The 72,089-nt window shown below is 48.0% G+C and overlaps 2 protein-coding genes and 1 long non-coding RNA gene across 3 annotated transcripts in view; 1 reads left to right on the forward strand and 2 right to left on the reverse strand.

Moving 5' to 3' along the window:
• The first annotated feature begins 5,633 nt into the window (after positions 1–5,633).
• Positions 5,634–11,893, forward strand: LOC139232960 (uncharacterized). The gene is made up of 3 exons (XR_011588123.1): positions 5,634–5,683; positions 10,009–10,149; positions 11,036–11,893. It is a non-coding gene; the product is annotated as an uncharacterized lncRNA (long non-coding RNA).
• Positions 11,894–23,820: 11,927 nt separating this feature from the next.
• Positions 23,821–57,378, reverse strand: edf1 (endothelial differentiation-related factor 1). The gene is made up of 5 exons (XM_070863456.1): positions 57,270–57,378; positions 42,431–42,482; positions 33,869–34,029; positions 30,965–31,058; positions 23,821–24,257 (listed from the first exon to the last, which is right to left on the reverse strand). Exons 1-5 carry the CDS (start codon positions 57,345–57,347, stop codon positions 24,196–24,198), a joined length of 447 nt encoding a protein of 148 aa, XP_070719557.1. The 5' UTR covers positions 57,348–57,378; the 3' UTR covers positions 23,821–24,195.
• An 8,982-nt stretch (positions 57,379–66,360) lies between these two features.
• Positions 66,361–72,089, reverse strand: part of uap1l1 (UDP-N-acetylglucosamine pyrophosphorylase 1, like 1) — a 46,551-nt gene continuing 40,822 nt past the window's right edge. Inside the window, exons 8-9 of the mRNA XM_070862979.1 lie at positions 71,725–71,791; positions 66,361–69,922 (exon numbers count right to left, since the gene is read on the reverse strand). Coding sequence (XP_070719080.1) covers positions 69,827–69,922; positions 71,725–71,791 — 163 coding nt within the window. The 3' untranslated portion in view covers positions 66,361–69,826. The remainder of the gene's footprint in view (positions 69,923–71,724; positions 71,792–72,089) is intronic.

The following is a 72,089-nucleotide window of genomic DNA, read 5'->3' on the forward strand; positions in this document are numbered from 1 at the left end:
CCCAGACCCCGTAACACGAAGGAGCTGCGTTCGTTCCTGGGGCTCCTGAACTATTTTGGTAACTTTCTTCCCAAATTGAGCACGTTGTTAGAGCAGCTACACGTGCTCCTACGCAAAGGTCGCGATTGGGTCTGGGGGGACAGCCAGGAAAGGGCTTTTGATAGAGCACGCAATTTGTTATGCTCCAACAAACTGTTAACGTTATATAACTCGTGTAAGAAACTTGTTTAAACGTGCGATGTGTCGTCCTATGGGGTTGGGTGTGTGTTGCAGCATGTGAATGCCAATGGTCAGTTACAGCCGGTAGCTTATGCCTCCAGAAGTCTGTCCCAGGCAGAAAGGGGCTACGGGATGGTAGAAAAGGAAGCGCTAGCATGTATATATACAGTAAAGAAAAAATGCACCAGTACCTGTTTGACAGGAAATTTGAGCTGGAGACAGATCACAAACCCCTAACGTCCCTTTTGACCGACAACAAGGCCATAAATGCGAATGCATCGGCCCGCATACAGAGGTGGGCACTCACATTAGCCGCCTATGACTATACAATTTGGCACAGACTGGGCACTAAAAACTGCGCCGATGCACTCAGCAGGCTCCCACTAGCCACCACTGAGGGGGCAACTGAGCATGATGCTGAGATGGTCATGGCTGTTGAAGCTTTCGAAAGCGAAGGCTCACCTGTGACAGCCCGTCAGATTAAAGTCTGGACAAATAAAGACCCGCTACTGTCTTTAGTTAAGAAATGTGTCCTGAATGGGGACTGGGCAGCCACATACGGGGCATGCCCTGAGGAATTTAAACCATTTCATAGGCGCAAGGATGAACTCTTGATTCAGGCCAATTGTTTCCCTACAGTAGGCAGAGTAGTCATGCCCCAGATAGGCAGAGAGGTGTTTATCAGAGAACTTCACAATGAGCACCCGGGCATTGTCATGATGAAGGCAATTGCCAGGTCACACGTTTGGTGGCCAGGGATAGATGCAGACCTGGAACTTTTGTTCGCAGGTGCAACACGTGTGCTCAGCTGGGCAATGCACCCAGGGAAGCCCCCCTTAGCCCCTGATCCTGGCCCGCCAAGCCATGGTCACGCATCTGTGTGGATTACGCAGGTCCTTTCATGGGAAAAATGTTTTTGGTTGTAGTAGACACCTACTCCAAATGTATTGTGTGCCATTTTAAATTCAAGCACATCCTCTGCCACGGTAGAAAGTTTACAGGCAATGTTCACCGCCCATGGTCTACCGGATGTCTTGGTCAGCGACAATGGCCCGTGCTTCACAAGCACTGAATTCCAGGACTTCATGGCAGGCAATGGAATCAACCATGTCAGAACGGCACCGTTCAAGCCGGCCTCAAACGGCCAGGCAGAACGAGCAGTGCAGATAATCAAACAGGATGCTCAGAATCCAAGGGGGTTCCCTACAAAGCCACTTATCACGCCTCCTGTTGGCCAATAGACCCGACCACACTCGCTCACAGGGGTTCCACCCGCAGAGTTGCTAATGAAAAGGACGCTCAAAACCAGGTTATCCCTTATACATCCGACTATGAAAGAAATTGTTGAGAGCAGGCGTCAGTCACAATGTGACTACCATGACAGGAATGCGAGGGCGCGATGTATTGATGTCAATGACCCTGTCTTTGTCCTTAATTATGCTGCAGGGCCCAAATGGCTTGGAGGCAGTGTGATTGTCAAAGAGGGGAATAGGGTTTTGGTAGTTCAACTTACCAATGAACACGTGGATTAAACTAAAAGGAGGTTCAGCAACCCCATAGAAGAAGCAGAGGAAGAACATGACGTAGAGTTCACTCCACCACAGATGACCAAACACCGGAACCAAGTGGAGGAGAGCCCAGTCACTGTGGGCAGTCCGGACAGGCCTGAGGCACCGCAAACAGCAGACACTCAGGCCAGCGCCCAACAACCGGAGACCCAACTCAGGCGCTCGACAAGGGAGCATAAACCACCAGAGAGACTTAACCTGTGATTCCAATAAGACTTTGGGGGGGGGAGGTGATGTCATGTATTCAACTATCATTGTAACCCATGTATAAGCTGACCTAAGTTGTACACTGTGAGAACAATGACCACAAGGGGCGAACTTGTAACAGACACTCCTAACCTGGACTTTCAGGTATAAAAGGGGAAGCTCCACCCACCTTCACTTGAGGTCGTGGTAATAAAGGTAACTGGTCACAGAGTGACGACCTCTCAAGTATGGGTCTCGAGTGCATTTATACTCTATAGTAAGGACATATCACCCGCCCTCTCCCACCCCTGCGCTCTCCCGCACATCTCTCGCCCTCCGAATCTCTCTCTCGCCCTCCGAATCTCTCTCTCTCTCCCTCCGAATCTCTCTCGCTCGCCCTCCGAATCTCTCTCGCCCTCCGAATCTCTCTCGCTCGCCCTCCGAATCTCTCTCTCTCGCCCTCCGAATCTCTCTCTCTCGCCCTCCGAATCTCTCTCTCTCTCTCGCCCTCTGAATCTCTCTCGCTCGCCCTCTGAATCTCTCTCGCTCGCCCTCTGAATCTCTCTCGCTCGCCCTCTGAATCTCTCTCGCTCGCCCTCTGAATCTCTCTCGCTCGCCCTCTGAATCTCTCTCGCTCGCCCTCTGAATCTCTCTCGCTCGCCCTCTGAATCTCTCTCGCTCGCCCTCTGAATCTCTCTCGCTCGCCCTCTGAATCTCTCTCGCTCGCCCTCTGAATCTCTCTCGCTCGCCCTCTGAATCTCTCTCTCTCGCCCTCTGAATCTCTCTCGCTCGCCCTCTGAATCTCTCTCGCTCGCCCTCTGAATCTCTCTCGCTCGCCCTCTGAATCTCTCTCTCGCCCTCTGAATCTCTCTCTCTCGCCCTCTGAATCTCTCTCTCTCGCCCTCTGAATCTCTCTCGCTCGCCCTCTGAATCTCTCTCGCTCGCCCTCTGAATCTCTCTCGCTCGCCCTCTGAATCTCTCTCTCGCCCTCTGAATCTCTCTCTCGCCCTCTGAATCTCTCTCTCGCCCTCCGAATCTCTCTCTCTCTCCCTCCGAATCTCGCTCGCTCGCCCTCCGAATCTGGCGCTCTCGCCCTCCGAGTTGCGCTCTCGCCCTCCCTCCGAATCGCTCGCGCTCTCTCCCTCCGAATCGTGCTCTCCCCTTCTTCTTCCTCCTATCTCTGTCTCCCTCCCTCCCTTTCTACCTCCATTCCCCCCTCTCTCTTCCTCCCCTCCCCATTGCTCTCACTCCCACTTAAAAGCATCCCAATTGTGCATAATCATGTGCATAAGTAGGGAGGAACTTAATACAATCACTATCACTAATGAAGTAGTACTCGGTAAAAATAATGGGACTAAAGTCTGACAAGTCCTCTGGACCTGATGCCTTACATCCTAGGGTAAGTGGCTGCAGAGATAGGGGATGCATTGGTTGTAATCTACCAAAATTTCCTGGATTCTGGAGAGCTCCCAGCGACTGGAAAACTGCAAATGTAACGCCATGTTCATATTGAATGGTGGTGCAGGCTCGAAGAGCCGAATGGCTTACTCCTGCGCCTATTTTCTATGTTTCTATGCCCCTATTTAAAAAAAGGAGGCAGACAAAAAGCAGGAAACTATAGACCAGTTAGCCTAACATCTGTCGTTGGGAAAATGCTGGAGTCCATTATTAAGGAAGCAGTAGCAGGACATTTGGAAAAGCATGATTCAATCAAGCAGAGTCAGCATGGTTTTATGAAAGGGAAATCATGTTTGACAAATTTGCTGGAGCTCTTTTGAGGATGTAATGAGTAGGGGGGAACCAGTGGATGTGGCGTATTTGGATTTCCAAAAGTCACTCGATAATGTGCTGCATAAAAGGTTACTGCACAAGATAAAAGTTCACAGAGTTGGGGATAATATATTAGCATGGATAGAGGATTGGCTAACTAACAGAAAACAGAGAGTAGGGATAAATGAGTCATTTTCCGGTTGGCAAACAGTGACTAGTGGGGTGCCACAGGGATCGGTGCTGGGTCCTCAACTATTTACAATCTATATTAATGACTTGGATGAAGGGACCGAGTGTAATGTAGCCAAGTTTGCTGACGATACAAAGATGGGTGGGAAAGCAAGTTGTGAGGAGGACACAAAAAATCTGCAAAGGGGATATAGACAGGCTCAGTGAGTGGGCAAAAAGTTGGCACTTGGAGTATAATGTAGGAAAATGTGAGATTATCCACTTTGGCAGAAATAATAGAAAAGCAAATTATAATTTAAATGGAGAAAAATTGCAAAGTGCTGCAGTACAGAGAGACCTGGGGGTCCTTGTGCATGAAACACAAAAAGTTAGTACACAGGTACAGCAAGTTGATCAGGAAGGCAAATGGAATGTTGACCTTTATTGCAAGGGGAATAGAGTATAAAAGCAGAGAATTCCTGCTACAACTGTACAGGGTATTGATGAGGCCACACCTGGAATACTGCATAGAGTTTTGGTCTCCGTATTTAAGGAAGGATATACTTGTATTGGAGGCTGTTCAGAGAAAGTTCACTGGGTTAAGTCTGGATATGAGGGGGTTGGCTTATGAGGATAGAGTGAGTAGGTTGGGCCTATACACATGGGAGCTCAGAAGAATGAGAGGTGATCTTGTTGAAACATATAAGATAATGAGGGGGCTCAACAAGGTGGATGCAGAGAGGACATTTCCACACATGGGGGAAACTAAAACTAGGGGACATAGTCTCAGAATAAGGAGATGCACATTTAAAACTGAGATGATGAGGAATTTCTTCTCCGAGGATTGTAAATCTGTGGAATTCTCTGCCCCAGAGAGCTTTGGAGGCTGGGTCATTGAATATATTTAAGCCAGAGATAGACAGATCTTTGAACAATAAATGAGTTTAGGGTTATGGGGACCGAGCAGGGAAGTGGAGCTGAGTCCATGATCAGATCAGTCACGATCCTATTGAATGGCAGAGCAGGCTCGAGGGGCCAAATGACCCACTCCTGCTCCTATTTCTTATGTACCCCCACTCCCTTTTATCTCTCGGCTTCCTCCTCTCTCTCCTTTCCTCCTCTCTCTCCTTCCCTCCCCCTCTGTCCCTCCCCCTCTCTCTCTCACCACTCTCTCTCATCCCTCTCTCTCCCTCCCCCTCCCCCCTCTGTCGCTCCCTCCTCTCTCTCTCTATCCCTCCCCCTCCCTCTCTGTCCCTCCCCCTCCCTCTCTGTCCCTCCCCCCTCCCTCTCTGTCCCTCCCTCCTCTCTCTCTGTCCCTCCCCCTCTGTCCCTCCCCCCTCCCTCTCTGTCCCTCCCTCCTCTCTCTCTGTCCCTCCCCCTTTCTCTCTCACCACTCTCTCTCACCCCTCTCTCTCCCTCCCCCTTTGTCCCTCCCTCTCTGTCCCTCCCCCCTCCCTCTCTGTCCCTCCCTCCTCTCTCTCTGTCCCTCCCCCCTCTGTCCCTCCCTCCTCTCTCTCTGTCCCTCCCCACTCTGTCCCTCCCTCCTCTCTCTCTGTCCCTCCCCCCTCTGTCCCGCCCTCCTCTCTCTCCGTCCCTCCCCCCTCCCTCTCTCTCTGTCCCTCCCCCCTCCCTCCCTCTCTCTCCCTCCCTCTCACGTTTCTCTCTTGTCTTACAGGTTGTTTGGGAATGGTGGATCCTGTCGAGCTTGTGCTCGGCCCATCCCGTCGAGTGAACTGGTGATGAGGGCTCGAGACAGTGTTTATCATCTCGAGGTTAGCCTGGATCTTTCTCCATTCGCCTGTCCCCATTATCGCACACCAAACTGCACAGCCTGGAGCAAACCCATTCCTCAACTGGAGCCTGTTAGTGAGCTGTGTGACTTCGCACACTGACACACCTTCCCTGGCGCACCTTCCCTGACACTGACGCACCTTTTATGGCCCCGACCTGCTGCTGATTGTCTGTCGCAGGTCAGGGCCACCACACTGTCCAGGGGCTGCCACTCACCGCTCCTTTTAATACACCTACACTGACACACCTGAACGACCCTCCCGCACCGACCTGACCCTCCACACTCCACCCCCCCCCCCACACCGACCCCACTCACCCCCCCCCCCCCAATGCACCAATCGCCCCGCAACGTGACAGACTGAGGGAGTTCTGAGCTTCGATCTGGCCCCTGCTTGCCCAGGTATACGACTAATGGTAATGAGGACCAGTGGTGTTTGGTAATGTTTACATCCATATGTATAAGATTTGCCACCAGGGGGCGCACCTGTAGGCAAGCAGGTATAAAAGGCAGTCTATCATGCTGCCTCCTCACTCTGGAGTTACCAAGGAGTTATAAAGAGACCAAGGTCACAACAGTTTGAGCTTAAGATATACAGTCTTGTGGCGTTATTCTAAATGTAACAATTGGCGACGAGTAACAGATCACGAACTTTCATGCAGTTATGGCTGCTGTTGGTATTTTGTTGAGGGTGATTATTGGGAAGCTTTAGTTGATCGTCTTGACCAGTACTTTGTAGCCAACGAGCTGGAAAATGAAAAACCGCGGTCCAGCGCGAGGCGATCCTCCTCACCATTTGCGGGTCCACGATATATGGCCTCATCAAAAATCTGCTAGCACCGGCGAAACCAATGGACAAGACATATGCAGAGTTGTGCACGCTGGTTCGGGAACACCTCAAGCCGAAGGAGAGCAGCTTGATGGCCAGGTATTGCTTTTATACGCTCCACCACTCCGAGGGCCAGGATGTGGCAAGCTATGTCGCCGACCTAAGACACCTTGCAGGACCATGCTTATTTGCTGGATTTTTGGGGGAAGAGTTGCGGGATTTTTTCGTGCTTGGAATCAGCCACGAGATCATTCTTCGCAAACTGCTGTCTGCCGAATGCCTAGATCTGAGCAAGGCCATCACGATAGCCCAGGCTTTTATGTCCACGAACGATAACACTAAACAGATATCTTTGCAGCATCAAAGCTCACCGACAAGTACTGTGCATAAAATAACGCCTTCAGCAGGCAGAACTGTACATGGCAGGGCCTACACGCCCGCAGAGGCCAGACCTAGGATGACTCAGAGTCTGCCATGGGGCATGAATGTGAATTCATTAGCAGTTGGCACTGCAGGGGTAATCATCGAGCCCATCAATGTTGATTCAAGCACTACATGTGCAAGGGCTATGGAACAATGGGGCACCTCCAGCGAATGTGCAAACGTGCTGCGACTCACCGTGTGGCAGAGTCGGCAGAAGATGACCGATCCGGTGCAGATCACGCTGAACGAATAAGAGAGGCAACTCAACCCGAGGCTGAAGAGGAAGTGTATGGAGTACACACCTTCACCACCAAAAGCCCTTCGGTAATGTTAAAAGTCAAATTAAACGGTATTCCAGTTTCCATGGAATTGGACACAGGGAAGAGTCAGTCAATTTTGAGCCAGAAGGCTTTTGAGAAACTGTGGGGCAACAAGGCACAAAGTCCAAAACTAAGCCCGATCCACACCAAGCTGCGCACTTACACCAAAGAGCTCATACCAGTCATTGGTAGTGTGGCAGTGAAGGTATCGTACAATGGAGCTGTGCATGATTTATCACTATGGATTGTACCAGGCGATGGCCCAAGTTGTTTGACAGAAGCTGGCTAGGAAAGATCCGATGGAACTGGGACGACATCAAAGCACTGTCTTCGGTGGATGACGGCTCGTGCACCCAAGTGCTGAACAAATTCCCGTCGTTATTCGAGCCAGGCCTCGGCAACTTCACAGGCGCCAAAGTGCAGATCCATCTAGTCCCTGATGCACAACCCGTTCATCACAAGGCCTGAGCGGTTCCATACATGATGCGAGAGAAAATCAAGATCGAGCTGGATAGACTTCAACGAGAGGGGATCATATCGCCAGTCAAGTTCAACGAGTGGGCCAGTCCAATTGTTCCAGTGTTGAAGAGCGATGGGACAGTCAGAATCTGCGGGGACTACAAGGAAACGATCAACCAAGTCTCATTACAGGACCAGTACCCACTACCCTAAGTAGATGACCTGTTTGCAATGCTAGCAGGGGGGGAAGTCGTTCACCAAACTGGATCTAACCTCTGCTTACATGACACAGGAGCTGGCTAAACCTTTGAAAAAATTGACGTGCATCAACACGCACAGAGGACTGTTCATATACCACAGATGCCCCTTTGGGATTAATTCGGCGGCAGCCATCTTCCAGAGGAACAAGGAGAGTCTGCTGCAATCTGTTCTGCGCACTGTGGTGTTCCAAGACGACATCTTGATCACTGGCCGCAACACCACTGAACACTTGCACAACCTGGAAGAGGTTCTCAAGCGACTGGACAGAGTGGGACTCAGGCTGAAATGCTCCAAGTGTGCTTTCTTGGCGCCAGAGGTCAAATTTCTGGGGAGAAAGATTGCGGTGGACGGCATCAGACCCATGGACTCCAAGACGGAGGCCATCAAGAATGCACCCAGACCACAGAATGTGACGGAGCTGCGGTCGTTCCTGGGACTCCTCACTGATGCTATTTGATAGTGTCTGTTGACTTTTAAAACCTTCCGTGTTTCTTGCCCTGAATTTAGCTTAAAAATCATTTTCGAAGGAATATTGATACACAAATTTCAGTTAATTAATTCTGACCGAAAGCCCTCAGCATTTTACTGGTGCAAATTCTGATAACAAAAGAAAGAACTTGCATTTCTATAGCGCCTTTCACAACCTCAAGATATCCCAAAGTGATTTACAGCCAATTAAGTACTTTTGAAGTGTCGTCACTGTTGTAATGTAAGAAAGACGACAGCCAATTTGCACACAAATAGTTGCCATATAAACAGTAATATGGTAATGACTAGATCACCTGTTTTATTGATGTTGGTTGAGGGGTTAATATTGGCCAAGACACCCCTGCTCTTCATCAATCTTTTACATCTACCTGAGGGGGCAGATGGGCCCTCAATTTAACATCTCATCAGAAAGACTTCATCTCCAACAGTGCAGCACTCCCTCAGTACTGCACTGGAGTGTCAGCCTCAATTTTGTGCTCCAGTGGGACTTGAACCCACAACCTTGAACCTTGTAACTTGGAGGCGAGAGTGCTGCCCACTGAGCCATGGCTGGTACTAACAGCGTGGTGATAACCACAGCAGCTCAGAACCACAAGGAGCAATGGAGGATGCGAGCACTATCATAAGTCTCTGAAAGGAAGTTTTGTGTATGGCAGGAGATGGCGCTGTCTCTAATTGGTGTTTACAACACCTCAAAATAACCTGAAGTTGTGCAACCCACAAATAGTCACTACCAGACCAGTTAAAGCTAATTGCACTCCATCACAAAGCACATTTCCATCTCCGTAACATCGCCTGTCTCTGCCCCTGCCTCAGCCCATGTGCTGCTGAAATCCTCATCCCTGCCTTTGTTACCTCTACACTTGACTATTCCAATGCTCTTCTTGCTGGCCTCCCATCTTCCACCTTCTGTAAATCTCAGCTTTGCTGCCTGTATCCTAACTTGCACCAAATCCCAGTCACTCATCACTCCTGTGCTCTCTGCCCTTCATTGGTTCCCAGTCCACCAACACCTCACATTTGAAGTCCTTCATGGCCTCTCCCCTCTCTGTGACCTCACTGCTCCTTATCTCTGTGACCTCTCCCCTCCCTATCTCTGTGACCTCTCCCCTCCCTATCTCTGTGACCTCTCCCCTCCCTATCTCTGTGACCTCCAGCCCTAAAATCCTCAAGTTTTTTCCGTTCCTTGTGGTCCCCTTTTCCCTATGCGCCACCATTTTTCGCTAGACTCTATGCTCTAGAATTCCCTCTCTAAATCTCTCCACCTCGCTCTCCTCCTTTATGACCCTTCTTAAAACCCACCCCTTTGACCAAACTTGTAGTTACCCCTCCCAGTATCTCCTCCTTTGACTCAGTGTCAAATGTATGAATTGCCTACATTAAAGGCATATAAAGGTGAGTTGTTTTCATTCATTTGGTTGCTGTGTTTGTGGCAGGAGCCATGTGTGCTGTACTGGTGTCTGAGCTCTGCTACTGGGCCGATCAGGAGGTCGAGAGGCCCCTAACCTGCGCACTCTGTCTCCACAGTGCTTCACCTGTGTTACCTGCAGAAACAGGCTGGTGCCCGGGGACAGCTTCCACTTCATCAACGGAACAATCTTCTGTGACCGTCACCAGCCTCCTGGCCTGCCTGGTGGGCCCATCAACCCTCAGTTACCGGACCACTAGGTAAGGTTCAGCACATTAAGTGCAGGAGAAGGGATAGCACAATCTGACATGATCAAGATGACCTCGTGGAGGCTCCTCCCCTTCCAATAGCATTGCCACACTATCAGCACTGCCACAACAGATTCTCAGATTTAGTGAAAATCTTGTGCCCAGCTCACATTTCAATTGTCACACTCATTTAAATGCAAATTTGTTTGTCACACTGGCAACTGATTGTTGCTTCAGGCTATAACATTTCAGCCGATGAATCACAAATTGAAAAGCAGGTAGAAAAACTACCGAGGAGCGAGGGACATATCGAGACAACAAATCAAACATGAGCACTGACTGGAATGGTTCCCCTTCTTTGCTATTGGCAGTCACCCCATGGGGTGGAATTGGTCTCTTGGGCATAGCATAAAATGGGCGATAGCGAATTGGCAGCTCATTTTACACTACGACCAATTCTTTTTTCCCCTTATAGACCCTTTAGAGAAACCAATCTCCTGGTAGAAGTGTTCTCCCCGGTGTCCTGGCCCAATATTTATCCCTCAATCCACAACACTAAAACAGATTATCAGGTCATTTATCGCATTGCTGTTTGTGGGATCTTGCCGTGCTAAAATTGGCTGCCGCATTTCCTACATTACACACTGTCTTCATTGGCCGTAAAGGGATTTGGAACATCCTGACGTTGTGAAAGGCGCTATATAAATGCAAGTCCTTCCCTTTATTTATTTTCCAAGAACCAATCACAAACTCCTTTCCAGATGTTGTCAGTGGTGATTAACCCCCTGCTGCCCCCCCCCACCACTCCAACCAACCCACCCCACAGCAGCCCAATGATTGTGAGCAATGCCAAGGGAGATCTACTAGTTTATTCTAATTTTCCTTCTCTCTCTTTCAGCTAATTTAGTGGCAAACAATTCAATCCTGAGGAATCTCTATGGCAACTGATCAACTGCGCAAGTCCTTTCCAAGTGCTCCTGAAACATGATGGAGACGGTTCTGTTCCTACTCGTGTTCTGTGCTGCCTCACTTCCCTCCGATGGACATTTCCAAGGAAAGTCGATGTTTGGTCAAAGCCTCGTCCAGCTTTCAGGCTACTGACAAAGGAGCTGAGGAATTTCACCTGGGAAATAAGCTGCTTCTGTGGTTATAGCAACAATGAACAGGATGAGCAGATTAAGAATCATAGCCCTAGCTCCTGATGTGGGCATGGTCCAGGGGGAGCTGAGCTGGACGAGCTATGTTGAGTTAATCAATCTCAGTAACCAGGAAGGCCTACAATTGGTCTCAGTACACCGAGGTTTGGAACGGGAAAGCAGGGCTCCTATTAATACTTCTAGGAATTCAGACCTTTGGTGAAGCTGAGCCTGGTTTTGGATGCTATGCTCCCCTTGGTTGAATTTGCTGAGGGCCAGTTATTATAACTCAACTGCTGCCCTGGCTGAGATCGGTCAAGCTCAGCGAAAAGCAAGGATTGGCCCTGGGAATGTCAGACTCTTGTGTGGCTAGGTACCACAGTGGGCCACAGGGCACCCACTCCAAACAAAGGCTTTCTCCTCTCTCCCGAGACTCTCACCGCGGAGGATGCCCTCATGTTATTGGCTACCCAGTGCACTCCCGAACCTGCACCAGCACATAGGGCGCAAACAAGGATCCAAGAAAGCACAAGACTTATGAAACTCCTCTAAACTTTATGACATTCTGCATTTTCAATTATTTATACAACTTACATCAACTAACATTAAGATGTGTGTACAGAGGACATAACTAAGTTAAGTGTAATCACTCAATAAATAATTATTCATTCTGGCTCCTTGGTACATTTATAAAATATGTTTGTATAGCTATGGGTTTCTGGGGACAGGTTTTATGGTTTGTTACCTGCCCAGTCATCCATCATCATAGGCAGTCCCGCGAGTCGAGGATGACTTGCTACCACCCCAAGAAGTTCACAGGTGTTTCAATGATGGACCTAATATTCCAGGTCCCGAACTAAATGTTGAAGTGTGGAAGATGCTTGTGCGTGGATTTTTTTAACGTGTGGTGGCCGTTGCACACCAGTCACCACACAGGCTTGCCAGAGCTATGTAGTCATCTACACAGCCAGTTGCTGGGCCCCTCCGACTGCAGCTATTGACTGGATTTCCAGGAGAGGTCAGAGGTGAGCTGAATTTGCATCACGGGTGAATCAGACAACCAACTCTGCGGTTCCAACATGAACCATGGCTTAAGACTGCTCATCCTCCCCTCCAGCTCAGTTATATTCCTATCCTGGCACATTGGAGACAACGGCCATTCAGGACCCCTGGTTACAGCTGCAGAAAAGGCCATCAATCCCTCCGAGAACAACCACGTGCCTCTCCTCGACACCTTCTTCCCCCAGCTCAGTTACTGTGTTGCTTGTGATCTTCCTCCTCAGTCACTGTCCTTGCCTGAAAATGTATGTGTCCAGTATTGTATACGCTCGTGTCACACCCTCCACCCCCCAAGTATTTCCTGCACTGCAGATATCCAGTGTCACCTCCCCCACCATTTAACTGTACTGCAGATATCCAGCACTGTATACCATCCAGTGTCACCCCCCCACCCCCACAACATTTGACTGTACCATAAATATCCAGCACTGTATACCATCCAGTCACCCTCCCCAGCATTTAACTGCACTATAGCTATCCAGCGCTGTCTATCCTCCAGTGTCAGACCCCAAGCAGTTCCTCCATTGCTTTCTTTGCCCATCACCAGATATTCACCCACTGTTGAAGGTGCTCACTTTCAGGTGAGACGTTAAATCGAGACCGTCAAATCGAGCCGCCTTCCCGCTCAGGTAGATGCAAAAAGATCCTGCAGCAGAATTTGAAGAGCAGAGGAGTTCATCTCAGTGGCCCAGCCAATATTTATCCCCTCAGCCAACATCACAGATCAGCTGCTCATTATCTCATCGCTGCTTGTGAGAGCTTGCACAAAGTGGCTGCCAAGTGTCCTCCATTATAAAACAGTGACTACAGTTCAAAAGTACTTAATTTGATCAACCTGAAGCTATGTAAGGCACTGTAGAAATGCAAGTCTTCCTTTTAAAAGGAGAAAAAGTGAGAAAAGCTCTGATTATAATCCAAGGCAAAGATCAGACGGGGAGGGTTAGGGACCGAACCCCTACAGCGTGAGGCACAACCTAGCTTAATTCCCCCGACTGACCCCTCGTCCGATCGAGCGGGAGAGGGAAATCGAGTGGCTCCTGCAGGTCCACAAGGAAGTTTAAGCAGTGGATCTTACCTGGGCCTCTTGGGGCCTGATCCTGCTCCCCGCAAGCAGCTCCGGGGTCGCGCACCATTCCAGCATTTCAACACTAAAATGGCGCGGCGGTCTGAATGATGTCATCAGACCCCGGCATTGAAATATAAAAGGCCTCCCTCTGCCTGCCTGCGGTGACTGGGCTCAGACGCGCCTAAAAACCTGCCAGTTAAATTGGTGGCGCTAACACAGCAAGTAATGCTCGCCCACCAGTTTAACCTGCCTGCTCCATTTCTACCATGTGAGCATAGGGGGTTGGGGACAACACCAAACTTCAATCTAAAGCAGAAAATCACTTCTGCACCTAACTAGAATTCTTCATTAAGATGAAGAGTGACACAGTTAATTCAGAGACTATGGTCCTGAACTTAAAGAAAGGAAACTTCAACGGTATGAGACGTGAATTGGCTAGAATAGACTGGCGAATGATACTTAAGGGGTTGACTGTGAATAGGCAATGGCAGATATTTAAATATCACATGGATGAACTACAACAATTGTACATCCCTGTGTGGCATAAGAATAAAAAAGGGAACGTGGCTCAACCGTGGCTAACAAGGGAAAGTGTTAAATCCAAGGAAGAGGCAGATAAATTGCCCAGAAAAAGCAGCAAACCTGAGGACTGGCAGAAATTTAGAATTCAGCAGAGGAGGACTAAGGGTTTAATTAGGAGGGGGAAAATAGAGTATGAGAGTAAGCTTGCAGGGAACATAAAAACTGACTGCAAAAGTTTCTATAGATATGTGAAGAGAAAAAGATTAGTGAAGACTTGCAGTCAGAATCAGGGGAATTCATAATGGGGAACAAGGAAATGTCAGACCAATTGAACAAATACTTTGGTTCTGTCTTCACTAAGGAAGACACAAATAACCTCCCGAAAATACTAAGGGACCGAGGGTCTAGCGAGAAGGGGGAACAGAGGGAAATCCTTATTAGTCAGGAAATGGTGTTAGGGAAATTTAACGGACTGAAGGCCGATAAATCCCCAGGGCCTGATAGTCTGCATCCCAGAGTACTTAAGGAAGTGGCCCTAGAAATAGTGGATGCAGTGGTGGTCATTTTCAAATATTCCATGGACTCTGGTTCAGTTCCTATGAATTGGAGGGTAGCTAATGTAACCCCACTTTTTAAAAAAGGGAGAGGAAACAGGGAATTATAGACTGGTTAGCCTGACATCGGTGGTGGGAAAAATGCTGGAATCAATTATTAAAGATGTAATAGCAGCGCATTTGGAAAGCAGTGACAGGATCAGTCCAAGTCAGCATGGATTTATGAAAGGGAAATCATGCTTGACAAATTTTCTAGAATTTTTTGAGGATGTAACTAGTAGCGTGGATAAGGGAGAACCAGTGGATGTGGTGTATTTGGACTTTCAAAAGGCTTTTGACAAGATCTCACACAAGAGACTAATATGCAAAATTAAGGCAGATAATATTGGGGGTAATGTATTGACGTGGATAGAGAACTGGCTGGCAGATAGGAAGCAGAGTGGGAATAAACAGGTCCTTTTCAGAATGGCAGTGTGAAAATATATTTTTTTCTAAGCTGATACCACACGGTATTTTTGTGCTCTTTGCAATATATAACAAAATGGGGACCTGGTCCTTCCAGAAATTTCTGCATAAAGCAGTTGGCTTGCATAAACAGCTAAACCTGGCTTGAAATGGCTGATAGCCACCAGACAGCTAGGAGACAAGTCCTGCTGAAGACAAGTACCACCCATGGTGCTCTCCTATTGTCTTTACGACACCAGTTCCACTCCACCCCACCCTTTTCAAAGTACTCAAACCACCAGCTATTATCTCTTGTAGAGACCTCATCCATTTGATGCAAAAAGATAACTGACCAGAAAACTGGACCATCCTGACACAATGCAAGGCAGGTAATAGCTCATTACCACACTCTCATTGAGTAATGGCCGGCTGGCCAACTAATAACCCTGACAAAAGGAAATATCTGGAAACCATGTCAGGACAAGGATGTAGTAATTAACTCTTTATCTGTATTCACTGACTGCGAGACAGAGACAATACACAGGGAAAGGCCATAACTTGGGTTTTACTGTATAAATATCTCGTGAAATTGTACCATTGCGAAGGTGTTCACTTAGCCATTGACTGAGTGTGACCTTTCCCTTGCTAGCAAGTAAAATAAAGAAACTTCTGCCGGAGCTGAAAGTGTCTGAGTCGTTTATCGGAGGTCGAGATTTCGACAGTTACTTCTTGGAGGTTCCACCGAGATGCATACTCTCTGCCCTGTGAGTAAAACGGATACAGGCATAGTGCCTCTCCAGTGAAAGGCTTCAGTGGCCAAAACAAGATGAGCCTTTGGCTCACAAGAGGTTTCTTCACTGTTGAATCGCATATGTAATCTGTTGTCCACAGGGGAGGTACTGCAATCTACGAGACTCGACATTTAAAAGCTAAAGTTATTTTTTATGATCATTTCTTTCTCAGCTCACAGGCAGAAGAGATCTGGTTCTGGAAATATCTTGAAACAGCCCGGGGAAGGTTTCAGTAGGTAAGGTAAAAACAGCGCTAGTCGATCGAAGGTTCTTATGTGATAAGATTTTTTTTAAAGTTCTTATGTGATAAGATTAGGGGGGAAAAAAGCACGAATCGATCGAAGGTTCTTATGTGATAAGAGTTAATTAGGAAAATGGTACTTATGTGATGAGATTAGAAAAAAAAAGCGCTAATCGATCAAAGGTTCTTATGTGATAAGAGTTAAGGTAATGGGACCATAAGTTTTATAAGTTTTATTAGGATAAGTTAAGGACTCGGTCTGTAGTGGCGTACAATGCAGACTGATAATTGATTATTTGTTTAGATAGAGTTTACGGTTATGATTTGTGTACTCGCGTGAATGTCGTTTGTCCTAGTTGTCCTTGTTATACTGTTGTGTGCAATACATTTGTGCGACATTGCAATTAGAGAAACGGGAAGAGTCACTAGGGAAAATTGTGATTCGGAAAAAACAAGGATTGATTGAGAAAAGAAACAGTAACCGATTGATCAACTACGGTTGGTTCGTGCCAACATCTCTCACACACCCAGACTGAGCCCGAATTAAGAGCCTTTTCAGGCCACGTAATGGCCAGGAGAAGTGGGCGTAGAGAACTCGGTTGGCCAAAAGGATTGTGAGATCAGAAACTGTGGAAAATCTTAAGCATCCAGAATGGGTGCCGGAACAAGTTAAAACACCACAAAAGGGCACACCAGCCTATGTTATGCTCCAGAGTTGTGATCAGTCTTCAATTGACCACCAAAAAAAATGGGTAAGGTGGACTAAGGGTGAAAACAGGCCATTTCCACCCGATGGTTCATTTAATTTAGAGAGAACAACATGTCTAGAGGAGTGTCTTCTAAACAGAGACCCAGGTAGAAGAGGTAAAGAAAAAAAGGGAAAGTAATAGAAAAGGCCTGGGTTCCAATTCTTCAAGCCCTTGTAAAATTAACAGAGGAAGTAAATCAATATGTAAAAAAAAAAGAGAACTTGATAGTGACTTATGGATTCAAAAAAAAATAAAGCTGGCCAACAAAAAAAAGCTTGAATGAAGAGAGACATTTGTGAATGTCTGTCTTTGAATGAGAGTGCTTCTGTGTTTTTTTTCTCATGTGTCTGGAAGCCTGTTCGGAAAGGTGGTGCAACTGCCTGTTTGTTTTAGCTCCACCCACTTTTTCAAACAGAGTGAATTTTTTTTTAACCCTTCAGTAGTGTTGTCCTGTATGTGGGAAGTTTAAGACATTTTAAGTTAGAAACGCAGGTGTGGATTTATTCGGATGAGAAGTTACGGAGCTAGGAAATGCACAAAGGATAGGTTTGTTGAGACATGGTCCCGGTTAAAAAAGAGAATTTATTTGACACGCTCACTTACTTGTCGAAAGAAGACACATAATCATTGATTACATTGGGTTGAAAGACATAAATTTAGTCTAGGAGTGAGATAAAGAACAGGGAAGGAAAGTGGTAATGCCTTTTTTTTTAAAAAAAGCCTTTGTGGGTCTCTCGAGGCTGCAGGCTGGGGGAGTACGCTTCCATTGTCCTTGGTGTAAAATATTGACGTGAAAGCTTCTAGCCCAGTAAGAGGATTTGTTTTTTTAGATAAAGAGTGGCAGTACAATAATTGAATTGGGATTTTGAGATATTTCAGGTGATCTCCTTGATCAACATTTTGGGTGTATTGGAAAAATCTTGGGTTTGGAAGCCTTTTAATAAAATTATAAAACAAATACTTTACATTCTGTGAATCACTATAAGCATAAATGAGAAGTCCGTGTAACACACCGATTCTTCCGGTTCAGAATCCCAATAGTGACAAATGGAGGTTTGTCCAAGACCTACGAGCTGCGAATGAATCTACTATATTCTCACAATGCTTAAAGGAGGATTTGGAATGAAATATCCTGGAATGTTTTCCAGAGTCTCAAGCAGTCCCTCACTTCAGCACCAGCCTTGGGATTACCAGATTACACTAAGGCATTCAACTTATTTGTTCATCATAAGTCAGGTTTTGCACAATCTGTTTTGACTCAGTTACATGGGGACAGGCAGCGACCGGTAGCATATTTCAGTGCCCAACTAGACCCAGTAGCACGCGGACTACCAGGATGTCTTCCTTCGTTGGCAGCAGCTTATTATGCTGTACAACAGGTTCAGACAATAACTCTAAACCATCAAACCGTTTTATATATCCCACACTGTCGAGATTTTACTTACTAAAATGTGCCACCCCACACCTAACTTCTACAAGAACCACTAAGTATGAAGTCAAACTGTTATCAAATCCGAACCTTATGATTAAAAGATGTACTACCTTAAATCCAGCCACTCTACTTCCCACGGAAGAAGCCGGCGAACCCCATTCATATGAAATGGTAACCGAATTAGTGACTAAACCACGTATCAATTTAACAGATATACCAATGTGTAACCCTGATCTGGTGTACTATGTTGATGGATCAGCCTTACGAAATGATAGGGGCCAACCTAGAGCGGCTTATGCAATTGTAACCCAGTTTAATGTTGTCAAAATAGCGCCTCTTCCAGACTCCTTTTCAGCCCAACAAGCTGAATTGTTTGCGTTAACTCAAGCCTGTATTCTGGCTAAAGGACAAACAGTTAATATCTACACCATCTCCAGGTATGCTTTTGGGGCATCACATGACTATGGACAAATTTGGAAGATTCGCAGGTACCTGACTTCTTCAGGAACCACTATCAAAAATGCAGAACAAGTGGAAAATCTCCTGCGAGCCATTAATGCCCCTTGAAACTTGCCATTATCAAATGCCAAGCACATACAGGCCAGTCGAATGAGGTGGCACTTGGGAATGCCAGAGCTGATAATCCAGCTAAGTCAGCAGCTCTGTCAAAAGGGGGGATGCAGGTGTCATTGTTCCCACTAAGGAACAATAATTGCTCAGACCCACCACCCATTATTAATGACGTGCTGGCCTTTCAGACACAGGCCAGTACGGAGGAGGTGTTGACCTGGACGAAGGATCAATGTTATAAAAATCCAGAAGGAATATGGGTTCACCACGACGGCCGCGTGGTGGCCCCCAGATCCTGACTTCCATGGATTGCCCGATGTGTTCATACATTCACACATGCAGGCAAAGGGGGGATGGCAGATTATATCTTGGCAACTTGGTATGCACCAGGTATTTCGGCAATTGCAAAACAAATCTGTGAAAATTGTGTTACCTGTCAGACAATGAATCCGGGTAAGACGGAAAAAGTAGAATCTGCCTCCCACCCAAATCCAGTCGGGCCTTTTGTACATTTACAAATGGATTTTATTGAATTACCTATGTGTATGGGATTCAAGTATGTATTAGTTATTGTAGATGTGTTCTCTAGATGGATTGAAGCCTTTCCATGTAAAAAGGCCGATGCCACTACTGTTGCTAAATGTTTGTTAAAAGAAATCATACCACGCTTCGGAATCCCTGCTAAGCTCTCTAGTGATAACGGGTCACATTCAACGGGAACTGTTACAAGAGAAATGTGCAAAGCTTTACAGATTAATCAACGTTTTCATTGCAGTTATCATCCACAATCAGCTGGACTTGTTGAAAGATATAATGGAATGCTTAAAAATAAGCTGGCAAAATTATGCAATGACACTGGACTGAAATGGACAGAACTGCTGCCCGTAGCTTTGATGGTAATGCGATCTGCAACCATCAGAACAGGCCTGTCACCACATGAGATAGTTATGGGACATCCCCAACAACTATCATTTACTGCAAAACAAATGGACATCCACAAAATGGAGGAAAATATGTTGAATTATTGTATTGCACTAATCAAATTTATTTCCAGCTTTCATTCACAGGTAAAGGAAGCTCAAGTCAAACCAGCAGAAGGGAAGTGTCATAACCTGGAGCCCGGGGAATTCGTTTACATCAAAATCTTTAAAAGAAAAAGCAGTCTACAGCCAAGATTTGAAGGACCATACCAGGTCTTGTTGGCGACCAATACTGCAATCAAGGTAAAGGAAAGACCAACATGGATCCATGCGTCCCATTGCAAAAGGGCACCCGACCAGGAGGAAGGGAAGAAGGAACCAGAGGAACAGAAAAAGGAAGACTGAATAAGGAACTGTATGGACTATGGGGACTGATGGTGCTGGGCTTGACAGGGTTTTACTTTGCATTATTGATTATACCAGGGGTACAGACACGCCACCGAAGGGAACTGCAAGTAAACTTATTTATGGCACTGAGTCATAAGTATGCTCAAGAAAGAAACTTGTTGAGTTGTTGGATATGTTTCAATTTACCTGTCCACTCCGAAGGGGGTATTCCCGAGATCTGTCCCCTTTAACAAATCAGAAATGGTAGAATGGTTGATAGTGCAAAATAGGACAAACCTAACCAAGGTGTCAGAAACGAAGGAGCAAACAGAATGGAGGTCAGCAGGGTATAAACTTACAGCCTTCCAGGGATGGTACCAGCCCAATTATAATAATAACCATCAGCCTCCCTTCCTAAGCTTAACTCCCAGAATAGGAAATCCTGAAGGTATAATATGCCTAGTGAGTAATGAGACTAAAGGACCAGAAATGGGACGCAGCAAGTGTTCCCAAATGACAAGCCACAACTAATCCCACTGATGGGAGAAAGATAGCAACCGTTGGCTGGACAATGGTCCATAACAAAGCCTCAGGGGAAGAGTGGGAAGGTGAGACCACTCGAGTATGGATGGCGCGACAGGACCAGGAGCTGACGTCCTATAATTGCACCTACTTTATTTGTGGCCATAAAGCCTACCCATGGTTACCAGCCAACTGGACAGGGTCCTGTTATTTAGAATATGTGGTACCCTTTATCAGGTCAATAAAGACTCAAAGGGATGCCTATGGAAGTCATTGACTTAAACAGGATTTGACATGGCTAAACGGAATATTCAAGGTAATGGTGCCACCCTATGGAATAGCATCAACCAAATGGCAGTTACGGGAACTGGCTAACTTAGTCGAATCAGTAGCCAACGCAACTTCCCAAGCCTTCGAAGGGGTGAATGATAAAATGGTAGCCATTCAAACAGTAGCTCTCCAAAATCGTATGGCCTTAGATTATCTCCTCGCCAAGGAAGGAGGAGAGTGTTGTACGTATATCCCAGATAAATCAGAAGAAATCGGCAGTCTAGCTGAATGCATTAGGAAAAAGGTAATAGAGTATAAACAGACAGTTGGCCAGGATGGCATCACCTTGTGGGGTTGGGATCCCTAGGGAGATCTGTGTTACAGGGTTTGATCATATTCCCGCTGATAAGTCTTCGCCCTATATCTATTATTTGTCTTGGTTAAGTGTTGCTGTGCCAGGGTGGAAAAAACCATGTTACCCACCGAGACCACAGCTAGAGTTATGGTAGCAACAACTACTGAAGGCTCTTGTGTGGAAATGGAAATAGAGAGACTGTACAAGATCAGAATGGATTAAGTTGTCCTTGTGATGGACAAAATGGGGGAATGTGGAACTGTATTTTTATCTAAGCTGATACCACACGGTATTTTTGTGCCCTTTGCAATATATAACAAAATGGAGACCTGGTCCTTCCAGAAATTTCTGCATAAAGCAGTCAGCTTGCATAAACAGCTAAACCTGGCTTGAAATGGCTGATAGCCACCAGACAGCTAGGAGACAAGTCCTGCTGAAGACAAGTACCACCCATGGTGTCTCCTATTGTCTATACACCAGTTCCACTCCACCCCACCCTTTTCAAAGTACTCAAACCACCAGCCATTATCTCTTGCAGAGACCTCATCTATTTGATGCAAAAATATAACTGACCAGGAAACTGGACCATCCTGACACAATGCAAGGCAGGCAATAGCTCATTACCACACTCTCATTGAGTAATGGCTGGCTGGCCAACTAATAACCCTGACAAAAGGAAATATCTGGAAACCATGTCAGTACAAGGATGTAGTAATTAACTCTATCTGTATTCACTGACTGCGAGACAGAGCCAATACACAGGGAGAGGCCATAACTTGGGTTTTACTGTATAAATATCTCATGAAATTGTACCATTGCGAAGGTGTTCACTTAGCCATTGACTGAGTGTGACCTTTCCCTTGCTAGCAAGTAAAATAAAGAAACTTCTGCTGGAGCTGAAGGTGTCTGAGTCGTTTATCGGAGGTCGAGATTTCGACAGCAGGCGGTGACTAGTGGGGTGCCGCAGGGTTCAGTGCTGGGACTCCAGCTATTTAAAATATACATTAATGATTTAGACGAAGGAATTGAATGCAATATCTCCAAGTTTGTAGATGACACTAAGCTGGATTGCAGTGCGAGCTGCGAGGAGGATGCTAGGAGGCTGCAGAGGGACTTCGACAGGTTAGGTGAATGGGCAAATGCATGGCAGATGCAGTATAATGTGGATAAGTGTGAGGTTATCCACTTTGGTGGCAAAAACAGGAAGGCAGATTATCTGAATGGTGACAGGTTAGTAAAAGGGGAGGTGCAACGAGACCTGGGTGGCATGGTACATCAGTCATTGAAGGGAGACATGCAGGTACAGCAGTCAGTAAAGAAAGTAAATGGCATGCTGGCCTTCATAGTGAGGGGATTTGAGTATAGGAGCAGGGAGGTCTTACTGCAGTTGTACAGGGCCTTGGTGAGATCACACCTTGAGTATTGTGTGCAGTACTAATCTGAGGAAGGACATTCTTGCTATTGAGGGAGTATAACAAAGGTTCACCAGACTGATTCCTGGGATGACAGGACTGACATATGAAGAAAGACTGGATCGACTAGGCTTATATTCACTGGAATTTAGAAGAATGAGAGGGGATCTCATAGAAACATAAATTTATGACGGGATTGTACAGGTTAGATGCAGGAAAGATTTTGCCGATGTTAGGGAAGTCCAGAACCAGGGGTTACAGTCTAAGGATAAGGAGTAAACCATTTAGGACAGAGATGAGGAGAAACTTCTTCACTCAGAGAATTGTGAACCTGTGGAATTCTCTACCACAGAAAGTTGTTGAGGCCAGTTCGTTAGATATATTCAAAAGGGAGTTAGATGTGGCCCTTATGGCTAAAGGGATCAAAGGGTATGGAGCGAAAGCAGGAATGGGGTACTGAAGTTGCATGATCAGCCATGATCATATTGAATGGTGGTGCAGGCTCAAAGGGCCGAATGGCCTACTCCTGCATCTACTTTCTGCTTCTATGAGGAAAGTCATCCTCACAATGAAATAACCCAACAAATAGGCACATATACTAGGTGGGAAACGCTGTTTAAAATGATCAATACAAAGTTACAGGCAGACAAGGTTTCCTTTCAATCGTCTGAAGACACACACAAACACCTACCCGATTCACTCCACCCACACAACTCTTCTCCCTCTACCCTCCTCTTCCCACTCCACACTCTATCCTTCTCTTCATCCCTCCCCCCCCCCCACACCCTCTACGCACACAACCCTCCTCCTCTTCTCGCTTCCCCCACGCCACATTCTATCCTCCTCTCTCCCCCACCCTCTACCCATCCAACCCTCCTCCTTCCCCCACCCCCCGCAGACACCACCCTCCTCCTCTTCCTCTTCTCCCTCCACAATCCCCCCCCTCCCGCTATCCTCCTCTCCTCTTCCCTCTCATACCCATGCACCCCCCCCTCCCCCTCCCCTCACGATACAGCCGAATATAATGTTCTGGAGACTGCTCCCAAGGCAAGGTGAGAAATCTTTAAACTTCTCCACGTGTGCAAGTACTCAATTTTATCCAAGAGGCTTACGTGTGGATGTTGGGGAGCCCACTTAGTCCTGGACTGACCTGGTCTAGAAACTCAAGACAAGGATTAAAATTTAAAACACGGAGGTCAATGCACAGTATGTATCCTCCTTGCAAACGTACACAAAACCATCAGACAGCCACGTCCAAAGGCTTAAACTTTATTTCTACAAGAACTTACAGGGAGGAGGGAAAGGAGAGAGAAAGCGAGAGGAAATAATATATGCACCAGGTAAGGTGGTGCAATTGTGGAACAGGGATTTAACACAAATAAAGTTTTCACACTTCTGTCCCTGGTTAGAGATTAATTGCATTCAAAACCATGCCCGGGATTCAGATAGAATATCAGAAACTAAGCTTTTCTTTGGGTGAAGTAGAATGCTGACAGCAGATCGATCAGTTACTCAGCAGTCAAAGGTGATAATTCCTCCCCTATTCAGCTTGGCAATACGTCATTCTGACTTGTGAAAAAGCCAGGGGAGACCAGTTCAAAGGGAGAACTGATTTCGAGGCTTTGTCCTCATTTTTTCTTTGGTCCCTTCTCCAGAGGCTGTCCAATGTCCCTCCCACGCAGCTTGAGGCCTAAAGAAAATAAAGGAAATTTGGTTAATACCAAATAATTCCATCAGAGACACTCAAACTTAATGAATTTGGTTTAATTTGGATTTACTTGGTTTAATGGAGGATGGTTGGGTGGGCATTTTTTTTTATTTATTCATTCATGGGATTTGGGCATCACTGGCAAGGCCAGCATTTATTGTCCATCCCAAATTGCCCTCAGAAAGGTGGTGGTGAGCCACTGTCTTGAACCGCTGCAGTCCTTGTGGTGAAGGTACTCCCAGTGGTGTTAGGGAGGGAGTTCCAGGATTTTGGCCCAGCGATGAAGGAACGGCAATATATTTCCAAGTCAGGATGGCGTGTGACTTGGAGGTAATGGTGTTCCCATGCAACTGCTGCCCTGGTTGAATTTGTAATACAGATTGAGGGTGAGGAAGTAGTGTCTCAAACGAGCGTACTATGCTTAAACAAAGGGGACTACAGTGGGATGAGGGCAGAGAGTTGGCTAAAGTAGACTGGAAACACAGACTAAACGGTTGCAGAATTGAGGAACAGTGGAGGACTTTTAAGGAGCTCTTTCATAGTGCTCAACAAAAACATATTCCAGTGAAAAAGAAGGGCGGTAAGAGAGAAGGGATATCCAGCCGTGGATAACCAAGGAAATAAAGGAGAGTATCAAATTAAAAACCAATGCGTATTAGGTGGCCACGGTTAGTGGGAAACTAGCAGATTGGGAAAATTTTAAAACGACAGCAAAGAATAACTAAGAAAGCAATAAAGAAAGGAAAGATAGATTACGAAAGTAAACTTGCGCAAAACATAAAAAACAGATAGTAAAAGCTTTTACCGATGTATAAAACGGAAAAGAGTGACTAAAGTAAATGTTGGTCCCTTAGATGATGAGAAGGGGGATTTAATAATGGGAAATGTGGAAATGGCCGAGACCTTAAACAATTATTTTGCTTCGGTCTTCACAGTGGAAGACACAGAAACCATGTCAAAAATTGCTGGTCACGGGAATGTGGAAAGGGAGGACCTTGAGATAATCACTATCACTAGGGGGGTAGTGCTGGACAGGCTAATGGGACTCAAGGTAGACAAGTCCCCTGGTCCTGATGAAATGCATCCCAGGGTATTAAAAGAGATGGCGGAAGTTATAGCAGATGCATTCGTTATAATCTATCAACATTCTCTGGACTCTGGGGAGGTACCAGCGGATTGGAAAGCAGCTAATGTAATGCCTCTGTTTAAAAAAAGGGGGCAGACAAAAAGCAGGTAACTATAGGCCGGTAAGTTTAACATCTGTAGTGGAGAAAATGCTTGAAGCTATCATGAAGGAAGAAATAGCAGGACATCTAGATAGGAATAGTGGAATCAAGCAGACGCAACATGGATTCATGAAGGGGAAATCATGTTTAACAAATTTACTGGAACTCTGAGGATATAACGAGCATGGTGGATAGAGGTGTACCAATGGATGTGGTGTATTTAGATTTCCAAAAGGCATTCGATAAGATGCCACACAAAAGATTACTGCAGAAGATAAAGGTACGCGGAGTCAGAGGAAATATATTAGCATGGATCGAGAATTGGCTGGCTAACAGAAAGCAGAGAGTCGGGATAAATGGGTCCTTTTCGGGTTGGAAATCGGTGGTTAGTGGTGTGCCACAGGGATCGGTGCTGGGACAACAACTGTTTACAATATACATAGATGACCTGGAAGAGGGGACAGAGTGTAGATTAACAAAATTTGCAGATGACACAAAGGTGAGTGGGAAAGCGGGTTGTGTAGAGGACAGAGAGGCTACAAAGAGATGTAGACAGGTTAAGCGAATGGGCTAAGGTTTGGCAGTTGGAATACAATGTCAGAAAATGTGAGGTCATCCACCTTGGAAAAAACAGTAAAAGGGAATATTATTTGAATGGGGAGAAATTACAACATGCTGCAGTGCAGAGGGACCTGGGGGTCCTTGTGCATGAATCCCAAAAAGTTAGTTTGCAGGTAATCAGGAAGGCGAATGGAATGTTGGTCTTCATTGTGACAGGGATGGAGTACAAAAACAGGGAGGTCCTGCTGCAACTGTATAGGGTATTGGTGAGGCCGCACCTGGAGTACTGCGTGCAGTTTTGGTCACCTTTCTTAAGGAAGGATATACTAGCTTTGGAGGGGGTACAGTGACTATTCACTAGGCTGATTCCGGAGATGAGGGGGTTACCTTATGATGATAGATTGAATAGACTGGGTCTTTACTCGTTGGAGTTCAGAAGGATGAGGGGTGATCTTATAGAAACATTTAAAATCATGAAAGGGATAGACAAGATAGAGGCAGAGAGGTTGTTTCCACTGGTCGGGGAGACTAGAACTAGGGGGCACAGCCTCAAAATACGGGGGAGCCAATTTAAAACCGAGTTGAGAAGGAATTTCTTCTCCCAGAGGGCTGTGAATCTGTGGAATTCTCTGCCCAAGGAAGCAGTTGAGGCTAGCTCATTGAATGTATTCAAATCACAGATGGATAGATTTTTAACCAATAAGGGAATTAAGGGTTACGGAAAGCGGGTGGGTAAGTGGAGCTGAGTCCACGGCCAGATCAGCCATGATCTTGTTGAATGGCGGAGCAGGCTCGAGGGGCTAGATGGCCTACTCCTGTTCCTAATTCTTATGTTCTTATGTTCTTGTCCTTCTTGGTGGCAGAGGTCGCAAGTTTGGGAAGTGTTTTCGAAGAAGCATCTTGTATATGGTACGCACTGCAGCCACGGTGCGCTGGTGGTGGAGGGAGTGAATGTTTAAGATGGTGATCTTATTGAATGGCGGACCAGGTGCGAGGGGCCGAATGGCCTATTCCTAATTCTTATGTTCTTATATGATGGGGTACCGATCAAGCGGGTTGCTTTGTCCTGGATAGTGTCGAGCTTCTTGAGTGTTGTGGGAGCTGCAATTCCTCTAGGCAAGTGACTTGTGCCTTCTCGGTGGTAGAAAGGCTTTGTGGAGTCAGGAGGTGAATCACTCTCTGCAAAATACCCAGCCTCTGACCTGCTCTTGTGGCCAGTATTTTTTTGGTTGGTCCAGTTATGTTTCTGGTCAATGGTAACCCCCAGGATGTTGTTGGTGGAGGATTAGATAATGATAATGATAATGCCAAAGGGAGATAGTTAGTCACTCAACTGTTGGAGGTAGTTATTGCCTGGCACTTGTGTGGTGCGAATGTTACTTCCCCTTATCAGCCCAAGCTTGTATATGGATTTTAGCAAAGCTTTGATAAGGTCCCACATGGCAGACTGGTCACGGAAGTACAAGCTCCTGGGATCCAGGGCAAAGTGGCAAGTTGGATCCAAAATTGGCTCAGAGGCAGGAAGCAAACGGCAACAGTTGATGGGTGTTTTTGTGACTGGAAGGTTGTATCCAGTGGGGTTCCGCAGGGCTCAGTGCTGGGTCCCTTGCTTTTTGTGGTATATATCAATGACTTGGACTTGAATGTTAGGGGTATGATTAAGAAGTTTGCAGATGACACAAAATAGGCTGTGTGGTTAATAATGAAGAAAGCTGCAGACTGCAGGAAGATATCAATGTACTGGTCAGGTGGGCAGAACAGTGGCAAATGGAATTCAATCCAAATAAATGTGACATAATGCATTTTGGGAGGTCAAACAAGATAACTGAATACACATTAAATGGTACGACACTGAAAAGTTTAGAGGAACAAAGGGACCTTGGAGTGCAGATCCACAGATCCCTGAAGCTAGCAGGCCAGATAGATAAGGTGGTTAAGAAGGCAAATAGAATAATTGCCTTTATTAATTAGTCGTGACCATTTTTAAAAAGGGGGACAAGTCTGACTGCGGCAACTACAGGGGAATCTCCCTACTTTCAGCCACTGGGAAAGTTGTCGCTCGAGTTCTCCTCAATCGTCTTCTCCCTGTGGCTGAGGAGCTCCTCCTGGAATCACAGTGCAGATTTCGTCCCCTACGGGGCACAACAGACATGATCTTTGTAGCACGCCAATTGCAGGAAAAATGCAGGGAGCAGCGCCAGCCCTTATCCATGGCCTTTTTCGATCTTACACAGGCCTTTGACAATGTCAACCATGAGGGTATATGGAGCATCCTCCTCTGTTTTGGATGCCCACAAAAGTTTGTCAACATCCTTCGCCTCCTTCACGATGACATGCAGGCCGTGATCCTTACCAACGGATCCATTATAGACCCAATCCATGTCCAGACCGGGGTCAAACAGGGCTATGTTATCGCTCCAACCCTCTTCTCAATCTTCCTCGTCGCCATGCTCCACCTCAGTCAACAAGCTCCCCGCTGGAGTGGAATTAAACTACAGAACCAGTGGGAAGCTGTTTAACATACGCCGTCTCCAGGCCAGGTCCAAGATCACCCCAACCTCTGTCATTGAGCTGCAGTGTGCAGACGATGCCTGCGTCTGTGCACATTCAGAAGCTGAACTCCAGGATATAGTCAATGTATTCACTGAGGCATATGAAAGCATGAGCCTTACGCTTAACATCCCTAAGACAAAGGTCCTTCACCAGCCTGTCATCAAGATCCACGGCACGGCCCTGGGCAACGTGGACCATTTCCCATATCTCGGGAGCCTCTTAACAAAGGCAGACATTGATGCGGAGATTCAGCATCGCCTCCAGTGCGCCAGAGCAGCCTTCAGCCGCCTGCGGAAGTGTGTGTTTGAAGACCAGGCCCTCAAATTTACCACCAAATTCATGGTCTATAGGGCTGTAGTAATACCCGCCCTCATGTATGGGTCTGAGGCATGGACGATGTACAGAAGGCACCTCAAGTCGCTGGAGATATCTCACCAACGATGTCTCCACAAGATCCTGCAACTCTCCTGGGAGGACAGGCGCACCAACATTAGTGTCCTCGACCAGGCTAACATCTCCAGTATTGAAGCACTGACAACACTCGATCAGCTTTGCTGGGCAGGCCACATAGTACGCATGCCAGAAACGAGACTCCCTAAGCAAATGCTTTATGTGGAGCTCCTTCATGGAAAACGAGCCAAAGGAGGACAGCGGAAACGTTATAAGGACACCCTCAAAGCCTCCCTGGTAAAGTGCAACATCACTGACACCTGGGAGACCCTGGCCGAAGACCGCCCGAGGTGGAGAAAGTGCATTCGGGAGGGCGTTGAGCTCTTCGAGTCTCAACGCAGAGCATGAAGAGGCCAAGCGCAGACAGCGGAAGGAGCACACGACAAACCAGCCCTACCGACCCCCCTCCCCCGACGAATGTCTGTCCCACCTGTAACAGGGTCTGTGGCTCTCGTATTGGACTATTCAGCCATCAAAGAACTCACCTTGGGAGTGGAAGCAAGTCCGAGGGACTGCCTATGATGATTATTAGTCGAAGCATTGACGTTATATTTAAACTGTATAAAACACTGGTTAGGCTGCAGCTGGGGTACTGTGGTCACCAAATTACAGGAAAGGTTTGATTGCACTGGAAAGGTTGCAGGGGAGATTTACAAGAATGTTGCCTGGACTGGAGAATTTTGGTTATGAGGAAAGATTGGAGATGCTGGGTCTGTTTTCTTTAGAACAGAGGCTGAGGGGAGACCTGATTGAAGTGAATAAAATGATGAGGGGCCTGGATAGAGTGGATAGGAAGGACCTGTTTCCCTTGGCATAGGGGTCAACAACCAGGGGGCACAGATTCAAAGTAATTGGGGAGAGGTTTAGAGGCGATATGAGGGGAAATTTCTTCACCCAGAGTGTGGTGGGGGTCTGAGACTCACTGAAAGGGTGGTAGAAGCAGAAACCCTCACCACATTTAAAAAAATACTTGGATGTGCACTTGAAGTGCCGTAACCTATAGGGCTACGGACCAAGAGCTGGAAAGTGGGATTGGGCTGGATAGCTCTTGGTCGGCTCACGAGGGCACGATGAGTCGAAATGGCCTCCTATGCTGTAAATTTCCATGATTCTATGAGGACTTGGCCAGCTCAATCAGTAGTGATGCTAGTGGGACAAGCTTGGTGATGGACATTGAAGTCCTCTACCCAGAGGTACATTCTGTGCCCTTGCTACCGTCAGTGCTTCATTCAAGTGGTGTTGAGCAAGGAGCAGTACTGATTCATTAGTTGAGGGATGGTGGTAGGTGGTAATCAGCAGGAGGTTCCCTTGCCATGCGTGACCTGTTGCTATGAGATTTCATGAGGTCCGGAGCCAATGTCGAGGACTCCCAGGGCCACTCCCTCACCGCTGTATCCCACTGTGCCGCCACTTCTGGTGGGTCTATCCAGCCGGTGGGACAGGACATACCCAGGGATGGTGATGGAGGAGTCTGGGACGTTGGCTAAAAGGTATGATTCTGTGAGTACGACTATGTCAGGCTGTTGCTTGACTAGTCTGTGGAACAGCTCACCCAATTTTGGCACAAGTCCCCAGATGTTAGTGAGGAGGACTTTGCAGGGTCGACTGGGCTGGGTGTGCCGTGTCCGAACCCGGTGCCGAGGTGGTGCTGGGTGGTCCGTCCGGTATTATTCTTGTGTGTGTCTTCAGATTGACTGGAAACCACAACTGAGGATATGAAGGGAGGCAAAAGATCAGGAGCGAAGAGGGATATTGCATTACCAGACCACCTGCCCACCTTCTGAGATCACTTGGCTGAGATGGGAGGCTGGGAATGGAAGCAGGGTGCGTGGGGCTCAGTTACCCTCCACCCTCTCCATCAGGTAACAGCACGAGAGAAACAAGGTGCCGGTGACTCACCAAGTACTCTTTCAACCTTGCCAAGGACCTGGTTGTTGGGAATGGCTTTTCCACATTCGTAGTCAGCAATGACCTGAGGCTTTTCACTGATTCTCTGCAGAGAAATCAAAGCAACAATGTGTTAGTGCAGCTCTCCAGTCTTTCTGCACCGGGGGACATTTCCTACCGTGTTGAGGTAGTGCTTCACACCCATGAAAATAAAGCTACATCTCTGTGCCAGGACATCCCTGAAAACTACTCTGAGCACACCCACCCCACAACAGAACGCACCCAGATACTCCCTTCCCCCTTCCCCCACCCCCTCCCCACAGGACACCCACCGACCACCCCCGCCCCCCCCCCCCCCAACCACAGAAAACCACCTGACATCCTCAACAGCACCCCCACAGATCACCGCCCGACACCCCCCCACAGAACACCGCCCAACACCCCCCCGCCACAGAACACCGCCTGACACCACCCCCCCTCGAACACCGCCCGACACCAACCCCCCCCCCGACAGATCACCGCCCGACACCCCCCCACAGAACACCGCCCGACACCCCCCGCCACAGAACACCGCTCGACACCACCACCCCCCCCCGTCGAACACCGCCTGACACCACCCCCCCCTCGAACACCGCCCGACACCAACCCCCCCCCCGACAGAACACCGCCCGACACCCCCCGCCACAGAACACCGCTCGACACCACCACCCCCCCCCGTCGAACACCGCCTGACACCACCCCCCCTCGAACACCGCCCGACACCAACCCCCCCCCCGACAGAACACCGCCCGACACCACCCCCCCCCAGGACACCGCTCGACACCACCACCCCCCCCCTCGAACACCGCCCGACACCACCCCCCCCCGACAGAACACCGCCCAACACCCCCCCGACACCACCCCCCCCCCCCGACAGAACACCGCCCGACACCCCCCCGACAGAACACCGCCCGACACCCCCCCCACAGAACACCGCTCGACACCACCACCCCCCCCCCCCGAACACCGCCCGACACCACCCCCCCCCCGACAGAACACCGCCCGACACCCCCCCCTCGAACACCGCCCGACACCAACCCCCTCCCCGACAGAACACCGCCCGACACCCCCCCACAGAACACCGCCCGACACCACCCCCCCCCCACAGAACACCGCCCGACACCACCCCCCCCCCCGACAGAACACCGCCCGACACCCCCCCCTCGAACACCGCCCGACACCAACCCCCTCCCCGACAGAACACCGCCCGACACCCCCCCCACAGAACACCGCCCGACACCACCCCCCGACCTCCCTCCCCCATAGAACAACCCCAACAGCCCCTCCCCCTCTACAGAACACCCTTCCAACACAACCCCCCCCCCACCCACAGAACGCACCCCGGCGCTCTCCCCCCCCACCCACAGAACGCACCCCGGCGCTCCCCCCCCCACCCACAGAACGCACCCCGGCGCTCCCCCCCCCACCCACAGAACGCACCCCGGCGCTCTCCCCCCCCACCCACAGAACGCACCCCGGCGCTCCCCCCCCCACCCACAGAACGCACCCCGGCGCTCCCCCCCCCACCCACAGAACGCACCCCGGCGCTCCCCCCCTCCACCTACAGAACGCACCCCGGCGCTCCCCCCCCCACCCACAGAACGCACCCCGGCGCTCCCCCCCCCCACCTACAGAACGCACCCCGGCGCTCCCCCCCCCACCCACAGAACGCACCCCGGCGCTCCCCCCCTCCACCAGCCACAGAACGCACCCCGGCACTCCACCCCCCCCAATCACCCACAGAACGCATCCCGGCGCTCCCCCCCCCAATCACCCACAGAACGCACCCCGGCGCTCCCCCCCCCAATCACCCACAGAACGCACCCCGGCGCTCCCCCCCCCCACCTACAGAACGCACCCCGGCACTCCACCCCCCCACCCACAGAACGCACCCCGGCACTCCACCCCCCCCACCCATAGAACGCACCCCGGCACTCCACCCCCCCCACCCACAGAACGCACCCCGGCACTCCACCCCCCCACCCACAGAACGCACCCCGGCACTCCACCCCCCCCACCCACAGAACGCACCCCGGCACTCCACCCCCCCCACCCACAGAACGCACCCCGGCACTCCACCCCCCCCACCCACAGAACGCACCCCGGCACTCCACCCCCCCCCACCCACAGAACGCACCCCGGCACTCCACCCCCCCACCCACAGAACGCACCCCGGCACTCCACCCCCCCCCACCCACAGAATGCACCCCGGCACTCCACCCCCCCCACCCACAGAACGCACCCCGGCACTCCACCCCCCCCCCCCCCATCCACAGAACGCACCCCGGCGCTCCCCCCCTCCCCCACAGAAGGCACCCCGACACCCCTCCCCCACAGAAGGCACCCCGACACCCCTCCCCCACAGAAGGCACCCCGACACCCCTCCCCCACAGAAGGCACCCCGACACACAATGCACCCGGCCCCCCCACACCACAGCGCAACCCCCCCCCCACCCCACATAATGCACCCCAACCACCCCCCCCACACAGAACGCACCCCAACCACCCCCCCCACACAGAACGCACCCCAACCCCCCCCCCCACACAGAACGCACCCCAACCCCCCCCCCACACAGAACGCACCCCAACCCCCCCCCCACACAGAACGCACCCCAACCCCCCCCCCACACAGAACGCACCCCAACCCCCCCCCCACACAGAACGCACCCCAACCCCCCCCCCACACAGAACGCACCCCAACCCCCCCCCCACACAGAACGCACCCCAACCCCCCCCCCCACACAGAACACGCCCCCACCCAGAACGAACCAAGGAACCTCCCCCCACCCCCGCCCCTCTGAAGGCCCCTCCACACCACGTAACACCGACATAAAAAGGAAATGATTTGCAAGCTGTTAGCGAGTGCTGTATACTCACTGTGGCCAGGTCCTTCTGATTCATTCCCATATTCTGCCGACCCTGTTGGATCAGTTTGCCGACAGTGAGCGACACTCTCTCGTGGTGTAGCTCTTCCGTTTCCCGGTCCAGTTTCGCAGTGTTCTTGGTGATTGTGTGTTGCTTATTTTGTCCTGCAGACCCTGAGCACAAAACAAAGCAGAGTCACCTTTCACCCAGTCACAGCAGTTATTCAATTCTGAAAAGAGAATTCCCACACAGCGATTAAGCAGGAGGGCAAATGTCCCAGGGCAGGTACAGCAGGATTAGAGTAAAGCTCCCACGACACTGTCTCATCAAACACTCCCAGGGCAGGTACAGCATAGATTAGATAGAGTAAAGCTCTCTCCATACTGCCACATCAAACTTTCAACTATTCACCTCAACCACTCGCTGTGGTCGTGAATTCCACATTCTAATCACTGAGTAAAAAAGTTTCTCCTGAATTCCTTAATGACTAGCTTTTCTTTATGACCCCTAACTTTTGGACAACCCACTAGTGGAATCATCTTTGCTACGTTTACCCTATCAAAAATCCTTTTATAATCTTAGACCTCTACAGATGCAGTGTCCCGAATCCTGAACCCTCAGGACTGAGGCCGTTCTGGATTTTGCGTTTTTCCGGACTTCGGAACGTCTTTGACATCATGAATCTGGAAACACCCGTGCCCAGGTTCAGGTATTTCCGTATTTCGGAATGCCGGGGGTGGGGGTGGGGGTGGGGCGGTGCACCTGCCGAGGAGCTGTTCGGGCCGTCTGGGGCCCGCTGAGGAGGTCGCCGTCGGGCTGGCCCCACCAAGAATGTCGTCGGGCGGGGCCTCGCTGGAGGTGGCGTTTGGGTGGGCCGGCCTTGCCGACGTTGTCATCGTCAGGCGGGGCTCCACCAAGGATGTCGTCATCACTGGGCGGGGCCCCGCCAAGGAGGTGTTCGGTTGGGCCGGCAAGGAGGTCGCAAGGTAAGGGCATCGAGGCAAGCGGGGGCGAGGAGAGGCGAGGCCCAAGGTCAGACAGCGGCAAGGTCCGAGGTCGGCAGGGTCGTCCCGTCCGGAATCTGGACGACCCTGCCACAAATCGACCTGGAGTCTGGAACATTCCGGGTACTGCATCTGTATTAGGTCAGATACAGCCTTTTCTTTTTAGATCGTGGGCAGAGTCTCAACAAAATGCTTTTCCCTAGTCTCCTCTGTGGAAGTACTTCATATTCACATCAATATTAGTTTAGGGACAACTTATCACAAAAATCAATGACCCATCTTCCAAAAGTGAGCATTTTGCAGAAATTTTCTTTAGAAAATAGGCAGAAATGTCATCAAACCCCAGAGTGATGACATAATTGCGAGTTACTTAAATGACCGATTACTACTGCTGCATTTGTCAGTGGCACAAAATCAGCCAATCACGATCGCTGTACTAGATCGATTAGTCAATGACTGCATGCACGTAGTTGCGGGAGCCAAAGGCAACATCATTTATTTTTCGGACTCGCTGGATAAAACTTTTCACGAGTATTCATCAATGGAAATTTACTGGAACTAGAGAGGCTAAAATTGAAGAGAATGCCATTGAAAGTTTAGATCTGGAGCTTGTTATTGCAACAATCCCACATTCGATTGGATATCATCGGCAGTGCTACATGTGTTCCACTGATGAATCCAAGATCGACAGAGCCAAGAAGAAGCAAGAAAGGGAAAATCAGAACTATGAACGTGAGTACACATGATTTTACAGTATTGCCTAATGAAACTGTCAGCCTACAAATGTTTATGTCCAACTTTCGTTCCTTAGTTCAATGGTTATGCCGTTTGACACGTTCCATTTCGTGGGCTTGCTTCAGCCCCATATACTTATATCTGTGTATACTGACTGACTAATTTTCTCACTCTGGTCATAACTCGCACAAACACAGCAAAAAAAACAGGTTTTTTGACCAAGGGTCATTGTCAGTGGGGCTGATTAGAATATCCATTTTATCATTCCTTCGCAGCCATTGCAGAACCAGTGCAGAAAGAAGAAAGGAGTGAAGCCACCACCAAGGTTCGACTGCTTCGCTCAAAGACAACAGACCCCAAGGTTATACCTGCGAGGGCTTCCCATCTTTTTCCAGTGCAGTGCCTTCTCTGCAAGGACAGGAACATTGCGGAGAGACACAGCCAAAAGAGAGAGAGGCTGGTACAATGAGAGTCTAAAACTGCAGGTAAGCTGCTCCTTGCAGCAAAAACTCGCAAAGATGAGGCAATCCTGTTGCATATCCGTGGACAAGATCTTGTTGCCCTTGATGCAAGGTATCATCTTAACTGCTACCAGAGTTACACCAGATTTCTGACCAGAAAGGAACAGGAAGATCCTCCAGAAGGCAACCTCTACCAGACAGGATATAGGCACATCTGTGATAGTGATAGAGGGCAAGATTGTAAAGAACCGTGAAGTTCTTAGAATGACAAAGCTGAACAATTTGTTTAAAAAATGCATTTTTGAGAACGAGGGTATCGATGATGCTTCTTATAAAATGTATAATCTTAAACATAGAATGCATAAATCTTATCCTTTCCTGAAATTTGTCAGATCATCACACAGTAATGAGTGATTTTGATTTTGTAGAAGGTCTTGCAACAGAAGAAGTTGTTGAAGAGGTAGTCAGAGGTTTGCTTTCAGAAACAAGCACAAGTGAGACCGACACAGACATGGATACCAGCATGGATCCTGGAGCCAAAGTCCCCATCAGAGGATTGGATTTAAGACCCGATTGCAGACCCTTGTACCATGCTGCACGTACCAACGTCAGTGTTCTCGATCAGGCCAACATCCCCAGCATTGAAGCACTGACCACACTCGACCAGCTCCATTGGGCGGGCCACATTGTCCGCATGCCTGACAAGACCCCAAAGCAAGCGCTCTACTCGGAACTCTTACACGGCATGCGAGCCCCTGGTGGGCAGAGGAAAGGTTACAAGGACACCCTCAAAGCCTCCTTGATAAAGTGAAACATCTCCATCAACACCTGGGAGTCCCTGGCCATAGACTGCCCGAAGTGGAGAAAGAGCATCCGGGAGGGTGCTGAGCACCTCAAGTCTCGTCGTCGAGAGCATGCAGAAAACAAGAGCAGGCAGCGGAAGGAGCATGAGGCAAACCAGACTCCCCACCCACCCTTTCCTTCAACCACTATCTGTCCCATCTGTGACAGAGACTGTAATTCCCATATTGGACTGTTCAGGCATCTGAGAACTCAGAGTGGAAGCAAGTCTTCCTCGATTTTGAGGGACTGCCTATGATGACTAACATGCTGCTCTGGCACTGAAGCATTTAATGAAAGAGAAGTCTGCTGTCTTTCCTCCGCTGAGATGACCACCAACTGCCAAGGAATTAACTCTGGATGGGCTGAAGAATTTGGTACCAGATGAGCTTTTTTAATTTCCTGGCATGGACAACATGAATCACCAGTGAGCTTCCAGTAGACAACTCACAAAACTGTATAACTGCACATATGATGTGTCCAGACCTCAGATATTCTCAGTGATACTTCTTTTTAGCAACTCTTACACTATTCATGCTTAAAATTTAGCAGGAGCACGGACATGTCATCGTTGCTAGGGAAAATCCATAGCGACCATTTTTATGTTTATTCTTTGTTGTTGGCCATTTCTCGGTTATACTCAATTTTAAGACTTGGTTTTTGCTTCAGATACATATGTTTAACATATTTAGCATGGTTCTAGGTACTTCGCACAGAGACTACAGAACTAAAAATCTAGCCAAAAAAAAACAGACTTCGGCCCACAGTCTATTCTAGAGGAAATAACCCCAGCATGTTCAGTCTTTCCTGATGGGTAAAACCTTCTCTGTTTTGGTGTAATCCTTGTAAATGTTTTTTGCACTTTCTCCAGTGATTCCAAATCTTTGTGTTATATGGAGACCAGAACTGCACTGCAAGTGTGGTACTGTATAACCAAGGTTCTATACAAGTTTAGTGGAACTTCTCTGCTTTTCAATTTTATTCCTGTACAAAAAAGCCCCAGTGCTTTGTTTGCTATTTTTATGGCTTTACTAATCTGCGTTGGTACTTTTAATGATTTGTGAACCTGTGCCTCGAGATCCCTTTGTTCCTCTGCCCCATTTACACTCTTATTTTTCCAAGCAGTACGTGACCTCCTTATTCCTCCTACCAAAATGCTCCAGCTCACACTTATCTGTATTGAAATTCATTACAAGCCCATTTTGCAAGTTATACTTTGTCCCAATCTTCATTAGTAGCTATACTCTCCAATTTGGTGTCAGCTGCAAATTTTGAAATTGTACTTCCGATTTCCAGAACACCACGTCCCACCTCCTGCCAGTCGCAGTTACTAACCTTAACCCCAGCATTCTGTTTTGTGGCCAGCTTGCTAGCCATTCTGCGACCTTCCCCTGACATGCTCTGACCTTAGTCATGAGTCTACTATACTTAGTCATGAACCTTCTTATCGAAGGCCTTTCAAAAGGCCATGTATATGACATCCACTGCATTACCCTTGTCCACTTTTTCTGTTACTTCAAAGAATTCAAGTTTGACCTTCCCCTTTAGAATCCGTGTTGACTATATTCTTTATTATATTTTAGGTTTCTGCACTCTTTTTGTCATCCTCACATGTATTGTCTATGTACTTTTTCTTTAGTTTCAACTTTTCCCACATTACAACAATGGCCAACTGACAGGAAACAGTAGTGGTGAACTGTTGTTTTTTGGACTGGAGGAAGGTATACAGGGGTGTTCCCCAGGGGTTGGTACTGGGATCACTGCTTTTCTTGATATATATTAAAGGCTTGGATGTGGGTGTATAGGGCACAATTTCAAAATTTGCAGATGACAAAACTTGGAAGAATAGTGAATAATGAGGAGTGATTGACTTCAAGAGGACATAGACAGACTGGTGAAATGGGCGAACATGTGGCAGATGAAATTTAATGCAGGACAATGTGAAGTGATGCATTTTGGTAGAAAGAATGAGGGGACATCAACTAAAGGGTACAATCCTAAAGGGGATGCATGAACAGAGACCCCTAGGGGCATCTGTGCACAAATCGTTGAAGGTGGCAGGGCTGAGAAAGCAGTTAAAAACACTTGGTTCAGCCTCAACTGGAGTATTGTGTCCAATTCTGGGCACCGCACTACAGGAAGGATGTGAAGGCCTTAGAGAGGGTGTAGAAAAGATTTACGAGAATGATTCCAGGGATGAGGGACGTCAATTACGTGGATAAACTGGAGAAGCTGGGGTTGTTCTCCTTAGAGCAGAGAAGATGGAGAGAAGATTTGATAGAGGTGTTCAAAATCATGACGAGTCTGGATAGAGGAGATAGAAAGAAACTGTTCCCATTGACAGAAGGATTGAGAACCAGGGGACACAGATTTAAGGTGATTGGCAAAAGAACCAAAGGTGACACAAGAAAAAAAAAATTTTTTAAACACAGCGAGTGGTTAGGATCTGGAATGTACTGCCTGAAAGGGTGGCGGAGGCAGATTCAATCAGGGCTTTCAAAAGGGAGTTGGATAAGTAGCTGAGAGAAAAAAATTGCAGGGTTACGAGGAAAGGACAGGGGAGTGGGACTAGTTGAAGTGCTCTTGCAGAGAGCCGGCACAGGATCAACAGGCCGAATGGCCTCCTTCTGTGCTGTAATTCTATATGCTCCCCCATGTTGGTGCTGAGGGGGGTTTGGGCATCCTTGTACACAAAACACAAAGTTAACATGCAGGTACAGCACACAATTAGGGAGGCAAATGGTATGTTGGCCTTTATTACAAGGGGGTTGGAGTACAAGAGTAAGGAAGTCTTGCTGAATGAGACACCACCTGGTGTACTGCGTTGCTTTAGAGGGGATGCAACAAAGGTTCACTAGATTGATTCCTGGGATGAGGGGGTTGCCCTATGAGGACAGATTGAGTAGAATGAGCCTCTACTATCTGGAGTTTAGAAGAATGAGAGGTGATTTCATTGAAACATACAAGATTCTGAGAGGGCTTGATAGTAAATGCTGAGAAGCGGTTTCCTCTGGCTGGGGAGAGTCTAGAACTAGGGGACATAGTCTCAGGATAAGGGGTTGGCCATTTTGGACTGAGGAGGAGGAGAAATTTCTTTAGTCAGAGGGTTGTGAATCTTTGGAATTCTCTACCCCAGAGGGCTTTGGATGTTCAGTCATTGAGTATATTCAAGGCAGAGATAGCTAGATTTTTGGGCTCCAAGAGAATCAAGGGATATGAGGATTGGGCGGGAAAGTGGAGTTGCGGTCAAAGATCAGCCATGATGTTAATTAATGGTGGAGCAGGCTTGAGGGGCAGAATAGCCTTTTCCTGCTGCTCTATGTTCTATGATTACTTCCCTTATCTGCTCCAGTTCATTTTCCATTATTACATCCAGCAGCAATTTCTCTCTTCTCATAGACTGGGTATGAAAGGAGTCCTGTACACACAGTAAAACCTCGATTCTCTTTCCCCCCCTTTCATTAGCTCCTCCTACTAGTTTATTCGGAGTTGGACACTCTCATGACTATTATTTGATGACTTTTACAGTATGGCTATTCACACCTGGGTTACATCGCAGCTGTGGATGATCATGTCCTCGCCCCATGTCCAGACACTTGCACTCTCCTGCAAGACAGGTAGAGTGGGAAAGAAAGAGAGAGGCACTCACTGAATAATGATCAGGGCTGCAGTGGCACGATCCTCGCTAATACTCCCACCATTCCCAGGCTAGGGGCCATGGCTGAGATTAACCAACTCAGAGCAGGCCAGCAATCAAACCCAGGACAAATCCTGGTCAGAGCAGCTACTGGAAAGTCACGGTTCAAAACATTACCCATTTATATTTCCCCCCTTCAGACTCGGGTGGACTTGCTGTGTAATTCAGCAGCTTGGTTTTTATGTCAGATCAGCAGCATTTACAGCAGTATGGTTTCTGTTCTGTATGTCTCAGTGCTACCATCGGTGGTGCTTTACGCACAAGTCTATGGAGGCAGGGGGCTTTCAAAGGTCCTTTTTATGTAAACATTATTACTGCAGTGCATTTACAGGAAGTGCACAAGGCAAGGGGACGTGGGACCCAGCTCTGATCACCTTCATGAAAGAAGCTTGTAATTATCTAGCGCCTTACACAACCTCAGGATGTCCCAGTACACTTTACAGACAATTACATTCGTTTTTTGAAGTGTAGTCATTATTGCAATGTTGGAAACGCGGCAGCCAATTTGCACATAGCAAGACGCCACAAACAGCAATGTGATAATGGCCAGATCATTTCTTTTTGCTCCTGCTCTCCTTCCAATAGTGCCATCAGATCGTTTACCTCTGCCTGAGGGCAGATGGGGTCTCGGTTTAACGTCTCATACAAAAACCGGCAGCTCAGACAGTGCAGCACTCCCTCAGTACTGTACTGGAGTGTCAGTCTGGATGTTTTGCCATGGTCAGATAGTTTGCCAACACTCTCAAGTCTAAGATCACAGATGAGGAACATCAACATTGATGAAGCAGGTCATGCCTTAGAGACAAAGGGCCCAAGTTTCCTCACGATAAAAAACGGGCGCCCCTCCGAGCTGGGCGCCCGTTTTTCTCGCCTAAAACGGTGCCTGAAAAAAAACACGCGATTCTGGAGCGCCCTGCAGCTCCTTGTACGTTTGGCACGGCGCCCAGGGGGGGGCGGAGCCTACACTCGCGCCGATTTTGTAAGTGAGAGGGGGCAGGTACCATTTAAATTAGTTTTTTTCCTGCCGGCAACACTGCGCGTGCGCGTTGGCGCACGCGCAGTGTGAAGGAAACATTGGCACTCGGCCATTTTTGTAGTTCTTTGTAGCTGTTTAATTTTTGAACATTTTTTAATAAAAGCACATTGTTATCAGCACTGAGGCTTCTTGCAGCCTTCTCACTGTCTCCTCCCCCCCCCCCCACCCCCCGCGGGAACGAACGCCTGCAGCATTCTCCGTGGCTGAAGCACTTTCACACAGGTAGGAAGATGGTTTATTTAATCTTTTCTTTGCTTATAAATGTTTATTCAGGTTGGATTTATTTGTATAATATTTGTAGAAGTATAAATAAGGATTTATTGTAGAATTTAATTACTTCCCTTCCCCCCCCCCCCCCCCCCCCCACCTCGTTCTGGACGCCTAATTTGTAACCTGCGCCTGATTTTTTAATGTGCAGACAAGGTTTTTTCAGTTCTACAAAAATCTTCACTTGCTCCATTCTAAGTTAGTTTGGAGTACGTTTTCACTGTGGAAACTTTGAAATCAGGCGTCAGTGGCCGGACACGCCCCCTTTTGAAGAAAAAATTCTGTTCCAAAGTGGAACTGTTCTACCTGACTAGAACTGCAGAAAGAAAAATGTGGAGAATTGCGATTTCTAAGATAGTCCGTTCTCCACCAGTTGCTCCTAAAAATCAGGCGCAAATCATGTGGAAACTTGGGCCCAATGAGTGGGCAGAAACCTCTTGGGGGAAAAAAAAAGGAGGAAAAGCCATCACCTCTCAGCAGTGTAGCCAGTTTCCTTGCAGGATAGTGAGCTGCAGTTAATAAAAAGATGCTTACATTTCTTTGTCGTCTCCACGTCATCTCCTCTGCGTTTTGCTGACGTGATAGCCTAGGAAAGAACAGGGAATAAAAACTGTCAAGTTGTGCATTCACTCCTGGAAAGAATCCTGCAACACACAAAACATGTTCTTTCATCAACCAGTGTTTAACCAATTTACTCCTCCAGCAGGTTCGCATTTAAGGTCATAGAATCATACAACCTTATAGCATAGTAACAGGCCACTCATCACTCAGCCTGGTGAGGAGTTCACAGCCCTCGTCCGAGCAGGTAAATGGTTAGCTCTTTGATTGGTAAGTATCTCTCTTTCTTTTTAATTAGATTTTAAATTAGATAAGTCTAATTAGAGGGATGGCAGGGCAGCTCATTCCTGTAGAGTGCACATCCTCCGGCATGTGGGAAGTCCTGGACGCTTCGCACAGGCGAGACAACCATATATGCAGATGTCTCCAGCTTCAACTACTTGAGCAGCGCGTTTGGGAGCTTGAGCGGCAGCTGGAGTCAATATGGTGCATCCGCGGGACTGAGAGCTACGTGGATAGCACGTTTCAGGAGGTGGTCACCCCGCAGCTTAAAAGCATACAGGTAGAGGGGAAGTGGGTAACCACCAGATGATGCAAGAATGCTAGGCAGGTAGTCCAGAAGTTGTGTGTTCCCCCCCACCTCCGATATTCTCTTCTGAGTACCGATGGTGCCACTGGGGAGTGCAGCCAGAGCCAAGTCCAAGGCACCACAGGTGGCTCAGCTTCACTGGGGGGAGGGACGAAGAATAAAAGAGCTGTAGTGAGAGGGGATTCAGTTAAGGAAACAGAGGGGCGTTTGTGAGGCCATAGACATGACTAGAACGGTATGGTGTCTCCCTGGTGCCAGGGTCAAGGATGCCACAGGGCGGACGCAGGGCATTCTGGGAGGAGAGGGTAAACAGCTAGAGGTCGTGGTCCATATCAGGACCAACGACATAGGTAGAAAGAGGGATGAGGTCCTACAGGCAGAATTTAGGGAGCTAGGAAGAAAATTAAAGGGTAAAACCTCAAAAGGTAGTCATTTTCTGGTTACTACTGGTGCCACGTGCTAATGAGTACAAGAATGGAAGGATATAGAGGATGAACACATGGCTAGAGAGTTGGTGTAGGAGGGAGGGCTTTAAATTCGTGAAGCATTGGGACCGCTTCAGGGAGAGATGTGACCTGTACAAATTGGACCGGTTGCACCTTAACAGCGCCGGGACCAATATCCTCGCAGGGAGTTTTGCTAGTGCTGTTGGGGAGAGTTTAAACTAGCTTAGCAGGGTGATGGGAACCTGAGAACAAATTCAATAGGGAAGGGAGTAAAACTGAAATTGGATAGCAAGAATTTAGAAAGCGAATCTGTAAGACAGAGGAAACAAGGGTTAGCAAGTAGTAATCAAGGAGGTCTTCCTGTGCTAAATGGTATATACTTTAATGCAAGGAGTACAGCGAAGGCGGATGAGCTAAGAGCACAAGTAGACACTTGGGAGTATGACATTATAGCCATTACAGAAACATGGCTGAAAGAGGGGCAGGCTTGACAGCTCAATATTTCTGGTTACAGGATTTTGAGACAAGGCAGAGAGGGGGGGAAACACGGTATTGATTAAAGAAACTGTTACAGTGGTGAGGAGGGATGATATGTTAGAAAGATCATCTAATTAGGCCATATGGGTCATATATTATTGGGGGGGGGGGGGGGGGGGGGGGAGAGAACAGAGGAGCAAATATGTAGGCAAATTTCTGTGAAGTCCAAAAACCATAGGGTAGTAATGGTAAGGGATTTTAACTATCCTAATATTGATTGGGACAAATATAGTGTGAAGGGTATAGAGGGTGTGGAATTCTTAAAATGCATTCATGAGAATATTTTCAAGTCAGTATGTAGCAAGCCCAACATGAGGGGGGCGGTTTTGGATTTAGTTTTGGAGAATGAAGCTGGGCAGGTGGAAGGTGTATTAGTGGGAGAGCACTTGGGTGCCAGTGACCATAATTCAGTAAGATTCAAGTTAGTTATGGCTAGACCAGGAATAAAAGTCCCAAATTGGGGAAAAGCTAATTTTGCTAAGTTGAGGAGTGATTTGGCCATAGTATAGACTGGAAACAGCTACTTGTAGGTAAATCAGTGTCGGAACAGTGGGAGGCATTCAAGGAGGAGATCCGGAAGGCTCAGGCCAAACATGTGCCCTTAAAGAAAAAGGGTGGGAATAACACTTCTAGAACCCCCGGATGTCTAGGGGCCTACAGGGGAGGATAAAGAAAAAAAGGGAAGCTTATGTCATATACCGATGACTAAATACTGTAGAATCTTTGGAGGAATATAGAAAGCTAAGAGGTAAAATTAAAAAGGATATTAGGGAGAGAGAGAGCATGAAAAATTCTTGGCTAGTAAAATTACGGAAAACCCAAAGATTTTCTATAAATATATTAAGAGCAAGAGGATAACTAAAGAAAGGGTAGGGCCTATTAGAGACCATGAGGGCACTGTGTGTGTGGAAGCAGAAGATATTGGTATGGTTCTTAATGAATATTTTGCGTCTGTTTTCCCAAAGGAAAGGGTCAATGCAGATACTGCTATCAAGGAGGAGTGTGAAATTCTGGATAAAATAAACAGAGAGAGAGGAGGTATTAAGGGGCTTAGCAGCTTTGAAAGTAGATAAGTCCCCAGGCCCAGATGAAATGCATCCCAGGCTGTTGAGCGAAGTAAAAGAGGAAATAGCAGAGGCCTTGACCATCATTTTCCAGTCCTCTTTGGATTTGGGCATGGTGCCAGAAGACTGTTAATGTGGTATCCTTGTTTAAGAAGGGAGAAAGGGATCGGCTAAGTAATTACAGCCTAACCTTAGTGGTGGGAAAATTATTGGAAAAAATCCTAAAAGACAGGATAAATCTACATTTGGAAAGGCAAGGATTAATTTGGGACAGTCAGCGCGGATTTGTTAAGGGAAGATCGCGTTTGACTAACCCGATTGAATTTTTTGAGGAGATAACCAGGAGGGTCGATGAGGGTAGTGCATACGATGTAATGTATATGGACTTTAGCAAAGGTCCCACGTGGTAGACTGGTCACGAAGGTTAAAGCCCATGGGATCCAAAATTGGCTTAGAGGTCGGAAGCAAAGGGTAATGGCTGATGGATGTTTTTGTGACTGGAAGGATATTCCAGTGGGGTTCCGCAGGGCTCAGTACTGGGTCCCTTGCTTTTTGTGGCATAAATCAATGATCTAGATTTGAATATAGGGAGCATGATTAAGAGGTTTGCAGATGACACTAAAATTGACTGTGTGGTTGCTAATGAAAAGGAAAGTCATGGACTGCAAGAGGATATCAATCTACTGGTCAGCTGAGTAGAGCAGTGGCAAATGGAATTTAATTTGGAGAAATGGGAGGTAATGCACTTTGGGAGGGCTAATAAGGAAATGGTATATACATTAAGCTGTAGGTCATTTAAAAGTGTAGATGAACAAAGGGACCTTGGAGTGCTTGTCCACAGATCCCTGAAAGTAGGCCAGGTTAAGAAAGCATACAGAATACTTGCCTTTATTGGTCGAGGCATAGAATACAAGAGTAGGGAGGTTATGCTTAAATTGTATAATTCTCTGGTTAGGCTTCAGCTGGAGTACTGCGTGCAGTTCTGGTCACCATATTATAGGAAGGCAGTGATTGCACTAGAGAGGGTGCAGAGGAGATTTACTAGGATGCTGCCTGGAATGGAGAATCTTAGCTATGAGGACAGATTGGATAGGCTAGGCTTGTTCTCATTGGAACAGAGGAGGCTGAGGGGAGACCTCATTGAGGTGTACAAAATTTTGAGGGGCCTGGACAGAGTGGATAGTAAGGGCCCATTTCCCTTGGTGGAGGGGTCAATTACGAGGGGGCATAGTTTTAAGGTGGTTGATGGAAGATTGAGAGGGGATTTGAGGGGAGGCTTCTTCACGCAGAGGGTTGTGGGAGTCTGGAACACACTGTCTGGAAGGGTGGTGGATGCAGAAACCCTCACCACATTTAAAAAGGTGTTTGGATGGGCACTTGAAGTGCCGTAACCTGCAGGGTTACGGACCAAGAGCTGGTAAGTGGGATGAGACTGCATAACCTCTTGTTGGTTGGCGCAGAAACGAAGGTAAGCACTGCAGGGAATCAAATACGGCCAGGGCGATCTCCTGGACTAGTTTCAATCGCCTGGATGGGTCAGAGAGGAATTTTCCCAGATTTCTTTTTCTCCAATTGGCTTGAGTGTTTAATCTGGTTTTTGCCTCTCCCAGGAGATCACATGGCTCCGGTTGGGGAGTAGAATGTTTCAGTGTAAGGGGTGTCGCAGTTGTGTGGGGCGGACTGGTTGGGCCGGGTGCTCTTTACCTTTCTGCCATTGTCCATAGGTTTATATGTAACCTTCAGGGCTGCTGACCGAGGGCCGTGCGGCTCTTTGTCGGCCGGCGAGGACACGATGGGCCGAAATGGCCTCCTGCTGCTCTGTGGATTTCTACGTTTTGGTCACATCCCTGATGGTGTTTTATCCCCACAAGCAACTCAGTCTAATTCCAATCTCCCCTCACTCCACATATCCTTTAATATCCCACTCAGTCTAATCCCTCTCCTGCTCACTCTCCATACCCTGTAGACCAAAAACAATCACCTGCTCACTGCTCAAATCCTTTAATATACCTCAACTTCTGGCTCCAACAACCTAGCCAATCCCCATTCTCCACTAACCCCATCTCCCCTGACTGAACTTGTTCTCACATTGAAAATCTTTTCCTTTAACTCTATTTACTTCCTCCTGGTCAGGTGTTGCCATGAGAATCTTCAGGGGATTCAGTGCACGCCTGCCATTTTAAAGGATTTAAAAAAATAAATTGGTCATGGGAATGTGGGTGTCACATGTATTGCCTATCCCCAACTTCCCTTGTTGAACCGCTGCAATCCGTTGGGTGAAGGTACTTCCACGGTGCTGTTAGGGAGGGAGTTCAAGGATTTTGACCCAGTGACGGATGAAGGAGCAGCGATATATTTCCAAATGAGGCTTGTATGCGACTTGGAGGGGAACTTGCAGGTGATGGTGCTCCCATGTGCCTACTGCCATTGTCTTTTTAAGTGGTGGAGGTGAGGCTTTGGGAGGCGTTTTGTTAAATGCTTGTTGTTCTTGTCCTACTCAAGAGCCTTGCCTGACCCATTTTCCTGCTAAATAGATGACATAAAGCACCCAGTCGCAGAGTTATACAGTCGGCCCTTCAAACCCAGAATGCCACCTGCAGCCCCAATCGCTCCCTTCGTGCTTTGGCTTCTGTCTTTCTCGTGTACATTTGTAACGCAAATTGGGATGTGTCTTCATGGGAAAGATGCAAGTGGCAGTTAAATCTGGAGTGTGCTCGGAGTTGAGTAACAATAAGGTGCGTACAGGTCTGTCACTGTATAACCCTGGGGTACAGTACTGGTGGGGACGGGTCTGTCGCTGTATAACACTGGGGTACAGTACTGGTGGGGACGGGTCTGTCGCTGTATAACACTGGGGTACAGTACTGGTGGGGACGGGTCTGTCGCTGTATAACACTGGGGTACAGTACTGGTGGGGACGGGTCTGTCGCTGTATAACACTGGGGTACAGTACTGGTGGGGACGGGTCTGTCGCTGTATAACACTGGGGTACAGTACTGGTGGGGACGGGTCTGTTGCTGTATAATATTGGGGTACAGTACTGGTGGGGACAGGTCTGTCACTGTATAATACTGGTACACAGTACTGGTGGGGACGGGTCTGTCGCTGTATAACACTGGGGTACAGTACTGGTGGGGACAGGTCTGTCACTGTATAATACTGGTACACAGTACTGGTGGGGACAGGTCTGTCACTGTATAATACTGGGGTACAGTACTGGTGGGGACGGGTCTGTCGCTGTATAACACTGGGGTACAGTACTGGTGGGGACAGGTCTGTCACTGTATAATACTGGTACACAGTACTGGTGGGGACAGGTCTGTCACTGTATAATACTGGGGTACAGTACTGGTGGGGACGGGTCTGTTGCTGTATAATATTGGGGTACAGGACTGGTGTGGACGGGTCTGTCATAACATAAGAAATAGGAGTAAGCCATACGGCCCCTCAAGCCTGCTCCACCATTTCATACAATCATGGCTGATCTGATCATGGACTCAGATCCACTTCCCTGCCTGCTCTCCATAACCCCTTATTGGTTAAGAAACTGTCTATCCCTTTCTTAAATTTATTCAAAGACCCAACTTCCACAGCTCTCTGAGGCAGAAAATTCCACAGATTCATAACCCTCAGAAGAAATTCCTCCTCATCTCAGTTTTAAATGGGCGGCCTCTTATTCTAAGATTATACCCTCCAGTTTTAGTCTCTCCTATCAGTGGAAACATCCTCTCTGCATCCACCATGTCAAACCCCTCATAATCTTATACGTTTCAATATCATTTCTCATTCTTCTGAATACCAATGAGTAGGGGCCCAACCTACTCAACCTTTCCTCACAAGTCAACCCCCTCATCTCCAGAATCAACCTAGTGAACCTTCTCTGAACTGCTTCCAAAGCAAGTGTATCCTTTCTTAAAGTGTGCGGCGGCCTGCAAGACCATCAGCAGGCCGGGGCCATTGGAGGGAGCAGCGTGCGGTGGCATGCCACTGCAGGGAGCAGCGCATGCTGCTGCAGGAGGGCGACGGCTGCGAAGCCAGGTCGTTGATTGCAGTGCAGGCAGGCACAGCAGGAGGGGCGAAGGAGCGGCAAGAGTTTGTAGAGGGAAGTGACCAGGGCCCAGCCCACACTGCGATGTGTGCGCGCTAGGTCCGTGCAACAGAGCTGGTCTCCAGACGTCTTGGGTAATCCTTGCCACTGGACCAAGGCCTGGCTCTGTCAAGCCCGTGTGGTGGCTGGTATGCAATGGCCACCACCCGTTAAAAAAATCCACGTACAGGCATCTTCCACCCTTCAAGATGCAGTTCGGGATCTGGAATATTAGGTCCTTCATTGCAACACCTGTGAACTCATCCCTTTTTGGTGTGGAAGCAAGTCATCCTTACTTCGAGGGACTGCCTATGATGATGATCATGATCCTTTCTTAAATATGGAAACCAAAACTGTACGCAGTATTCCGGGTGTAGCTTCACCAAACCCTGTATAACTGTAGCAAGACTTCCCTGCTTATATACTCCATCCTCTTTGCAATAACGACCAAGAATCCATTGGCCTTCCTGATCACTTGCTGTACCTGCATACTAACCTTTTGTGTTTCATGCACTGGGACCCCCAGGTCCCGCTGTACTGAAGTACTTTGCAATTTTTCTCCATTTAAATAATAACTTGCTCTTCGATTTTTTCTGCCCAAGTGCATAACCTCACAATTTCTAACATCATACTCCATCTATCAAATTTTTGCCCACTCACTTAGCCTATTTATGTCCTTTTGCAGGTTTTTTGTGTCCTCCTCACACATTGCTTTTCCTCCCATCTTTGTATCGTCAGCAAACTTGGCTATGTTACACTCAGTCCCTTCTTCCAAGTTGTTAATATAGATTGTAAATAGTTGGGGTCCCAGCACTGATCCCTGCGGCACCCCACTAGTTACTGATTGCCAACCAGAGAATGAGCCATTTATCCCAACTCTCTGTTTTCTGTTAGTTAGCCAATCCTCTATCCATGCTAATATATTACCCCCAACCCCATGAACTTTTATCTTGTGCAGTAACCTTTTATGTGGCACCTTGACAAATGCCTTCTGGACGTCCAATTTCACAACATCCACTGGTTCCCCTTTATCCACCCTGTCGTTATATCCTCAAAGAATTCCAGCAAATTTGTCAAACATGACTTCCCCTTCATAAATCCATGCTGACTCTGCCTGACTGAATTATGCTTTTGCAAATGTCCTGCTTCGTTAATAATGGACTCCAACATTTTCCCAACCACAGATGTTAGGCTAACTGGTCTATAGTTTCCTGCTTTTTGTCCATCTCCTTTTTTTAAAAAAAATAGGGGCGTTACATTTGCAGTTTTCCAATCTGCTGGGACCTCCCCAGAATCCAAGGAACTTTGGTAAAATTACAACGAATGCATCCACTATCCCTGCCGCTACTTCTCTTAAGACCCTAGGGTGCAAGCCATCAGGTCCAGGGGATTTATCTGTCTTTAGTCCCATTATCTTACTGAGTACCACCTCCTTAGTGATTGTGATCGTGTTAAGTTCCCCCTATAGTCCCTTGACTATCCACTGTTGGGATATTTTTAGTGTCCTCTACCGTAAAGACCAATACAAAATATTTGTTCAGAGTTTCTGCCATCTCCATGTTCCCCATTACTAATTACCCGGTCTCGTCCTCTAAGGGACCAACATTTACTTTAGCCACTCATCTGTTTATATACCTGTAGAAACTCTTGCTATCTGTTTTTATATTTCATGCTAGTTAACTTTCAAAGGCTATCTTCCCCATATCATTTGTTTAAGTCATTCTTTGCGAGCTTAACAGTACAGCACTGGGGTACATTACTGGTGGGTACAAATCTGTCACTGTACAACACTGGGATACAGTACTGGTGGGTACAAATCTGTCACTGCAGAACACTGGGATACAGTACTGGTGGGTACAAGTCTGTCACTGTATAACACTGGGGTACAGTACTGGTGGGTACAAGTCTGTCACTGTATAACACTGGGATACAGTACTGGTGGGTACAGGTCTCACTGTAGAACACTGGGATACAGTACTGATGGGTACAGGTCTGTCACTGTAGAACACTGGGATACAGTACTGGTGGGTACAGGTCTGTCACTAACACTGGGGTACAGTACTGGTTGGTACAGGTCTTTCATTAACACTGGGGTACAATACTGGTGGGTACAGGTCTGTCACTGTATAACACTGGGGTACAGTACTGGTGGGTACAGGTCTGTCACTGTATAACACTGGGGTACAGTACTGGTGGATACAGGTCTGTCACTGTATAACACTGGGATTCAATACTAAAAACAAAATGCTGGAAATCTCAGGTCAAGCATCACAGAGTTAACGTTTCAGGTCGATTACTCTTCGTCAGAATTGGAAAAGTTCGAGATGTAACAGATTCTCAAGGAAGTGCAGGAGCAGTGATGGGGGGGCGGGGGAAGAGAAGGAAAGAACAAGGGAAGGTCTGTGATGAGGTGGAAGGCAGAAGAGATTTAGGAGACAAAGGGATGATAGGCAAAAATTATATGGGAATGGCACAAGTTACAAAACAAAAGATGAGTCTAGATGGAGTATGAATGGTGGAATCATCAGCTGCCATGGGAAAGAGAAAAAAGGGCGGGTTTGTTTAAAAAAAAGAGGAAAGGAAAAAAAATATGGACAGAGGTTCTGGTGTGAAATTGTTGAACTCGATGTCAAGTCCAGGTGGTGGTGGTGGTAAATTGCCTAAACCAAAGATGAGGTGCTGTACCTCGAGCTTGCACTGAGTTTCATTGGAAAAGTGCAGGAGGCAGAGGACGGAGAGGTCAGAGTGAGAATGGAGTGGAGAATTAAAGTGACAGATGACTGGAAGATCTGGATCACACTTAGAATGAACAAAGGTGTTCCTCAAAGCGGCCACCCAATCTGAGTTTGGTCTCCCCAATGTAGAGACCACAACATCATGATCTGCGAATACAGTATACTAAATTGAAAGTACAACATGTAAATCACTGTTTCACCTGGAAGAGTGTTTGGGGCCCTGGACGGTGGGAAGGGAGGAGGTAAAAAGGCAAATGTTATATCTCCTGCGCTTGCACGGGAATGTGCCATAAGGGGAGGGGGAGATTGCGGAATGGACCAGGGTGTCACGGAGGGAGCGGTTCCTTCAGAATGCCGAGAGGGGAGGGGATGATATTGGTGGTGGGATCACGCTGGAGGTGGCGGAAGATGAACGTGGATGCTGGTGGGGTGAAAGGTGAGGACAAGGGGAACCCTGTCGTGGTTCTGGGAGGGAAGGAACGGGGTGAGAGGAGAGGTGCGGGAAATGGAATGGACATGGTCGAGGGCCATGTTAACCACAGTGTAAGGGAATCCTCAGTTGAGGAAAAGGAGGACATATATCAGAGGCACTAGTATGGAAGGTGGCATCGTCAGAATCTATTGTCCCACAATCCACACCAATCCCCATCTCACCGTCCCACACATCGAACCCAATCCCCATCTCATTATCCCTCAAACTGAACCCAACCCCCATCTCACTGTCCCTCAAACTGAACACAATCCCCCCCTTTTTTCTTTTTCCCCCATAGCAGATGATTCTGCCATTCACACCCTATCTAGACTCATCTTTTGTTTCTTAACTTGTGCCATTACCATCTCATGTTTGCCCATCAGCCCTTCTGTCTCTTAAATCTCTTCTGACTTCCACCTCATCACAGACTTTCCCTTGTTCTTTCCTTTTCTCCCTCACCCTTTCATTGCCCCTGTACTTCCTTAAGAATTTGCTCATCTCAAGCGTTTCCAGTTCTGACGAAGATCCCATAGCACTATTTATCCCTCAATCATCATTAAAAAAATTATTTGGTCATTATCACATTGTTGTTTGTGGGAGCTTGCTTGTGCGCAAATTGGCCGCCGTGTTTCCCACATTACAACAGTGACTACACTTCAAAAGTACTTCATTGGCTGTAAAGCGCTTTGAGACGTCTGGTGGTCGTGAAAGGTACTATATAAATCCATGTTTTTCTTTTTACTGAGGTCATCATCATAGGCAGTGCCTCGGAATCAAAGACGACTTACTTCCACTCTTAAAATGAGTCCTCAGGTGGCTGAACAGTCCAATACGAGAACCACAGTCCCTGTCACGGGTGGGACAGACAGTCGTTGAGGGAAAGGGTGGGTGGGTCAGATTTGCCGCATGCTCTTTCCGCTGCCTGCACTTGATTTCTGCATGCTCTCTCCGATGAGACTCGAGGTGCTAAGTGCCCTCCCGGATGCACTTCCTCACTTAGGGCAGTCTTTGGCCAGGTTCGATAGGGATGTTGCACTTTATCAGGGAGGTTTTAAGGGTGTCCCTGTAACATTTCCTCTGCCCACCTTTGGCTCATTTGCCATGAAGGAGTTCAGAGTAGAGCGCACGTTTTGGGAGTCTCGTGTCTGGCATGCGGACAATGTGGCCTGCCCAGCGGAACTGATCCAAGTGTGGTCAATGCTTCAATGCTGGGGATGTTGGCCTGGTCGAAGACGTTAATGTTGGTGCATCTGTCCTCCCAGGGGATTTGTAGGATCTTGAGGAGACATCGTTGGTGGTATTTCTCCAGTGACTTGAGGTGTCTACTGTACATGGTCCATGTCTCTGAGCCATACATGAGGTACAGAAGTGGAGGACACAGGGTTGTCACGAACACTGGGGGACAGTACTGGCTGGTACAAGTCCAGCACTGTACAATACTAAGGTACAGGTTTGTCACTGTATAAAGTGGGAGACAGTACTGGTGGGCACAGGTCTGTTCCTGTAAAACACTGGGGTACAGTACAGTCCCTGTATTCCCTTTGGGTACAATACTTCTGGGTACAGGTCAATCAATATAATGCAGATACAGCACTGGTGAGCAGTGGTCTATCACTGTATAACATTGGGGTACAGTACTTTTGCTATATAGCTGTTGGGTACAGCACTGGTGGGTACAGATGTTACTGTACAACACTGTGGTACAGTAGGCACTATATAGCTCTTGGGTACAGCACTGGTGAGTACAGGTCTGTCACTATCACTCTGGGGTACAGTACTGTGGAACAGGGCTACGACTGCACAAGCTGATACATCAGATGAGGGTTTCACCTTGTTTCTGGAAGCACTCGGATTGTCCTAGATGTTGACTAAGAAAGAAATGCGAGTAGGAGATAAAGTCAGTTAAGGCACAAGTCACAGAAGGCCAAGGAAGGCTCAATGATATGGGGCCAATGGACATCTTAGTTCAGCTCCAACTGGACATGGGCTCACCACAAAAAAACTACCTTTAACAGAGGCCACCAGATGACTGGCAAGGGAACTGGAAAAATGTCACAAAGGTGCAGTCGCTATGCGCTGAGGCATATTTTTGGGACAGTGTCGAATGAGCTTTATATAAGAAATAGAAACAGGAATAGGACATGCGGCCCCTCGAGCCTGCTCCGCCATTCAATAAGATCATGGCTGATCTGATCATAGACTCAGCTCCACTTCCCCGCCCGCCCCCCGTAACCTCATATCCCCTTAAACTGTCTATTTCTGTCTTAAATTTATTCAATGTCCCAGCTTCCACAGCTCTCTGAGGCAGCGAATTCCACAGATTTACAACCCTCAAAGAAATTTCTCCTCATCTGTTTTAAATGGGCGGCCCCTTATTCTAAGAACATGCCCTCTAGTTCTAGTCTCCCCCATCAGTGGAAACATCCTCTCTGCATCCACCTTGTCAAGCCCTCTCATAAACTTATACGTTTTGATAAGATCACCTCTCATTCTTCAGAATTCCAATGAGTAGAGGCCCAATCTACTCAACCTTTCCTCATAAGTCAACACCCTCATCCCCAGAATCAACCTAGTAAACCTTCTTTGAACTGCCTCCAATGCAAGTATATCCTTTCGTAAATATGGAAACCAAAACTGCATGCAGTATTCCAGGTGTGGCCTCACCAATACCTTATATAGCTGTTGCAAGACTTCCCTGCTTTTATACTCCATCCCCTTTGCAATAAAGGCCAAGATACCACTGGCCTTCCTGATCACTTGCTGCACCTGCATACTATCCTTTTGTGTTTCATGCTGAATACAGATAATCTGTATCTAACCGTGCTGTACCTGCCCTGGGAGCATTTGATATCAGCGCTGGATAGTTGAAGTGGAAACTATTTAATTTCACCATCACTCACATCAAGAAAGTTCACAAATACAAACTGAAACAGAGTACATCAAGCTTGCTGCGCTGCAGTGTGTGCAGGGATCAATACATGAACAGCGTTTTGTTTCAACCCCAGAGGTTATAATCTGAACACACAAGACACTCATGGGGACTCATAAATGGAGGACATGTGATCCTGTGGTCAGAGAGAATAAGATCTCTGTCTCAATCCCTATTTCTGTTGCTGGACCCTGACCACTGACACTATCGAGCAGAAATCACGAGGACAATTTGAAGACAAGTCACAGCTGGTCACTTCCCAGGCACCAGCAAGGGCCAGCTCGATTGTAGTCTGTGTTGGAGGGGAGAAATCACTGGCCTCAGCACCTTGGGGGGGGGGGGGGGGGGGGGGGGGGGGGGGGCCTGTTATTGGCCTCAATGCCTTGGGCTGGAGGGGGGGGGGGGGGTTATTGGCCTCAATGCCTTGGGCTGGGAGGGGGAGGGGGGTTATTGGCCTCAATGCCTTGGGCTGGGAGGGGGAGGGGGGTTATTGGCCTCAATGCCTTGGGCTGGGAGGGGGGGGGGTTATTGGCCTCAATGTCTTGGGGGGGGGGGGGTTATTGGCCTCAATGCCTTGGGCTGGGGGGGGGTTATTGGCCTCAATACCTTGGGCTGGGGGGGGGGGTTATTGGCCTCAATGCCTTGGGCTGGGGGGGGGGTTATTGGCCTCAATGCCTTGGGCTGGGGGGGGGGGGTTATTGGCCTCAATACCTTGGGCTGGGGGGGGGTTATTGGCCTCAATGCCTTGGGCTGGGGGGGGGGGGGGTTATTGGCCTCAATGCCTTGGGCTGGGGGGGGGGGTTATTGGCCTCAATGCCTTGGGCTGGGGGGGGGGGGGGGTTATTGGCCTCAATGCCTTGGGCTGGGAGGGGGAGGGGGGTTATTGGCCTCAATGCCTTGGGCTGGGAGGGGGAGGGGGAGGGGGGTTATTGGCCTCAATGCCTTGGGCTGGGAGGGGGGGGGGTTATTGGCCTCAATGTCTTGGGGGGGGGGGTTATTGGCCTCAATGCCTTGGGCTGGGGGGGGGTTATTGGCCTCGATACCTTGGGCTGGGGGGGGGGGTTATTGGCCTCAATGCCTTGGGCTGGGGGGGGGGTTATTGGCCTCAATGCCTTGGGCTGGGGGGGGGGGGTTATTGGCCTCAATGCCTTGGGCTGGGGGGGGGGTTATTGGCCTCAATGCCTTGGGCTGGGGGGGGGTTATTGGCCTCAATGCCTTGGGCTGGGGGGGGGGGGTTATTGGCCTCAATGCCTTGGGCTGGGGGGGGGGGGGGGGTTATTGGCCTCAATGCCTTGGGCTGGGGGGGGGTTATTGGCCTCAATGCCTTGGGCTGGGGGGGGGGGGGGGGTTATTGGCCTCAATGACTTGGGCTGGGGGGGGGGATTATTGGCCTCAATGACTTGGGCTGGGGGGGGGGGGGTTATTGGCCTCAATGCCTTGGGCTGGGGGGAGGGGGGGGATTATTGGCCTCAATGCCTTGGGCTGGGGGGAGGGGGGGGATTATTGGCCTCAATGCCTTGGGCTGGGGGGAGGGGGGGGATTATTGGCCTCAATGCCTTGGGCTGGGGGGAGGGGGGGGATTATTGGCCTCAATGCCTTGGGCTGGGGGGGGGGGGATTATTGGCCTCAATGCCTTGGGCTGGGGGGGGAGGTTATCGGCCTCAGTGCCTAGGGCTGGGGTTATTGGCCTCAGTACCTTGGGTTGGTGGGGGGGGTTGGTATTGGCCTCAGTGTCTCGGAGGCAGGGAGCAGCCGGCGCTCCTGCCCAGCGACCCTCCGGGAGGAAGGGACGGGACTCTGGGGGGAGGAAGACGAGCTGCACCCGCACCCACCAGCCTCAGGCCGGGGCCCTCCCGCCCGTCAGCCACCCCGTGCTCGCTCTCGCTCGCTCCCTGCCCCCGGGCCCGGGGCCAGGGAGGAGCGACCGACAGCCGGGGTCCGCTCGCCGCCCGGTACCTGCTTGGACTTGGCCTGCGCCGCGCTCGGGCCTTTCTTGCGCAGCACCGTCACCGTATCCCAGTCACTCTCCGCCATCGTCGCTCGGCTCACTGCGCAACCGCCGCACCACCGCCTCAGCTCAACCGGCCCGCAACCAATCAGAGACACGGAGCCGCCCCGTCACAGCAGGGGGCGGGGCCTGGGGAGCATATCTCCTGGAGAGGGGAGATCCCAGGCTGGGGGCAGCGGGTGGAGAGATCCCAGCATGGGAGGAGTGGGAAATCCCAGCCTGGGAGGAGGAGAGGGGAGATCACAGCCGGGGGGGCATCCCAGCTTGGGCGGGAGGAGGGGGGAGGAGAGATCCCAGCCTGAGGGGAGGGGAGGTGTGGGTAGATCCCAGCTTGGGGGAGGGGAGATCCCAGTCTGGGGGCGGGGGCAGGAGAGATCACAGCCTTGAGGCGGGGGGGGGAGGGGGAGGAGAGATCCCAGCCTGGTAGGGGGAGGGGCGATACCAGCTTGGGGGAGGGAGGGCAGTGGGGAGGAGAGATCCCAGCCTGGGGGTGGCAGGGAGAGGGGAAATCCCAGCCTGGGGGGTGGAAGATCCCAGCCTGGGGGTGGCAGGGAGAGGGGAAATCCCAGCCTGGGGGGGAGAGGGGGAGGAGAGATCTGGGGGTGGGGTCGGGGTGGAGATCCCAGCCTGGGGGCAGGGGAGATCCCCTTTCCAGGGGGAAGGTGATCCCAGCTCCAGGGGGGGGGGAGAGATTACATAGGATTACATCGGATATACGGCACAGAAACAGGCCATTTGGCCCAACCAGTCCATGCCAGCGTTTATGCTCCACTTGAGCCTCCTCCCATCTTTCCTCAGCATAACCCTCTATTCCCTTCTCTCTCATATGCTTGTCTAGCCTCCCCTTAAATGCATCTATACTATTCACTTCAACTACTCCCTGTGGTAGCGAGTTCCACATTCTCACCACTCTTCGTAAAGAACTTTCTTCTGAATTCCCTTTTGGATGTCTGTCTTCTATTGATGGCCAGTAGTTATGCTCTTCCCCACAAGTGGAAACATTCTCTCTCTATCCACTCTGTCAAAACCTTTCATAATTTTAAAGACCTCCATTAGGTCACCCCACAGTCTTTTTTCCAAGAGAAAAGAGACTCAACCTGTTCATCCTTTCCTGGTAGGTACACCCTCGCATTTCTGGTATCATCCTTGTAAATCTTATCTGCACTCTCCCTCAATATCCTTTTTATAATACGGCGACCAGAACTCTACGCAGTATTCTATGTGTGGTCTAACCAAGGTTCGATACAGGTTTAGCATAACTTCCCTACTCTTCAATTCTATACCTCTAGAAATAAACCCCTAGTGCTTGGTTTGCTTTTTTATGGTCTTGTTAACCTGTGTCGCAACTTTTAGTGATTTGTGTATTTGTACTCCGAGATCCCTTTGTTCCTCTATCCCATCCAGACACTCACCCTCCATGTGGCACCCTATTCTTCCCACCAAAATGTAAAACAGTAAACTCTCATTTACCCGGATATGAATGTAACGGAAAACCTGCCATAACGGAATTTAAAATATTGCGAGATTCAGCAACTAAACAAAAATGAGAGGATCATTGGCTACATAACAAATACAACCAGCAGTGAACATTATTACTTGCTTTAAGCTGTGCAAACTATACATTGTACTTACTTTCTTACTGAATCCTGATTAGCCACCCAGCACTCCATGGGGCGGATCTTCCGGTCTTTCACATTCCGTTTTTTGTCCCGGAGGGGCGGCAATGACAGCGCTGAGTTCTCCTGGGTGAGCGGTCAACCTCCAGCACTCCGCGGGGGTCTCCAGGGCCGGTTTTACAGCGGCACTGAGCAGTACCACCCGTAACAGCTACGCCGATGTGCAATGCCCCTGGTTGCCACACCGGCCCGCTTTTTGAGTCCCGCCCGACCTGTACGCCCCGCAGTGACCACCTGTAAATACGGGCGGTCTAACCTATACCGACTGCAGAGAGGTAAGTAATGCTGTCCTAAGTTAAACGTGATTGTTTTTTCTTTTAATTTTTTTTGCGATTTATGTAAACTCACCCTATCGGAAAATTTGTTTACCCGGAGTTGCCGAATCCCCAAACAACCCGGGTAAACGAGAGTTTACTGTACCTCACATTTATCTGTGTTGAACTTCAGTTGTTAATTATATGCCCATTCTGCAAGCTTATTAATGTCCTCCTGTAATTTGTTACAGTCCTCCTCAGTGTTAACTATCCCCCCAATTTGGTGTCATCCGCAGATTTAGTAATTGTATTTTAGATTCCAACGTCTAAATTGTTAATATAAATGAACAGTGGTCCCAGCACTGATCTTTGTGGAATACTATTACCCACTTTCTGCCACTGTGAATAGCTACCTTTTACTCCCACTCTCTGCTTTCTGTTTTGAAGCCAGCTAGCTCTCCATTCTGATCCCAGCCTCAGGGGGAGGTCGATCTCAGCCTCGGGGTGAGGAAAATCCCAGCCTCAGCAGGAGGGAGATCCCCTTTCCAGGGACAGTAGATCCCACCCTTCAGGATGAGGAAGATCCCTTTCTAGGTGACAGTAGATCCCAGCCTCAGAGTAAGGGAGATCTCCTTTCCAGGGATAGTAGATTTTAGCCTTAGGGTGAGGAAGATCCCAGCCTTCAGGATGAGGGAGATCCCTTTCCAGGGGCAGTGGATCCCAACCTTGGGGTGAGGGAGATCTCCTTTCCAGGGATAGTAGATCCTAGCCTTAGGGTGACGGAGATCCCTTTCTTGGGGTAATATATCCCATTCTAAGGGTGAGGTAAATCCCATTTCTAGGCAGCAGATCCCAGTCGAGGTGTGGTAGATCCCATTGGGATGAGCTAGATCCCACTCCGGTGAGGTAGTTCCCCTTTCTAGGGGCAGCAGATCCCAATCTAAGGGCAAGGTAGATCATATTGCTGGGGCAGTTGATCGCATTTCTGGAGATTAGATTCCACTGGGGTAAAGTAGCATTGAAGATAGTGGGTGCCCACCTGAAGGTGAAGTAGATCCTATTTCTGAAATGGAATAGATTTCATCCTACAGGTGAGATAGATCCCACCATCGAGCAGTTGTCCAGGGGTATTCAACATTCAGGAAAGATAGAATAAAAGGAAAAGGAGGTGGGGTAGCATTGCTGGTTAAGGAGGAAATTAAGGCAATAGTTTGGAAGGACATTAGCTTGGATGATGTGGAATCTATATGGGTAGAGCTGCAGAATACCAAAGGGCAAAAAACGTTAGTGGGAGTTGTGCACAGACCTCCAAACAGTAGTAGTGATGTTGGGGAGGGCATCAAACATGAAATTAGGGGTGCGTGCAATAAAGGTGCAGCAGTTATAATGGGTGACTTTAATATGCACATAGATTGGGTTAACCAAACTGGAAGCAATACGGTGGAGGAGGATTTCCTGGAGTGCATAAGGGATGGTTTTTTAGACCAATATGTCGAGGAACCAACTAGGGGGGAGGCCATCTTAGACTGGGTGTTGTGTAATGAGAGAGGATTAATTAGCAATCTCGTTGTGCGAGACCCCTTGGGGAAGAGTGACCATAATATGGTGGAATTCTGCATGAGGATGGAGAATGAAACAGTTAATTCAGAGACCATGGTCCAGAACTTAAAGAAGGGTAACTTTGAAGGTATGAGGCGTGAATTGGCTAGGATAGATTGGCGAATGATACTGAAGGGGTTGACTGTGGATGGGCAATGGCAGACATTTAGAGACCGCATGGATGAACTACAACAATTGTACATTCCTGTCTGGCGTAAAAATAAAAAAGGGAAGGTGGCTCAACCGTGGCTATCAAGGGAAATCAGGGATAGTATTAAAGCCAAGGAAGTGGCATACAAATTGGCCAGAAATAGCAGTGAACCCGGGGACTGGGAGAAATTTAGAACTCAGCAGAGGAGGACAAAGGGTTTGATTAGGGCAGGGAAAATGGAGTACGAGAAGAAGCTTGCAGGGAACATTAAGACGGATTGCAAAAGTTTCTACAGATATGTAAAGAGAAAAAGGTTAGTAAAGACAAACGTAGGTCCCCTGCAGTCAGAATCAGGGGAAGTCATAACGGGGAACAAAGAAATGGCGGACCAATTGAACAAGTACTTTGGTTCGGTATTCACTGAGGAGGACACAAACAACCTTCCGGATATAAAAGGGGTCGGAGGGTCTAGTAAGGAGGAGGAACTGAGGGAAATCCTTATTAGTCGGGAAATTGTGTTGGGGAAATTGATGGGATTGATGGCCGATAAATCCCCAGGGCCTGATGGACTGCATCCCAGAGTACTTAAGGAGGTGGCCTTGGAAATAGTGGATGCATTGACAGTCATTTTCCAACATTCCATTGACTCTGGATCAGTTCCTATGGAGTGGAGGGTAGCCAATGTAACCCCACTTTTTAAAAAAGGAGGGAGAGAGATAACAGGGAATTATAGACCGGTCAGCCTGACATCGGTAGTGGGTAAAATGATGGAATCAATTATTAAGGATGTCATAGCAGTGCATTTGGAAAGAGGTGACATGATAGGTCCAAGTCAGCATGGATTTGTGAAAGGGAAATCATGCTTGACAAATCTTCTGGAATTTTTTGAGGATGTTTCCAGTAGAGTGGACAAGGAAGAACCAGTTGATGTGGTATATTTGGACTTTCAGAAGGCTTTCGACAAGGTCCCACACAAGAGATTAATGTGCAAAGTTAAAGCACATGGGATTGGGGGTAGTGTGCTGACATGGATTGAGAACTGGTTGTCAGACAGGAAGCAAAGAGTAGGAGTAAATGGGTACTTTTCAGAATGGCAGGCAGTGACTAGTGGGGTACCGCAAGGTTCTGTGCTGGGGCCCCAGCTATTTACACTGTATATTAATGATTTAGACGAGGGGATTAAATGTAGTATCTCCAAATTTGCGGATGACACTAAGTTGGGTGGCAGTGTGAGCTGCGAGGAGGATGCTATGAGGCTGCAGAGCGACTTGGATAGGTTAGGTGAGTGGGCAAATGCATGGCAGATGAAGTATAATGTGGATAAATGTGAGGTTATCCACTTTGGTGGTAAAAACAGAGAGACAGACTATTATCTGAATGGTGACAGATTAGGAAAAGGGGAGGTGCAATGAGACCTGGGTGTCATGGTACATCAGTCATTGAAGGTTGGCATGCAGGTACAGCAGGCGGTTAAGAAAGCAAATGGCATGTTGGCCTTCATAGCGAGGGGATTTGAGTACAGGGGCAGGGAGATGTTGCTACAGTTGTACAGGGCCTTGGTGAGGCCACACCTGGAGTATTGTGTACAGTTTTGGTCTCCTAACCTGAGGAAGAACATTCTTGCTATTGAGGGAGTGCAGCGAAGGTTCACCAGACTGATTCCCGGGATGGCGGGACTGACCTATCAAGAAAGACTGGATCAACTGGGCTTGTATTCACTGGAGTTCAGAAGAATGAGAGGGGACCTCATAGAAACGTTTAAAATTCTGACGGGGTTAGACAGGTTAGATGCAGGAAGAATGTTCCCAATGTTAGGGAAGTCCAGAACCAGGGGACACAGTCTAAGGATAAGGGGTAAGCCATTTAGGACCGAGATGAGGAGGAATTTCTTCACCCAGAGAGTGGTGAACCTGTGGAATTCTCTACCACAGAAAGTTGTTGAGGCCAATTCACTAAATATATTCAAAAAGGAGTTAGATGAAGTCCTGACTACTAGGGGAATCAAGGGGTATGGCGAGAAATCAGGAATGGGGTACTGAAGTTGCATGTTCAGCCATGAACTCATTGAATGGCGGTGCAGGCTAGAAGGGCCGAATGGCCTACTCCTGCACCTATTTTCTATGTTTCTATGTCCCGAGATTCATGCAGGACATAATACAGAGGGCAGCTTGTGTGTTGCCAGTCACCTTGATGTTCCAGATGTCCACGTTCAATGCTGCTTACCAGGTTTACTTATCACCAACATGGAAGGAACTTTGCCAATGTAATGCCCACAATGAAGCTGATTGCTCCTCCAGCTCTGACAAGCCAAGGCCGAGAGACCCTCAAAAGGGCATTAGAACTTCACAGCTCATTGTCTAAATTTAAAATAAATGAGTTTATTTTACAAAGGATGAACTAGCAAATGACTAACAGTAAAATAAATGACTAACAGCACATTTATTTAGAGTAGAAATGTTCAAACGAAGCAATAGGTTACAATCCAAAGTGAAGCTAGTCTTGTGCGGAATAGTGTTATCTGCAGTGTTTCTTTTCTAGTGAATTTCTAGTTTCTTTTCCTGCATCTGTGAGATCTGACGTCAGCTATTCCACTCAATGATTCCAACATTTGAACAACTAGAGTTCCTTAAATAGCCCAAAAAAGAATCACCGGGACTTGCTACATTTGAATAACTGTCCACCACATTCAAAAACAATTGGCTCTCTTGCACTAGTGAACAAATATACAACGTGTTTGTTCAAAAGTTGCTTGACTATTCCTTCAAACTTTGCAGAGACAAAAAACTTGAAACATTTGTATTGCGGTAAGCTTGGTGCAAGATTCTATCTGCAGCTGGCTTTTAAACTCCTTGTATTGTGACTGGATTTAAAGGGACAGCCACCAAGCCAAAACTAAGCAAACTAATATTTCACTTTTGTCACAGGATAATCGTGACACGTGAGATGAAGGTCATTGATCATTCTATTCCATTCTGTAGGACAAAGACACAAATCTATTTCTGGGAAAGGAAGAGTCCCATCTGGGTTTCTCATTACCCAAGGAGTTGATATTCCACGAATCTTTCCGCCTGTGTGATGGGAGTGATCATTGAGGCAGTTTGACGATGGTGCCCACAGAAAGGTATGTACCACCAACGTCCAGGATCACCTGCCTTAAAAGGATTGGGCACACAAGTTTCCCTCCTCCACCAACCCAGCTCTCAAAATAAAGACTGGTGCTAGACTCTGTCATTGAATAATGGAAGTTCTCATCAGAGTGCCCCTCTGGGAGATCTATGATGGGGTCCCTCACCCATGAACCATGTCCCCACTCTGGAGGGCCCAAACACCACCAATCAAACCAACCTTCCATTGAGAGCTCACCCCTCCAGAAGTTCTCAAAATGCAGCCCCTCCATTCCTTTCCCTTGGATGGCAGGGTTTCATTACCACTTAGACAGAAGCTTTGCCTCTTGCCAGCCCGTGCCATCGCTGGCAGGCGGACCCTCCTCTCATCAACCAGCCTATCTCCCCCAGGGGTGGGCCCTTCTTAGGAATGGATGGTTGAGCAATAGGGACCCAATTTAATTTTCATTCTCCGGATGTGGCCATTGTTGGCAAGGCCAGAATTTATTGCCCATGAGCCACCTTCTTAAACCGCTGCAATCCATGAGGTGAAGTTACATCCAGTGCTGTTAGGGAGGGAGTTCAAGGATTCTGACCCAACGATGATGAAGGAACGACAATATATTTCCAAGTATGACTTAGAGGGGAAATTGGTGTTCCCATATATGCTGTCCCTGTAACTGTAAAATTGAATTAATATATTTAAAAAATCTATTTAATTGAGAACAGCAACAATGCCTATCGAGTTACACTATGGTGTGTTTAGGCAGAGCAGCGTGAGAGTTAGGGCATTGTTTCCTGGTTAAAGGCCCTGCAAATGTAGACTACTAGCTCAACACACGCTACACAATAATAATGGTTTGCTATATAGAAAAACACACCAGTGTTGGAGAGAGTAGGAGATAGATACCTGGCCGTGACTTACACCACCATCTGTGGGCTGCACGTGACATCCCACAGTCTCTAAAGATCCTTTCGACACGACCATTACTTGCCAGCGAATCAAAGTCTGACCTTGATGCTGGGTCAGTTCATCTGTCAGAGAAGCTATTAAAGTGCTAACTTACCCCAGTACCCCTAGACAAAAAAAGCATGTGGAGGTAAAATCGGCTGGTCTTCATCAATGATCAGTGATCCTCGATGGCTGATAGCTTCCAGCTTTCACTGGCCAGGGTCGTACAGCAAGAATTGTCATATGGGGCAGGTACCAGAGGGCAGTCACAGAACTGTACCTCAGCCAGGAGAGCGAAGTGCAGGCACACAATCAACAATTCACATTGCAATTAATGCAGGTTGTCTTTCAGTCTCAGAAATAGTCAACCTGGCCTTGTACTTGGAACCAAAAGCTTCACTGTGGTCACCCATGACAGAGATGAGGAGGAATTTCTTCTCAGAGGGTCGTGAATCTTTGGAATTCTGTACCCCAGAGAGCTGTGGAGGCTATCATTGAATAAATTCAAGGCAGAGATAGACAGAATTTTGAACTACAGGGGAGTCAAGGGTTATGGGGAGCGGAGTTGAGGTCAAGATTAGATCACCCATGATCTTATTAAATGGTGGAGCAGGCTCGAGGGGTCAAATGGCCTACTTTGCTCCTATTTCTTATGTTGTTATGTTACTCTAGTAACTAGGCACAGACAAGATAAAACTCAGAGTAACTGTTTGCTGTTGATCAATACTTCACTGAAGCATTAGTGTTTAGAGGGCTGTATTGTAGTGTTCCATGACATGAACTCCTAGCTCGTAAAAACCCTTATACTCAGGTGAGGACACAGCTATATGTAGCTTTAAACTCCCCATACACTGTCCCATCAAACACTCCCAGGGCAGGTACAGCATGGAATGGATACAGAGTAAAGCTCCCTCTACACTGTCTCATCAAACACTCCCAGGGCAGGTACAGCACGGGGTTAGATACAGAGTAAAGCTCCCTCTACACTGTCCCATCAAACACTCCCAGGGCAGGTACAGCACGGGGTTAGATACAGAGTAAAGCTCCCTCTACACTGTCCCATTAAACACTCCCAGGGCAGGTACAGCATGGGGTTAGATACAGAGTAAAGCTCCCTCTACACTGTCCCATCAAACACTGTACTACTCCCCTCAGTTCCTCACTATTTATCCCACCAATTCATCTCACTGGTGATGAGAGATGGTTAAGGTTAGAAAACTACTTCTTGATGTCAGAGAAAGGAGCCTCCAAAAGTGCGAGAGGGGTAAGAGGAGGCTGTCCCTGAAATGATGAATGACAGGTCTGAGATGGCAGGCAGGGCCTGAAAGGCACTTTTTTATTCAGTAATTAAGGTTCTCTGATTTATAAAAGTACACAAGTCTCACTGCTGGGATTAGGCACATGTACAACAGAAGGCTGGATCGTCCCACCCTCAGATCATCCATCACCAGAGTCACGGAATACTGACCATTCCAATTATTGGAATGACCAGAACAGGAAGGCGGTGCATGGACTGAAATCTTATTATATTTAAAATTCAGAGGTTGTGTGCAAAGGCACACGCGGTATCTCAGTGATGTAATTACATAGAATTTACAGCACAGAAACTGGCCATTCGGCCCAACAGGTCAATGCTGCTCTTTATGCTCCACACAAGCCTCCCACCCTTCTTCATCTAACCCCAATAGTATAACCTTCTTTTCTCCCTCATATGTTTAACTGAACTAATAAAAATGAGCTAGGGGCAAAAAAAGAAAAAAAAAATCGCTCTTTGCACTCGGACATGATTCCTGAAGACTGGAAGGAGGTTAATGTTGTCTCCGTCTTTAAAAAAAGGTGACAAGACAGACCCGGGTAACTATAGACCCATTAGTTTGACATCAGTAATAGGCAAGATGCTTGAGGGAATCATTAGGGATGCATAATATGAATGCTTGGATAGAGAGGGACATATTGGGGACACCCAACATGGCTTCACAAAAAGGTCATATCTTACAAATCTAATTGTATTTTTTGAAGAAGTTACTAAGTTGGTAGATGAGGGAAGCCCAGTAGACATTTTCTACTTCGACTTCCAAAAAGCTGTTGATCAGGTACTGCACAAGAATCTTCCTTAAAGATCGAAGACTCCGGTATTAGTAGTAGTATTAGATTGAGCTGAATTGAGAACTGTCTGGCAGGAGGTAGGCTAAAAGTAGTTATAGATGCATTTGGGTCTATTTGGAGATTGGTCACTAGTGGTATCCCACAGGGATCGATATTGGGACTGTAGCTCGTCACTATTATTAATGATCTGGATGTAGGTGTTGGGGGCACGATCTGCACATTTGCAGATGATACTAAGATCTGTGCGACTGTCAGGACTGTAGACGATGCTCGTCTGCTTCAGGCAGATCCTAATGTGTTGGGAGGTTGGGTTCATGACTGGCAAATGATATATAACTTAGATAAGTGTAATGTTTTACATGTGGGCAGGGAAAATGCTCAACATTCATACATCTCTCAGGGAAAAGCATTAAAGGAGCTGGAGATAGAAAGAGATTTGAGCGTTCTAGTGCATACATCTCTAAAAGTACATCAGCAATGCCGTAAAGCAATAGCGAGAGCAAATAGGGTGTTAATTAGGGTGCATTCATAGGACAACTGAGTACAAGACCATGTATACTATTTCGTCCATGTACAAGACCTTAATCAGGCTGCACTTGGAATACTGTGCCCAGTTTTGGTCTCCTCCGATGGTGGGTGATAGTGAAACTTTGGAAAGGGTGCAGAGGGGGGCCCACTAGACTATTTCCCAGTTTAAAGTATCTCAGTTATCACGATAGGTTAAGAGAGTTGAGACTCAACACTTGAGAAGCGTAGCCTTAGAGGGGATCTGATTGAGGTTTATAAGATAATGAAGGGAATAGATTGTGTTCCAGTTGACAGTTTGTCCAAATTAAATAAGTTGGGATCAGGGCCAGAATTTTAAACTGTACAAGGCCAGATCTAGGTTCGATGTCAGGAGGTGGTTCTTTTCCCAGAGAATAGTGGACCTCTGGAACAAGCTGCCGTCTCGTATGGTGGATGTAGATTTGCTGAATTCCTTCAAACGAGAGCTGGACATGCTTCTGGCTGGGGCGGAGATCACCTCTTACAGAAGGTAGGTACTGTCGGGAATTCATTGCCAGAGTGATCTCCTGGACTAGTTTCGATTGCCTAGATAGGTCGGAGAGGAATTTCCCAGATTTTTTCCCCCAAATTGGCCTGGGTTTTTAATCTGGTTTTCGCCTCTCCCAGGAGATCATGTGGGGTGGACTGTAGATGTTGAGATACATAAGGTATTTTAAATGTGTGGGATAGGCTTGATGGACCAGAGGGTCTTTACCCGTTCATCATTGTTCATATGTTCCCCTTAAATGTATCTATACTATACACCTCAACTACTCCTTATGGTAGCGAGTTCCACTACCTGGGCAAATAAGTTTTTCTTGAATTCCCTATCGGATTCATTGGTGACTATCTTATATTTATGGCCCCAAGTTTGGTCTCCCCCAAAGTCAAAACATCTGCTCTATGTCTATGCCATCAATCTGTAAAGACCTCGATCAGGTCAGCCCTCAGCCATCTCTTTGCTTGAGGAGACTTAGCAAATTCCAAATGAGTTATGACTGGATTCAAATGCACAAAATACATAATTCTTGTCCAAAGTTCCCTTTAAGCTGCGTGGTCGCACAGCTGTCTGGGGGTCCCATGCAGCCCGCTTTTAAATAGTAAAACTGTGTAGAATTTTGAATGGCTCCCGCAGCCTGTTAAAGGGGCCGCGGGGGCTAAAAAGAAATTACAGGGTACATTACTCCTGTCACACCCCGAGATGGTTTTATAATGAACATGTCTAGCAGCAAGTGCTCTTCACCGGTACAGCGGGTTATCCAGGGGTCGAGTGGCAGTGACCCCTATACTCAGTGTGCTGGGGGTTACCCAGGGGTCGAGGGGCAGTGACTCCCTGTACCCAGTGTGCTGGGGTTACCCGGGGGTCGAGGAGCAGTGACTCCCTGTACCCAGTGTGTTGGGGTTACCCAGAGGTCGAGGGTCGGTGACCCCTATACCCAGTGTGCTGGGGGTTACCCAGGGATTGAGGGTCGGTGACCCCTGTACCCAGTGTGCTGGGGGTTACCCAGGGGTCGAGGAGCAGTGACCCCCCCCTGTACCCAGTATGCTGGGGGTTACCCAGGGGTCGAGGAGCAGTGACCCCTATACCCAGTGTGCTGGGGGTTACCCGAGGGTCGAGGAGCAGTGATCCCCTGTACCCAGTGTGCTGAGGGTTGCCCGGGGATCGAGGAGCAGTGACCCCTGTACCCAGTGTGCTGGGGGTTACCTGAGGGTCAATTGGCAATGACCTCCCTGTACCCAGTGTGCTGGGGTTTACCCGGGGGTCGAGGAGCAGTGACCCCCCCTGTACCCAGTGTGCTGGGGGTTACCCGGGTGATGTGTCCCATTGACCAGCAGTGACACCGAGATTACGGGATGGGTGCATTCCGAGTGAGCTGGTGGCTGAGCTGAGAGGTGGTGAGCCGGCCCTCGCCTGGACAAAGACCTGGGTGTTGTGCAGATACGGGGCAGACCCGGCCTCGTGGAATGGATAAAACCCCAGTCGCATATTCAAAGTCAGAGTAAAAATCAAGAATCCCTTTTATAAATTGGCAATATCAAAATAAAGGCACTCGATCCAGTTGTGTGGATAAAATCTCTTCACTGGCTAACAAGGCTCCGCCCCTCACACCCAGCCATCACTGGCCCTGTCCCTTTCCCAGGGCAGCGGCTGCTGTCTCTGTTAGAAGCAGTGGGAGATGGAAATCCCGATCCTTCAGGTACGCCTCCAGGCCCTGAAAAACAAAGAAAAACAGATACCAGATCAGCACATTGCTCCACAAGAGGATTTGGACTCCAGCGGGTCAAACACAGCCTCTACCCTATTGCCTTGGCTCAGCTTGAACCATCCCTGGGTGAGATAGACTCTCGCACAATTAATGCCATTTAACAGGGGGAATGAACCATCAGCAGTATAAATGTGGAGAGCAGGCGTCGCTGCTGGCTTCTGGGAACTCATTATGGCAACGGTTGCAAAAGTTGCAGAACACGAGCCATACACACAAACATGTACCCACCAGTACTGTGGAATCATAGTGTGATACAGCACAGAATGAGGCCATTCGTCCCATCGTGCGTGTGCCGACTCTTTGGTATAGCTATCCAATTAGTCCCATTGCCCTGACCTTTCCCCAAATCCCTGTAAATGTTTTCCCTTATCCAATACCCTTTTGGAAGTTATTATTAATCTGCTTCTACCACTCTTTCAGACAGTGCATTCCAGATCACAACAACTCGCTGTGTAAAAAAAATTATTTCCTCAGGTCGCCTCAGGTTCTTTTGTCAATCTTCTTAAATCTGTGTCCTCTGGTTACCGACCCTTCTGCCAGTGGGCAGTGCTCCTTATTCACTATCAAAACCATTCACGATTTTAAACACCTCTATTAAATCTTCTGTTAACCTTCTCTGCTTCAAGGAGAACAACCCCAGCTTCTCCAGTGTCACCACGTAACGTAAGTCCCTCATCCTTGGTACCATTCTAGCAAATCTCCTCTGCACCCTCTCCAAGGTCTTTCTAAGTGTGGTGCTCAGAATTGAACACAATACTCCAGCTGAGACTTAACCAGTGTTTTCTAAAGGTATAGCATAACTTCTTTGCTTTTATACTCTGTTCCTCTATTAATAAAGCCAAGGATCCCTTGTGCTTTTTAACGGCCATTTCAAATTTGTGCATACACTCCCAGGTGTCTCTGTTCCTGCACCTCCTTTAGAATTGTACCATTTTGTTTATTTTGCCTCTCCCTGTTCTTCCTTCCAAAATGTAACACCTCACACTCATCTGCATTCATTTTATCTGCCATGTGTCTGCCCATTTCCCCTGTCTATGTCCTCCTTAAATCTGTTACTATCCTTCTCACTGCTTACATTTCTGAGTTTCGTGTCATCTGCAGCCTTTGACATTATGCCCCGTATACCCTAGTCCAGGTGCTTAATATATATCAAAAGGGGAAGTGGTCGTAATACTGACCCCCGAGGAACTCCAGTCTGAAAAACATCCGTTCACTGCTACTCTCTGCTTTGTGTTTCTTGTACTCATGCTGCCACTGCCCCTTTAATCTCACAGGCTTTAATTTTGCAAACCAGTCTATTATGCGATACTTTATCAAATGCCTTTTCAAAGTCCATATACACATCAAGCGCACTATTCTCATCGACCCTCTCTGCTACTTCATCAAAGAGCAGAGTCATGTGAGCCAAACATGATTTGCACATAACACACCTATGCTGACTTCCATTTATTAACCCATATTTTCCAAGTGCCAATTAATTTTGTCCCGAATTATTGTCTCAAAGTTTTCCTACCACCGATGTTAGGCTGACTGGCCTGTAATTGCCGTGTTTATCACTCTCCCCTTTTTTGAACAGGATTGTAACATTTGCAATCCTCCAGTCCTCTGAATTTCCATCCTTGCTTCCCTCAGTAACCTCAGATGTATCCCATCCAGACCGGGTGACTTTTTAAACTGAGGACTGCCAACCTTTTAAGTATCTCCTCTAACAAACTTTGCTTGTCCAATATCGCATCTCAGTAACCTACCTCTCCTTCACAAGATACGAGCGGTGAGATCTCACACACTGCAGGGGGTTCCTCGGTCTCCTGAAACCTGCAGCAACACACAAGCATTTCAGCAACAGTGTCGTTAGAAATGCGAGCACTCATGTCTAGTCTCCTGACTCTTGCCTTAATCATGTCTCCATTCTGGATCCAATGACAGTCAGTCCTACTCTGAACCTTCACCTCAGGTTCCTTCTAGCAAACTTTTTCTTCCTACTTCCTCCGTGTGTCAAAATCAAGACTTGCTCACAGATCCTGCACTCAAACCCACCCCCGGGGTTACTGGGCCCAGATCCTGCCCTCTCACCCCACCCCAGGGTTACTGGGCCCAGATCCTGCCCTCTACC

Source organism: Pristiophorus japonicus, chromosome 20, assembly GCF_044704955.1.
Source record: "Pristiophorus japonicus isolate sPriJap1 chromosome 20, sPriJap1.hap1, whole genome shotgun sequence".
Classification (NCBI taxonomy): domain Eukaryota; kingdom Metazoa; phylum Chordata; class Chondrichthyes; family Pristiophoridae; genus Pristiophorus; species Pristiophorus japonicus.

Coding starts and splice junctions, on each gene's coding strand:
- edf1 (XM_070863456.1), bottom strand. CDS start 57,347: ATGGCGGAGAGTGACTGGGATACGGTGACGGTGCTGCGCAAGAAAGGC. Junction 34,030..42,430: donor CGTGGAGACGACAAAGAAAT/GTAAGCATCTTT, acceptor TTTTGTGCTCAG/GGTCTGCAGGACAAAATAAG. Junction 24,258..30,964: donor CAAGGTTGAAAGAGTACTTG/GTGAGTCACCGG, acceptor TATTTTCTTTAG/GCCTCAAGCTGCGTGGGAGG.